Source organism: Cyprinodon tularosa, unplaced genomic scaffold (assembly GCF_016077235.1).
Source record: "Cyprinodon tularosa strain WSP-4 unplaced genomic scaffold, ASM1607723v1 ctg1022, whole genome shotgun sequence".
In the NCBI taxonomy this organism is placed as follows: Eukaryota; Metazoa; Chordata; class Actinopteri; order Cyprinodontiformes; family Cyprinodontidae; genus Cyprinodon; species Cyprinodon tularosa.
In genome coordinates, this window is record NW_024037808.1 from 1 (window position 1) to 53725 (window position 53725).

Consider the following 53725-nt stretch of genomic DNA (forward strand, 5'->3'; position numbering starts at 1 on the left):
CTCGTCTCTCCCCTGCTCGTCCTCCCCCTGCTCGTCCTCCCCTGCTCGTCCTCCCCTGCTCGTCCTCCCCCTGCTCGTCCTCTCCCTGCTCGTCCTCCCGTGCTCGTCCTCCCCCTGCTCGTCCTCTCCCTGCTCGTCCTCCCCTGCTCGTCCTCCCCCTGCTCGTCCTCCCCTGCTCGTCCTCCCCTGCTCGTCCTCTCCCTGCTCGTCCTCCCCCTGCTCGTCCTCTCCCTGCTCGTCCTCCCCTGCTCGTCCTCCCCCTGCTCGTCCTCTCCCTGCTCGTCCTCCCGTGCTCGTCCTCTCCCTGCTCGTCCTCCCCCTGCTCGTCCTCCCCCTGCTCGTCCTCTCCCTGCTCGTCCTCCCGTGCTCGTCCTCCCCCTGCTCGTCCTCTCCCTGCTCGTCCTCTCCCTGCTCGTCCTCCCGTGCTCGTCCTCTCCCTGCTCGTCCTCCCCTGCTCGTCCTCCCCCTGCTCGTCCTCCCACTGCTCGTTGAAAAACTTCTCTGCTGCTTTGGCCGAGCTGAAGCTCATATTTTGACCCTTCCAACTCACCCGTAGCGTGGCTGGAAACGCCAAGGTGTATTTAGCTTTGCGCTCCTGCAGCTTTCTTTTCAGGGCAGTGAAAGCCTTCCTCTTCTCCGCCAGCTCTTTAGTCATATCTGGAAACACTGACAGCCTGCACCCTCCTTTCTCCTTGGCTGCCATAATCACTTTATCCCTCGCCGATTGCCTGAGGAATCAAATGAGAACCGGTCTCAGGGCTCGGTTGGGGTCAGGTAGCGGTGCGAAGGCCCGATGAGCTCGCTCAATGTCAAACTCGGCATCATCACTAACTCCAGGCCCCTCGGTTAGCATCTTTTGAACACAGCTCAGAAGTGTCCCATCATTACCGATAGTCTCTTTCAGCCTGATAACTCTCACATTATTCCTCTTACTGTGATTTTGGAGAACTTGCATGCGGTTCATCATGGCTTCCATTAGTTTGCTTCCCTCACTACCTGCGCTGTGCGGGAGATGCGTGTTTCAGCCTCCGTTAGCCTTTCTTGCATTGCTGCTACAGCTGTATTCAATTCAGACGTCGTGTTTTATTGTTGAGACATCAGCAGCTACATTTTGTAGCATGGTACCCATTTTAACCACTTCTGAGAACAAACTCGCTAAGTTAGGAGGAGATGTCTCCCCCTGTACTTCCTCGTGTGGAGGGCTGTTGCGGGTCACCGCGCGGCCTGTACTCTGCGTGTTTCGTTGCAGCCATTGCAGGATTTGAGTGCTTTTTCCGCAGAAAAGGAGTCCTCAGCCCACACCGGCACCTCACTTACAGAGAACGATACCAGATATGAGCCCCTTACTATAATATAGTTATCTAATTACATGTCAGGGACGGAGAGCCTTTAGCCAGCTGCCATCTTGTCCGCCTGCCCACGTGACTCCGTAAGTCAAATTATTAACCTGAGCTTCATTAAAAGTAAAAAGGATCAATCTCTATGCAAAATGTTAAAATCATAAAGTTGTTTCACACAGATTCAGTTCAGCTCTTCAGAATCAGGCTCAGTCAAAGCACAGATTGAAAAGTTGGAGGATTTAATCTCAGCTCCTCTTCCCCAATGGTGGCTGAGAGGACCCGATCATCAGAGTTCATTCTCTGATCCAGAAATCTCTGCCAATACTTTCCATCAGCCATCAGGTGGTCATCTAACACTTGGACTTTATTTTTATTATCAAGAAAAGTAATATCAAATACTTAGATACTAAAAATGTTAATCTTTGATTAAAATCCAACACATTTCCCTTCTCATTCATGTTGTATGATTAAAAATCAAAAAGCCAAAGCTGATGTCAGACATCTTCAGGTGGGCGTCTTCATCTTTCTGTTGATGTCGGTCCCTTATACGGGCGACATTTTGAACGTTGTCTGCAGAACAGCTGGTCTTCAACACATCAGTGCACACACTCACAGACCGAGGAAGAGAAGGAGAGCGGTGGCGTTTTACCTACGATCACACTTCAATTTAGATTTACTGACCAAGATCAGCTAAAGTGCGGGCAGAGAGAACACCTACCACCACTCAACATGCACCAGCCAGCGATTTGCTGCTTTCTGCTGCCAGAGTCCACCAGATGCAGCCCCACAGTGGAAGAACAAAGACGACACGTGCCTGAATGAACGCCGCAGCTCCCTTATATACACCACACCCACCTTAAGAACCCGAACTTCTCACCTGGAAACTATCTGTGTGGAATTATGTATATTTCTATACCACTACAATTATTTATACCTAAAACTAATATGTTTGCAGTGATTTAATGGATTTAGTGTTAATCAGTAATAAAAACTATAATCTTAGTCGTGATCACTGAGTCTGGGAGCGGCCATTTTTGCCCAAATATAGTAGCCCCTCCCTCCTGCCATCTTCCAGCAGTGACGTCACGGTGCGGTAAGCCTAGCGCCATTCTCCCCGCTTTCCAAGCTAAATCAATGGGAACTACTAGACACATCTGCAATCAACAACAATTATTGAAGATTTCCAGAGGACTTCACCATTGAAATTCACCAGAGCTATAGTGAAACTGACAATGCCCACGTGCATGGCAGCTGGATGCTGGAATACATCGGGTAAAAGTGAAAGAAAGAGTTATTCCACCTTTCTGATTCCTGATCCTCCACGGACGGGTTGGTCGTTGGATCGCCAACTTGAAGAGGGAGGATTTGCCATCGAACTTCTGGCCAGAGAAAAAACCCGTAATATGTAGCCAACATTTGGAAGAAGAATGTTTTCAAGATGACTTGGATAATAGCGCGTTGTGACAAACACCAGATACAGCACTGGGACTTGATCAACAGCCGATACCGCACCGATGATTTTCTCCATAACTTTAATAATAAACCAGATTCAAAGGTGTTTGTTACAGATTTAATGAACATTTCTAACATTTTACCGCCTTTAAAGAAAAATCCACTGTTTGTTTCCAGAAACCAGCAGCAGCTGCATTTAACAGAGTCAGAGAGACGCTCCGTCCTCCTAGGATTAAACATTTCAGATAAAAGAACATTTATCATCGCAGCCTTTCAATTTATAAGCTTTCATGATTTTACTGGATTCAATTAACAATAAAATATTTTCAATATTTAAAATGGTCAATTCCGCTAAAAGTAAAAGAAATAAAATGATGAATATTAATTATCTAACAGCAGAAACTGAAGACCTGGATTTTACGTTGATATCTGCGTTTTTTTCCATTTGCATCATTTTTAGCAGAAGCTGCATATTTAACAACAAAATAGAAATATAACAGCTATTAGTATAGATCAAATATTAACATATGAGGATGACATCATGAAGGATTCATCTGATACGGTCATTAGTTTGGGAAGAGATCATAACATGTAAATGAAAAAAATAAAAACCTTCATGAAATAGTTTGAAAATCAAACTAACAGTCTTTATCTCTGATGGGCAGATATGAAACCTTTATAGTGACTCGACTCGCCTCAACATGATGAACCTGAAACACGTCCGTCTCTGGAAACTGATCTTAAAACCTGCTCATGTTTTTAATGTGTTTAGACTTTAGATCAGTTTTATATTCTTTAAATGTTTATTGTCCTTTGCTTTGAACAAGTGGAGTTAATCTCCTGTAATCTTCTCATTTTTGGTAACAATGCCAAGTGGAGAGTTGAAAATGTTAAATAATGATCAATGAAGTTGGAAAATAAAACTAAAGGTTTTACTGCTGGGCTGTGATGCAGGCATTGTGCTGGTGGCGCCCCCTGGGGTTCGCTCACTGTAAGCGCATGGAGACAACCTCAGGGATCAGATGGAGGATCATGGATAACAATTATAATAGAAATTTATTGATGTCACACTGGAGAAATGTAGCTCTGCATTCCACCCCTCCCCTTGGGGAGCAGTGGGCTGCCATGGTGCGGCACTCGGGGAGCAGGGTGGGGTTAAAGGAATAGTACACCCAAAACATGATTAGCCTTCATTTTCTACTCACCCCCATGCTGAACAACACTCTGGAGTACTTTTTTGATATCTCAAATGCATCTGGAGATCTGGGAAGCTTCTTGCTGTCTGCTGACATTCAAATAATGGAGGTCTATGGCGCCCGAGGCAGAAAGGTCCATAAAAGTCCACAAAAAACGTGTCAATATTCCTCCATACTGCTCGTCCAATGTATTCCAAGTGTCCTGAGTGGGTAGCATCCAGAATTTACTCGAAACGAAGTCATTTAGAATGTTTTTAGAGCATAAACAGTAGTGTATAGGATTTCCTAAAAGCGCGCGCCAGCGCGCTCACGATTCTACGGAAGCCGGCAGACCAAACCAGCGCATTCAGCTCGGCAAAGAACTCATGCTCTTCCTCAACACTGAAGTCCTCAGACATTTTTCTTTCGTTGTTTCTTTCTTTGCACAGGTAAACAGCACATTTCTTCTTCTACGCTTGCATTATTGGCAGAGCAGACGCTGAATGCGCACTTTCTTCCGGTTTGGTCTGCCGGCTTCCGTAGCGTCGTGAGCGCGCAAGTGCGCGCTTTCAGGAAATCCTATACACTACTGTTTATGCTCTAAAAACATTCTAAATGACTTCGTTTCGAGTAAATTCTCGACTCTACCCACTCAGGACACTTGGAATACATTGGACGAGCAGTATGGAGGAATATTGACACGTTTTTTGTGGACTTTTATGGACCTTTCTGTCTCGGTCACCATAGACCTCCATTATTTGAATGTCAGCAGACAGCAAGAAGCCTCCCAGATCTCCAGATGCATTTGAGATATCAAAAAAGTACTCCAGAGTGTTGTTCAGCATGGGGGTGAGTAGAAAATGAAGGCTAACCATGTTTTAGGTGTACTATTCCTTTAAGGGTGTTGCTCAGGGACCCAGAGAGGCAGTCTGTGGGAATTGAACCTTCTCAGAGCACTCCTCTAACCCATTTGCACCTCCAGAAATGTTTTTACAGGGGGGTGGGGCACAGATGGGGCCACTGAAAATTAAAGCCATAATTTCAGGGTTTGAATCTACTATTGTGGTAAAGCTGACTGAAGTGAACTCCTAATAATATCTTAGTTTACAGTAGCAGCCATTCAAAATGGCACCAGCTGCATGGCAGCAAACTCTCCTCCAGCTTCCAGCCGATGCAGTGCCCTCCTGTTGCATAATTTTTTACTCTGACTCCACCCTTCCACTGAATTACAGGGTCTGACCAGGAGATGACGCTGCTCTTAGATCTTAATGTCCACAAATCATGACAGAAAGAATATTTTAGAAGAAATATTGATGTTTATAAAGGAATTATAGGGGACCAGCCCAGGACCAAACAAGGACCAGCCCAGGACCAAACAAGGACCAGCCCAGGACCAAACAAGGACCAGCCCAGGACCAAACAAGGACCAGCCCAGGACCAAACAAGGACCAGCCCAGGACCAAACAAGGACCAGCCCAGGACCAAACAAGGACCAGCCCAGGACCAAACAAGGACCAGCCCAGGACCAAACAAGGACCAGCCCAGGACCAAACAAGGACCAGCCCAGGACCAAACAAGGACCAGCCCAGGACCAAACAAGGACCAGCCCAGGACCAAACAAGGACCAGCCCAGGACCAAACAAGGACCAGCTCAGGACCAAACAAGGACCAGCCCAGGACCAAACAAGGACCAGCCCAGGACCAAACAAGGACCAGCCCAGGACCAAACAAGGACCAGCCCAGGACCAAACAAGGTCCAGCCCAGGACCAAACAAGGACCAGCCCAGGACCAAACAAGGACCAGCCCAGGACCAAACAAGGTCCGGCCCTGGACCAAACAAGGACCGGCCCAGGACCAAACAAGGACCAGCCCAGGACCAAACAAGGACCAGCTCAGGACCAGCCAAGGAAAGTGGGGACATTTTGAATGGCTGCTACTGTAACGTGTGATTTTTAATGTTTCATCATTGGCTGTGCATAATGGGATGAAATGCTAAACTGATGTTAGTATGATTGACATTGGTGAGTGGGGTGGTCAGCGGGGTGGTCAGGGCATTGCACAGGATGGCCGTGGCCACCACCTGGTGGCGCCATTGCTCCACAGGTAACCCTGAGCATGAGGAAGATTGAGGTGAACAAACTGAAATGGGTCAGATAGATTTAAACCAGTCTAGTGCTGTTCCTTTAATTCTTGGGGAAAGAACCTGAGCCTAATCTTTGGTCGAGGAGGAAACACCAAGCAGACTCAGCAGTCCAAAGTTTTTCTTTGCTTTATTGAACTTTTGTTACAATGAGTAAAAATAGTGGAGTTCACAAAGGAAACTCTCATAGCAGCATGTATGTGATGAAGTCTGGTCATCTTGCCAACCAATAAATAATCTTTCTTTGGATAATGACAAAGTTTCAAATGATGAAGAACTAAACGGTTAATAAAAGCTGCAGCCCTGGTTTCACCGCCTATAGCCATGTTTCTTTCCCCTGACAGTAGTTCAGGGGAAGATGGTGAGAAGTTGCTCCGGGTTCGTTGGCGACTCTGAGCTGGACCAGCACCGGCTCTTTCCTTTCCATCTTAGTGTTGGAGAACATCAGGCTGGCTGGGGGCATGGGGGATATAGGCACGTCTGGATAAAAAACTAGACTCACAGTAGGACTCTAAGATGCGTAGCTCTGTGGTAGAGGCGGGTCCACATGGCGGCAGCTTTGAGCTGTATACAAAAAGTACAGAAAATACATCCAGGAGGAAGAGGTCCGGAGCACCTCAGGGAGCTTCAGACACCTTTTAGCAGCTTCTTCCTTTACCTTTTGCAGTATTGCAGTGTTTCTTACAGACATTCAACATAGTTCACTGGTACCGCTGGAGCTTATGAAAACGTCCGGCCGTCCACGCCACCGCGGACAAAGACGGTTCTTCAGAGAGCTTCAGATGTTCCATGCGTCTCATCAGTCCTTGGATTTGTTACATAAACAAGTTCTACTGTAAAAACGGGAGCCTGAACTCCCAAATACAAGCCAGAATCTTGGAGACAACAAAAGCCAGAGAAAGTAAGCAGCTCCTTCTTGACTTCAGAAGGTATGGATGTCAGAGCATACTTCCATCCTCTGGTCCAAACCAAGAAATGGAAAACAACACATGATGGGATTCATTCAGCAGAAACAGAACCAGGTGCACAAGGCAGGGGGAAGAACTTGGAATACCGCACCCATTCCGAGGGAGTCCAGGAACGCCTCCATAACGGCCGCATCTTTGGGACGCAAAACCACCTGCCGTGGAGTTGACGGTCAACAGGGACAACAGACTCCTTCTGTGGAGTGGATGTCCTGGAAGTTCACCAGGAGGACGGTGCTCAGGTAGCATGCTGCAGCTTTTAGCTTTGTGGACTTTGAATGAAGACAAACGCCTTGGAGACGGTGTGAACCGCTGGAAGAACCTGCTGAGCATGGAGGTGTTGAGTGAAATCTACCATGAGCTGCTCAGAGTCACGGGACGCCGAAGCTCGGGCCGCTATAGGCTCATCATGTCAGACGCTGTGCCCCATCCAGACCACAGCATGGTGGCTCATCAGAGCCAGTCCGGCGCCAGTGGACCACTCTAATGGGCGCATAGACAACAACCGTCTGTAAGGTGATGAAGGATTCATGTAAAACGTCTCCGTGCTGCTGCTGTGCTGTGGCTCGGTTTCTGCTGAATGAACGAGGACGCTCAGATCAGGAATGTTTCGTCCATCTCAGGCCTCCATCACAACCAGACACATCCAAGTCTTCTCTGGTTTACTGCCAAATACTTCACTTTAACTAACATGTATGCATGAAGAACTGCATACAGACTGTGTGCAAGTCAAGCAAAATTACACCTTTATAGGAAAAACACTGTCAAAACTGTAAAAATAAAACATTTATATCATATTTACATATAACTAATCTCTAGCAGAGGTAAATATATCATTTATACATTTGTATTAAGCATTTTAACCCAAAGTATTGGAATATTAAGGCAAAAAGTGCTGCAATGATCATCAAAACCTTCATGAGAAACAGGTAGCACACTGATAAATGCTTTGACACAAAAACATTCAACATTAGCTTTTAGAGAAGGAGTAGGAGAAACCTTCCTGTTTGAATACTGACACACAGAGAGGAGGATGCTGTGAGGTCATCAGAGGCCAATCTGACGCTACGCTACATCCATATCCCAACAGAGAGACACAGGAAGGACAGCCACTTGCTCAGAGAACTCGCACCTCCGGGCTGCTTTACTCCCCCTGCTGGAGGGTTAGCAAATCATTTTGATAGTGCCCCCCCCATCCTCCCCACCTTCTCCAGAAGCACCATAGAGAGCGTTCTGAGCAGCTGTCTCACTGTGTGGTGTGGAGGCTGCAGCGCCTCAGACTGGAAGAAGGTGAGAACAGCAGAGAGGATCATGGGGGCTCCTCTTCCCTCCATGAAAGACATTTCATCCCAGCGCTGCATGTCCCGAGCCCGTGAAATCATCAATGACCCCTCACCCCCCCACCATGGACTGTTCTCCCTGCTGCCCTCTGGGAAGAGGCTTCACAGCATTCAATGCAGGACCAGCAGGTTCTGCAGCAGCTTCTTCCCCACCGCCATCACACTGATGAATGTTGACAAAACTCTAAATCACAGACTCTGCATCACACTGATAACATCAACCCAACAATACTGCAGATTAGCACCATATGGTCGCATCATGGGAGAGTCTAGGATGATGTCTATCTGAGCCCTACAGCTGGTGGTTTCTTTTACCAGAAAGCCATGCATACCTCCCCCTGGTGTCTGGAGGAATATTCACACATCAACAAGGAAAACTGTCATCACTTCCACACATCAGTTTGTCTCTTTCAAGGCAGAAGTTTCAAATAAAAAAACCTCAGGGGGGAGCCACCCTAAAAAGGACACTTGGTTCAGGAGACGAACATGCCTAAGAGTTTTTTACCACCCAAAGCTGCTTGCACAAACATGAGCACCTGCATGCAGTAATGCATGGATCCTGGGGCATATTGGAAGGCCATATGAGGCCATAGGAAGCCAACCGGCAACCTTCCAATCAAAAGGCAACTAACCCCTCCATTGAGCACCAGTGGCCTCATATGTAGACTACAGTCTATGCGTGACTCAGCAGAGACTCCTAGACACTTTCCCATGCTCCTCTGGGGGAAGCCTGAGGTGTTCCAACTGAGAGACATAGTCACTGCAGTGTGTCCTGGGTTGTCCCCGTGGTCTCTGCCCAGTGGGACGTGCGTGGAACACCTTCCATGGGTGGTGTCCAGGCAGCATTTGAAGGGGATGTCTGATCCTCAGCTGACTCCTCCTGAACTGGAGGAGAAGCAGCTCTACTCTGAGTCTATCCCTGATGACCGAGCTCCTCACCCTCTCTCTGAGGGAGAGCCCAGCCTCCCTGCAGAGGAGGCTAATTCCAGCCGCTTGTATATAACATCACCTACTTTGGCCATAACGATAATTTCATGGTCATAGAAGAGAGCAGGAGGGTAGACAAACCACTAAATTGGTAAACTTTGCTTTCAGCTTTCTCTTTACTATTCCGGTCTATTGCAGCATCAGCATTATAGAGGCATCTGCACAGATCCGTCTGTCCATCTCCCCTCACTAATGAACAGGACCCAAGATACTAAAAGTCCTTCACTTAGAGGCAGGAAACCAAAACTGCTCTGAACTAGGCAACCCACCTTTTTCCAGTCAAAATCCATGGTCTCCGAATAGCAGATGCTGACCTTCCCCCCTCTGGTGCCATCCACCCCAGTGCATGCAGTCGGTTTGATAGGAGTGAGTCAGCAGTGCTTTCTGCAGAGATTTCTGTCTCTGGAAGAAGCAGAGACGAAATTTGCTGGTCCCCAAACTAGAACATTGACCTTGCCTATCTCGTCCATGGAGGTTCTGAGCAGGGAAAGGGAAGCCCTGCCAGAGTCCAACACGGACTCGGAAATGGTCCAGCAATGGGGACCAAACTCCTACTCCACTTGTGCAGCGACAAGACGGCCCCTAGTAAAGGCCACCACTCTGTACTACTGGAGCGCCCCCGCAGGGCACCAGAAAGAAGACAAACAAATGCCTTTTCCAGGTCTTATAGCCTAAGAAGGACAAGGTTTGTTCCAGGAAGACTCAATCTGATCTTGACTTTGGAGTTACTGGACCTTCAAAATGAAATAGCCAACATCTGGATATCCAATAAAGCTCACTCTTTCACTAGTTCTAACCACAGGTTTTTTTTTCCTGGTGGGGATCTTAATAAACTTGATTGAGTAAACCTTGTGCTCCAACTACCTGCTTTCATGGTTTCTTATTATTGTTTTGCAGGTTAAATGACCACTTGCACTTTGAACCCTGCTGTGTCTGGTATGATCTGGACTCAAACAGGACTGCGTTTAATGGCAGCATAGCAGGAAGAGTCGAATGCAGCAAGTGATCCCAGCAAGCGGCTCTCCTTCCAAAGACAAAGCTGTCTGGATGATGGATGGATCAGTTTAGAGTCAAAGATGGCAGTAGAGTTCTAAGTAAACACCATCCGAACTACTACAGCAAATCCTTAGTGAGCGTTCAGTTGTTGATCTGAAATCAGAGTCCCTGATGAGCAACGAACTCAAGCCTCCCCCTCCTGTACATGGATCTAACCAGAAGCTGCAGCATCCGGCTGGCTGCCGCCGCTGCTCTCTAGCACATCAAAGTCCTTTCTGGGACCAGAGCAGCTGATAACTTATGTTATTAAATGAAACAAAAACTAACTTTGAAGACATTTGATGTTTCTGGAAAAGTTGTGAAGATCTGCCAGAGTTTAGAGACTTAAGTTAAACTGTGTGTGTGATCCTGTTTTGGCATCAGAGTGGGGACCGTTAATATCAAAGTGAGAACATTCTGCTGGTCCCCAATTCTCTCTTTGCTAAAGGTTAAGGTTTCGGATGAAGAAGTGAATTCAGTTTAGGTTCAGGTTATGGTTTGGTCGCCTCTGGTAATGGTTAGGGGTCTGATAATGGTTAGGGGTCTGATAATGGCTATGTAGGATCTGGTAATGGTTAGGGGCCTGATAATGGCTAGGTAGGGTCTGTAATGGTAGGGTCTGGTAAGGATTAGGGGTCTGGTAATGGCTAGGTAGGGTCTGTAATGGTAGGGTCTGGTAAGGATTAGGGGCCTGATAATGGCTAGGTAGGGTCTGTAATGGTAGGGTCTGGTAAGGATTAGGGGCCTGATAATGGCTAGGTAGGGTCTGTAATGGTAGGGTCTGGTAATGATTAGGGGTCTGGTAATGGCTAGGTAGGGTCTGTAATGGTAGGGTCTGGTAAGGATTAGGGGCCTGATAATGGCTAGGTAGGGTCTGTAATGGTAGGGTCTGGTAAGGATTAGGGGCCTGATAATGGCTAGGTAGGGTCTGTAATGGTAGGGTCTGGTAATGATTAGGGGTCTGGTAATGGCTAGGTAGGGTCTGGTAATGGTAGGGTCTGCCAATGGAAGGATCTGACAATGGAAGGGTCTGACAATGGAAGGATCTGGTAATGGTAGGGTCTGATAATGGTAGAGTCTGGTAATAGTAGAGTCTGGTAATGGTAGGGTCTGATAATGGTAGGGTCTAACAATGGAAGGGTCTGGTAATGGTAGGGTCTGGTAATTGCTAGGTAGGGTCTGGTAATTGCTAGGTAGGGTCTGGTAATGGTAGGGTCTGGTAATTGCTAGGTAGGGTCTGGTAATTGCTAGGTAGGGTCTGGTTATTTGCTAGGTAGGGTCTGGTAATGGTAGGGTCTGGTAATGGTAGGGTCTGTTAATGGTAGGGTCTGTTAATGGTAGGGTCTGTTAATGGTAGGGTCTGGTAATGGTAGGGTCTGGTAATGGTAGGGTCTGGTAATGGTAGGGTCTGGTAATTGCTAGGTAGGGTCTGGTAATGATAGGGTCTGGTAATGGTAAGGTATGGTCTGGTAATGATTAGCGTCCTCCCACAGTAAAAAAAACATGACTGTTAGGTTAATTGGCTTCTCTAAATTCTCCTTAGATGTGAGTGTGTTTGAATGGTGTTGTCCTGGGTGTACAACGCCTCTCGCACCAAAGACAGCTAGAGATAGGCACCAGAATCCCTTGCCACCCCAGCAGGGACAAAGCATGATGGAAAATGGATGGATGGATGGATATTATGGCCCCATTTTTTAGAACAATTGCGCGTTTGGGGATCAAGGGTTCCTTGTGGGGCCAAATGCCGGGTTCCCACAAGAAAAACTGCTGCTCTATATAAATAAATTGAGCCGAGTTATTTTGGGGTCAGGGTTTAGGGCTGAGTTAGGTTAGGGTTGCGGTCACTCTTAGACAGTAGAAATGGGTTAGAAATGAAAGGAAGTCAAAGGAAAAGCCCAGCTAAGATAGAGATGTGTGTGTGGGCCCTGATCTTCATGCACCTTCAGCTGGGTTATAGGTCAGGCAGACTGGTCTCCTGTTTATCGGCAGCTCTGACTGCATCACTGGAAAGCTTGATGAAAGCGGGGTAGGGTGGGGGTGGTGTTCAGGCTGCATATGAAGGAGGACGGGGGTCCTTGGAGAGGGATCTCTGCTGTCTCTGGACCTGCAGGTGTCTGCGGGGCCAGTGGGACTAGAGTAAGGGGCTCCTCGGCTGGTGGGAAGGTAGCGGCAGGCCCCATGCTGGCCCCACCGCTCCCTACCTGACTGTATGCGGGCCCGTTTTGTGGCAGGAAGTTGAAGAGCTGTGAGAAATCCAAAAGAGAGGAAGCCGAGGCCACAGAGTCTGGTGCGGGGTCTGCTGCTGGCGTGGACATTTTAGAGAGGGACCCTGACTCGCTCGCTTCCTCCAACAGACCCACATGAGGTAAAAGCTCCAGTTTGGAGGAGGGGATCTGAGGATGCAGGGGGGTAGAGGATGAGGATGGCATGTTCTGCAGCTCCATCAAGTAGGTCTCCAGTTCTCCCTTTAGATTCTGCTCCCTCTCATGTGAGGTGATGTTGTACGAGGTAAAGTTAGAGCACAGTGGGTACTTCAAAGAAAAGGGGTTATTAGGCGAGGAGAAGGGCTGCGTGTCCAGGCCACAGCCCGAGAACACACCCACTTGGTGGGACCTCGCCGTCAGCGGTGCTGGAATCTCATCCTTGATGCTTCCTGCAGGCAGATCAAAGACGTGGGTCTCCAGCGAGTCGGTGGGTTCCGCTTTGACCCTCAGCAGCTCTCTGGTGTGGCTCTTCTTCATGTGACGTGTCAGGTGATCCTTCCTGCCAAAGCGCTGAGCGCAGTACTGGCACAGGAAGTCCTTGCGGCCGGTGTGCACCACCATGTGGCGTCGCACGTCTTTGCGGGTGTAAAACTGGCGCTCGCAGTGCTCGCAGCAATGCTTCTTCTCTTTGGTCCCTCCGGACGTCTTGCCAGCATGAGTTTTGAGGTGATCCAGGAGAACCGCGGTGCTAGGGAACAGCTGCAGGCACACCTGGCAGGTCAGGTCTCCGCTGTTGGCGGCATGGAGGGCCAGGTGGCGCTTAAAGCCCAGCTTGGTGTTGTAGCTCTTCCCGCACTCCTGACAGGAGAAGGCCTCCTTGTGTGGGTCGTGGGTGTGGAGGTGATTTTTTAAGTGATCCTTGCGGTGAAACATTTTTTCACAGTACGAACACTTGTGGCTTTTTTCTGGTGAGTGAGTTGCTGTATGCCTTTGAACACAGACACCATCTCATAAGCATTAGACATCATATTAATATTAGCACTTCATAATGGTGCAACAGAATCAGCATGCTGTACCGTAGCAGCTTGTACTTGGACACGAAGGCCTTGGTGCAGTCTGGATGGGAGCAGCGGTAGGGCCTTTCCCCCGTGTGGGAGTACGAGTGAACCTTCAACTTCTCCAGGCTGTTGAACGCCTTTTGACACTCCTGACAAGGAAAGTTCTTCTTGGGTTTCCCTTCTGCTCTCCTGCGTTTCCCCAAAGTTGGTGAAAGCTTGGCCTTCTCTGGGACAGGGTCATGGCGGCGCTCCGTTCCTGTGGCCATGGCACCCTAGAGCAGAGCGTCTACATGGACAGGTGAAGGGCGCCTGACTGGTGCTGGTGTGACTGGAACTAACAGCTTTAGGTTGTCATCCCAGCCTGGACTCAGGGGCCTGAGAGAAGAAGAAAAGGAAAGGACAGGGTTATCTGAAGGTGCACAGAAAGGAATGCTAAGTTATAGATCCTGGTGTAAGCAAGAGGGTTCTGGGTTCGAGTCCCGGAGGACTCGAACCCAGAACCTTTCTGTGTGGATGGATTGATTGACTATTGATTTCACAGTGCAGAAATTTACTTGTTACATCAGCTCAAATAGTCAAAGAAGAAGAAGGTGCCAAAGGAAGAAAAGTAGTTTGCATGTTCTCCCTGTCTTTGTGTGTTTTCTCCAGGTTCTCTGGATAGAGTTGTTCCAAAAACCTGCATGTTAGGTTGATTGGACACTCCAAAAAGGCCCTTAGGAGTGAGTGTCGGTGTGAGTGGTTGCTGGTCTTTTCATGTCTCTGATTGGACCTGCGTTGGCAGACCATCCAGGGTGTACCTCGTCCATTGACTACTGGGATATCCCACCCACAATCCCATTAAGCTGGGCGTACACTGTATGATTTTTTTGCCCTTTTCAGGCCGATTCCCCAGTCGTGCAAGAATTTTTTCAGTCGGGCCGACTTTCAGCCTGATGGTGCGTGGTGTATAATACAGGGTGTAATGAGGGGCGATCAGCGTCAAACGACCGCCTCCCCTTCAGGAATCGTAAAGTCGGGAGAACGTCAAACATGTCTGAGGTGTTGGTGGGTAAATCCTGCTGTTGAAGCAGAGCTACGAGCCAATTTACCAGAACCTTGAGCACTGAGCATGAGCAAACAAGGAAGTTCTTCTTCTTTCAGATTGACAAGTCCGACCAGCGTCATCTCTCAACGCTGGGTCAGATACCCTGGCTTTTAATGAGTGTAATGGACATGGGACACATGTACCTCCTTATTTGCACATTTACATGGAGGAAGCCCTGCAGAAACCTCAACTCAGTGCCATTGAATATGTCCTCAGTTCCGCAATGAAGGTGAACAAGCGTCGGCTCTGACAGCAGAGAGAAAGCACAAACAACAACACCTAAGTGGGGTACATCCTTGACACGTCATTCATTTAAGACCCCACGCCCCCTTCTGTGTGGCGCCCAGCCTGATTTCCCATGTACCTAGGAACATTTGTAACTACGGAGACAGTTCTGCAAAACATGGTGGACATGTAACACCTCCTATTGGAGAGGGTGTGCAAATAGAAACATCTAGGAACATCTTATGCTTTAGCCCACAAATGTCCCCACCATCAAAAGATGTTGCATCACGCACAACTACACGCTAAGGTCAGCCACCTTGAGGAACTCCTGAACAGACCAGTACCACTGAATTTCCCAGTGACTTAATCAGCCAATGTGGATCCACCAATCAACTGTAAGGAACCAGCCATCACCCTGATGAAGAACAGGAAACAGCTGAACCTGACGGCATCCCAGCTGAAGCACTACAAGCCTTCAGGACCTCACAGAGCTGGATAAATATGACTGAACTCTGAGGAACGTTTGGAGCTCAGGTGATTTCAGCACCACTCTCACCATGTCACAGGTTACAGGACCTGTTTCTACGTCACTGATGGACACAACGCCTGCACCTGATAGAGCCGATAACCTGGAAGCCTTCAGCTACATGGATTAGAAAAGTCAGGACATGGAAGACAATGTGGCTCAGATAACAACTTCTTCTATGACATTGTTGATAATGGCTGCTACTACAACTGATCAGTTCAACAGCTTAAGCAGGTAATAAGTTTCCCATCATAGAGTTAAAAAGCAGAAGCTGATATACAAACTTCCACAACCTCAAAGACTGAAGCAGTTTAAAGAGCCAATCAGCATCATAGCGTCTCTGAAACATTGGACCAATCAGGAGAAAGGAGCTGATTCTGAGCTGCAGGGTTATGAGTTCTATTACATCATTAGAGAAGGACAACTAGGGGAGGATTAGCTGTTTATGATGGCAATAACCTAAAAGTATAAAATAGTAGAAAACACGACCGGTCTGACTAAAGATGCATTTGAGTGTTTAACAGTTGAAATATTTATGGAAAAGTCAGAAAATGTGGTTGTTAGTTGTATAACCAGAGCTGTTGGTTCCAATATGGAGATATTTAGAAAAACACAGTTACATCTCAGAAGGTCTCCTTCATCTGTAGAACTTTAATATAGATCTACTTCACTCAGATAACCATAAACCTACTGAAGGGTTCATTAATATCACGTACAGTTTGAGCCTTTTTCCCTAAATCACTGGCCCCGCAGGATCACCTTAACAGAGCCATATTAATAGATAATATTAGAATTATACTTATCTAAGCTTTAACTAATAATTTTGTAAGTGTGGGATCCAAACTGGCAGGAATAAATCCCAGATCTACAACTGCTGGAGCTCTGAATGAAACATTAATCATCCTTCTTCAATGTGAGAGAAAGAGAAACTATAGATAATGTCAATAAAGTAATAAAAAGAGGTCAGCTGACTGTGATGGCATTGATATGGCCGTAATTAAGAAGGTAATAGAGGAAATTATTCAGCCTCCAATTTACATGTCAAAATGGTCAATTTCCAGAAAAGATCAAATTACCAAAATGATTCTACTTTATAGTAAATCTGGGGACAGACACCTTTTCACAAATTATAGGCCGTTTTCTCTACTTCCACAGTTTTCAACATTATGGAGAAATTATTTGTGTATAGACCTGATACTTTCGTTGTTAGGATAATAATCACTGAAGATCTGTGACTTTATCACACCCTGGCACTGGCTGCCTGGCACTGGCTGCCTGGCACTGGCTGCCTGACATTGGCTGCCTGGCACTGGCTGGCTGGCATTGGCTGCCTGGCACTGGCTGCCTGACATTGGCTGCCTGGCACTGGCTGCCTGGCATTGGCTGCCTGGCACTGGCTGCCTGACACTGGCTGCCTGGCACTGGCTGCCTGGCATTGGCTGCCTGGCACTGGCTGCCTGACACTGGCTGCCTGGCATTGGCTGCCTGGCACTGGCTGCCTGGCATTGGCTGCCTGGCACTGGCTGCCTGGCATTGGCTGCCTGGCACTGGCTGCCTGGCACTGGCTGCCTGGCATTGGCTGCCTGACACTGGCTGCCTGGCATTGGCTGCCTGACATTGGCTGCCTGGCACTGGCTGCCTGACATTGGCTGCCTGACATTGGCTGCCTGGCACTGGCTGCCTGGCATTGGCTGCCTGGCACTGGCTGCCTGGCACTGGCTGCCTGGCATTGGCTGCCTGACACTGGCTGCCTGGCATTGGCTGCCTGACATTGGCTGCCTGGCACTGGCTGCCTGACATTGGCTGCCTGACATTGGCTGCCTGGCAATGGCTGCCTGACATTGGCTGCCTGGCACTGGCTGCCTGGCACTGGCTGCCTGACATTGGCTGCCTGACATTGGCTGCCTGGCACTGGCTGCCTGGCAATGGCTGCCTGGCACTGGCTGCCTGGCATTGGCTGCCTGGCACTGGCTGCCTGGCATTGGCTGCCTGGCACTGGCTGCCTGGCATTGGCTGCCTGGCACTGGCTGCCTGGCACTGGCTGCCTGGCATTGGCTGCCTGACACTGGCTGCCTGGCATTGGCTGCCTGACATTGGCTGCCTGGCACTGGCTGCCTGACATTGGCTGCCTGACATTGGCTGCCTGGCACTGGCTGCCTGGCACTGGCTGCCTGGCACTGGCTGCCTGGCACTGGCTGCCTGGCAATGGCTGCCTGACATTGGCTGCCTGGCACTGGCTGCCTGGCACTGGCTGCCTGACATTGGCTGCCTGACATTGGCTGCCTGGCACTGGCTGCCTGGCAATGGCTGCCTGGCACTGGCTGCCTGGCATTGGCTGCCTGGCACTGGCTGCCTGACATTGGCTGCCTGACATTGGCTGCCTGGCACTGGCTGCCTGGCAATGGCTGCCTGGCACTGGCTGCCTGGCATTGGCTGCCTGGCACTGGCTGCCTGGCACTGGCTGCCTGGCATTGGCTGCCTGGCACTGGCTGCCTGGCATTGGCTGCCTGGCATTGGCTGCCTGGCAATGGCTGCCTGGCCCTGGCTGCCTGGCACTGGCTGCCTGGCATTGGCTGCCTGGCACTAGCTGCCTGGCACTGGCTGCCTGGCACTGGCTGCCTGGCACTGGCTGCCTGGCACTGGCTGCCTGGCAAAGGCTGCCTGGCACTGGCTGCCTGGCACTGGCTGCCTGGCAATGGCTGCCTGACATTGGCTGCCTGACATTGGCTGCCTGGCACTGGCTGCCTGGCACTGGCTGCCTGACATTGGCTGCCTGACATTGGCTGCCTGGCATTGGCTGCCTGGCACTGGCTGCCTGACATTGGCTGCCTGACATTGGCTGCCTGGCACTGGCTGCCTGGCACTGGCTGCCTGGCAATGGCTGCCTGGCACTGGCTGCCTGGCACTGGCTGCCTGGCAATGGCTGCCTGACATTGGCTGCCTGACATTGGCTGCCTGGCACTGGCTGCCTGACATTGGCTGCCTGACATTGGCTGCCTGGCACTGGCTGCCTGACATTGGCTGCCTGACATTGGCTGCCTGGTACTGGCTGCCTGACATTGGCTGCCTGGCACTGGCTGCCTGGCACTGGCTGCCTGGCACTGGCTGCCTGACATTGGCTGCCTGGCACTGGCTGCCTGGCACTGGCTGCCTGGCATTGGCTGCCTGGCACTGGCTGCCTGGCATTGGCTGCCTGGCACTGGCTGCCTGGCACTGGCTGCCTGGCATTGGCTGCCTGACACTGGCTGCCTGGCATTGGCTGCCTGACATTGGCTGCCTGGCACTGGCTGGCTGACATTGGCTGCCTGACATTGGCTGCCTGGCACTGGCTGCCTGGCACTGGCTGCCTGGCACTGGCTGCCTGGCACTGGCTGCCTGGCAATGGCTGCCTGACATTGGCTGCCTGGCACTGGCTGCCTGGCACTGGCTGCCTGACATTGGCTGCCTGACATTGGCTGCCTGGCACTGGCTGCCTGGCAATGGCTGCCTGGCACTGGCTGCCTGGCATTGGCTGCCTGGCACTGGCTGCCTGACATTGGCTGCCTGACATTGGCTGCCTGGCACTGGCTGCCTGGCAATGGCTGCCTGGCACTGGCTGCCTGGCATTGGCTGCCTGGCACTGGCTGCCTGGCACTGGCTGCCTGGCATTGGCTGCCTGGCACTGGCTGCCTGGCATTGGCTGCCTGGCATTGGCTGCCTGGCAATGGCTGCCTGGCCCTGGCTGCCTGGCACTGGCTGCCTGGCACTGGCTGCCTGGCACTGGCTGCCTGGCAATGGCTGCCTGGCAATGGCTGCCTGGCACTGGCTGCCTGGCAATGGCTGCCTGACATTGGCTGCCTGACATTGGCTGCCTGGCACTGGCTGCCTGGCACTGGCTGCCTGACATTGGCTGCCTGACATTGGCTGCCTGGCACTGGCTGCCTGACATTGGCTGCCTGACATTGGCTGCCTGGCACTGGCTGCCTGGCACTGGCTGCCTGGCAATGGCTGCCTGGCACTGGCTGCCTGGCACTGGCTGCCTGGCAATGGCTGCCTGACATTGGCTGCCTGACATTGGCTGCCTGGCACTGGCTGCCTGGCACTGGCTGCCTGACATTGGCTGCCTGACATTGGCTGCCTGGCACTGGCTGCCTGACATTGGCTGCCTGACATTGGCTGCCTGGTACTGGCTGCCTGACATTGGCTGCCTGGCACTGGCTGCCTGGCACTGGCTGCCTGGCACTGGCTGCCTGACATTGGCTGCCTGGCACTGGCTGCCTGGCACTGGCTGCCTGGCACTGGCTGCCTGGCAATGGCTGCCTGACATTGGCTGCCTGGCACTGGCTGCCTGGCACTGGCTGCCTGACATTGGCTGCCTGACATTGGCTGCCTGGCACTGGCTGCCTGGCAATGGCTGTCTGGCACTGGCTGCCTGGCATTGGCTGCCTGGCACTGGCTGCCTGACATTGGCTGCCTGACATTGGCTGCCTGGCACTGGCTGCCTGGCAATGGCTGCCTGGCAATGGCTGCCTGACATTGGCTGCCTGGCATTGGCTGCCTGGCACTGGCTGCCTGGCATTGGCTGCCTGACATTGGCTGCCTGGCATTGGCTGCCTGGCACTGGCTGCCTGACATTGGCTGCCTGGCATTGGCTGCCTGGCACTGGCTGCCTGGCACTGGCTGCCTGACATTGGCTGCCTGGCACTGGCTGCCTGGCACTGGCTGCCTGACATTGGCTGCCTGACATTGGCTGCCTGACATTGGCTGCCTGGCACTGGCTGCCTGACATTGGCTGCCTGACATTGGCTGCCTGGCACTGGCTACCTGGCATTGGATGCCTGGCATTGGCTGCCTGGCATTGGCTGCCTGGCACTGGCTGCCTGGCATTGGCTGCCTGACATTGGCTGCCTGGCACTGGCTGCCTGACATTGGCTGCCTGGCACTGGCTGCCTGACATTGGCTGCCTGGCACTGGCTGCCTGGCACTGGCTGCCTGGCACTGGCTGCCTGAAATTGGCTGCCTGGCACTGGCTGCCTGGCACTTGCTGCCTTCCTAGACACCAGGAAGACCCACAGAGAGAGACCAGCTAACTCCACGTAGACACCAGGAAGACCCACAGAGAGAGACCAGTTAACTCCACGTAGACACCAGGAAGACCCACAGAGAGAGACCAGCTAACTCCACGTAGACACCAGGAAGACCCACAGAGAGAGACCAGCTAACTCCACGTAGACACCGGGAAGACCCACAGAGAGAGACCAGCTAACTCCACGTAGACACCGGGAAGACCCACAGAGAGAGACCAGCTAACTCCACGTAGACACCAGGAAGACCCACAGAGAGAGACCAGCTAACTCCACGTAGACACCAGGGAAGACCCACAGAGAGAGACCAGCTAACTCCACGTAGACACCGGGAAGACCCACAGAGGGAGACCAGCTAACTCCACGTAGACACCAGGGAAGGCCCACAGAGAGAGACCAGCTAACTCCACGTAGACACCGGGAAGACCCACAGAGAGAGACCAGCTAACTCCACGTAGACACCGGGAAGACCCACAGAGAGAGACCAGCTAACTCCACGTAGACACCGGGAAGGCCCACAGAGAGAGACCAGCTAACTCCACGTAGACACCAGGAAGGCCCACAGAGAGAGACCAGCTAACTCCACGTAGACACCAGGAAGGCCCACAGAGAGAGACCAGCTAACTCCACGTAGACACCAGGAAGGCCCACAGAGAGAGACCAGTTAACTCCACGTAGACACCAGGGAAGGCCCACAGAGAGAGACCAGTTAACTCCACGTAGACACCAGGAAGGCCCACAGAGAGAGACCAGTTAACTCCACGTAGACACCAGGAAGGCCCACAGAGAGAGACCAGCTAACTCCACGTAGACACCAGGAAGGCCCACAGAGAGAGACCAGCTAACTCCACGTAGACACCAGGAAGGCCCACAGAGAGAGACCAGCTAACTCCACGTAGACACCAGGAAGGCCCACAGAGAGAGACCAGCTAACTCCACGTAGACACCAGGAAGGCCCACAGAGAGAGACCAGTTAACTCCACGTAGACACCAGGAAGGCCCACAGAGAGAGACCAGCTAACTCCACGTAGACACCAGGAAGGCCCACAGAGAGAGACCAGCTAACTCCACGTAGACACCAGGAAGGCCCACAGAGAGAGATCAGCTAACTCCACGTAGACACCAGGAAGGCCCACAGAGAGAGACCAGTTAACTCCACGTAGACACCAGGAAGGCCCACAGAGAGAGACCAGCTAACTCCACGTAGACACCAGGGAAGGCCCACAGAGAGACACCAGTTAACTCCACGTAGACACCAGGACGACCCACAGAGAGAGACCAGCTAACTCCACGTAGACACCAGGAAGGCCCACAGAGAGAGACCAGTTAACTCCACGTAGACACCAGGAAGGCCCACAGAGAGAGACCAGCTAACTCCACGTAGACACCAGGGAAGGCCCACAGAGAGAGACCAGCTAACTCCACATAGACACCAGGGAAGGCCCACAGAGAGAGACCAGTTAACTCCACGTAGACACCAGGAAGACCCACAGAGAGAGACCAGTTAACTCCACGTAGACACCAGGAAGGCCCACAGAGAGAGATCAGCTAACTCCACGTAGACACCAGGAAGGCCCACAGAGAGAGACCAGGTAACTCCACGTAGACACCAGGAAGACCCACAGAGAGAGACCAGGTAACTCCACATAGACACCAGGAAGGCCCACAGAGAGAGACCAGTTAACTCCACGTAGACACCAGGAAGGCCCACAGAGAGAGACCAGCTAACTCCACGTAGACACCAGGAAGACCCACAGAGAGAGACCAGCTAACTCCACATAGACACCAGGAAGACCCACAGAGAGAGACCAGCTAACTCCACATAGACACCAGGAAGACCCACAGAGAGAGACCAGCTAACTCCACATAGACACCAGGAAGACCCACAGAGAGAGACCAGCTAACTCTACGTAGACACCAGGAAGACCCACAGAGAGAGACCAGCTAACTCCACGTAGACACCAGGAAGACCCACAGAGAGAGACCAGCTAACTCCACGTAGACACCAGGAAGACCCACAGAGAGAGACCAGCTAACTCCACGTAGACACCAGGAAGACCCACAGAGAGAGACCAGCTAACTCCACGTAGACACCAGGGAAGACCCACAGAGAGAGACCAGCTAACTCCACGTAGACACCAGGGAAGGCCCACAGAGAGAGACCAGCTAACTCCACGTAGACACCAGGGAAGGCCCACAGAGAGAGACCAGCTAACTCCACGTAGACACCGGGAAGACCCACAGAGAGAGACCAGCTAACTCCACGTAGACACCGGGAAGACCCACAGAGAGAGACCAGCTAACTCCACGTAGACACCGGGAAGACCCACAGAGAGAGACCAGCTAACTCCACGTAGACACCGGGAAGGCCCACAGAGAGAGACCAGCTAACTCCACGTAGACACCAGGAAGGCCCACAGAGAGAGACCAGTTAACTCCACGTAGACACCAGGAAGGCCCACAGAGAGAGACCAGCTAACTCCACGTAGACACCAGGAAGGCCCACAGAGAGAGACCAGCTAACTCCACGTAGACACCAGGAAGGCCCACAGAGAGAGACCAGCTAACTCCACGTAGACACCAGGAAGGCCCACAGAGAGAGACCAGCTAACTCCACGTAGACACCAGGAAGGCCCACAGAGAGAGACCAGCTAACTCCACGTAGACACCAGGAAGGCCCACAGAGAGAGACCAGTTAACTCCACATAGACACCAGGAAGGCCCACAGAGAGAGACCAGTTAACTCCACGTAGACACCAGGAAGGCCCACAGAGAGAGACCAGCTAACTCCACGTAGACACCAGGAAGGCCCACAGAGAGAGACCAGCTAACTCCACGTAGACACCAGGAAGGCCCACAGAGAGAGACCAGCTAACTCCACGTAGACACCAGGAAGGCCCACAGAGAGAGACCAGCTAACTCCACATAGACACCAGGAAGGCCCACAGAGAGAGACCAGTTAACTCCACGTAGACACCAGGAAGGCCCACAGAGAGAGACCAGTTAACTCCACGTAGACACCAGGAAGGCCCACAGAGAGAGACCAGTTAACTCCACGTAGACACCAGGAAGGCCCACAGAGAGAGACCAGTTAACTCCACGTAGACACCAGGAAGGCCCACAGAGAGAGACCACCTAACTCCACATAGACACCAGGAAGGCCCACAGAGAGAGACCAGTTAACTCCACGTAGACACCAGGAAGGCCCACAGAGAGAGACCAGCTAACTCCACGTAGACACCAGGAAGACCCACAGAGAGAGACCAGCTAACTCCACATAGACACCAGGAAGACCCACAGAGAGAGACCAGCTAACTCCACATAGACAGCAGGAAGACCCACAGAGAGAGACCAGCTAACTCCACATAGACACCAGGAAGACCCACAGAGAGAGACCAGCTAACTCTACGTAGACACCAGGAAGACCCACAGAGAGAGACCAGCTAACTCCACGTAGACACCAGGAAGACCCACAGAGAGAGACCAGCTAACTCCACGTAGACACCAGGAAGACCCACAGAGAGAGACCAGCTAACTCCACGTAGACACCAGGAAGACCCACAGAGAGAGACCAGCTAACTCCACGTAGACACCAGGAAGACCCACAGAGAGAGACCAGCTAACTCCACGTAGACACCAGGAAGACCCACAGAGAGAGACCAGCTAACTCCACGTAGACACCAGGGAAGGCCCACAGAGAGAGACCAGTTAACTCCACGTAGACACCAGGAAGGCCCACAGAGAGAGACCAGTTAACTCCACGTAGACACCAGGAAGGCCCACAGAGAGAGACCAGCTAACTCCACGTAGACACCAGGAAGGCCCACAGAGAGACCAGTTAACTCCACATAGACACCAGGAAGGCCCACAGAGAGAGACCAGCTAACTCCACGTAGACACCAGGAAGGCCCACAGAGAGAGATCAGCTAACTCCACGTAGACACCAGGAAGGCCCACAGAGAGAGACCAGTTAACTCCACGTAGACACCAGGAAGGCCCACAGAGAGAGACCAGCTAACTCCACGTAGACACCAGGAAGGCCCACAGAGAGAGACCAGTTAACTCCACGTAGACACCAGGAAGACCCACAGAGAGAGACCAGTTAACTCCACGTAGACACCAGGAAGGCCCACAGAGAGAGACCAGCTAACTCCACGTAGACACCAGGGAAGGCCCACAGAGAGAGACCAGCTAACTCCACATAGACACCAGGGAAGGCCCACAGAGAGAGACCAGTTAACTCCACGTAGACACCAGGAAGACCCACAGAGAGAGACCAGTTAACTCCACGTAGACACCAGGAAGGCCCACAGAGAGAGATCAGCTAACTCCACGTAGACACCAGGAAGGCCCACAGAGAGAGAACAGTTAACTCCACGTAGACACCAGGAAGACCCACAGAGAGAGACCAGGTAACTCCACATAGACACCAGGAAGGCCCACAGAGAGAGACCAGTTAACTCCACGTAGACACCAGGAAGGCCCACAGAGAGAGACCAGCTAACTCCACGTAGACACCAGGAAGACCCACAGAGAGAGACCAGCTAACTCCACATAGACACCAGGAAGACCCACAGAGAGAGACCAGCTAACTCCACATAGACACCAGGAAGACCCACAGAGAGAGACCAGCTAACTCCACATAGACACCAGGAAGACCCACAGAGAGAGACCAGCTAACTCCACGTAGACACCAGGAAGACCCACAGAGAGAGACCAGCTAACTCCACGTAGACACCAGGAAGAACCACAGAGAGAGACCAGCTAACTCCACGTAGACACCAGGAAGACCCACAGAGAGAGACCAGCTAACTCCACGTAGACACCAGGAAGACCCACAGAGAGAGACCAGCTAACTCCACGTAGACACCAGGGAAGACCCACAGAGAGAGACCAGCTAACTCCACGTAGACACCAGGGAAGGCCCACAGAGAGAGACCAGCTAACTCCACGTAGACACCAGGGAAGGCCCACAGAGAGAGACCAGCTAACTCCACGTAGACACCGGGAAGACCCACAGAGAGAGACCAGCTAACTCCACGTAGACACCGGGAAGACCCACAGAGAGAGACCAGCTAACTCCACGTAGACACCGGGAAGACCCACAGAGAGAGACCAGCTAACTCCACGTAGACACCGGGAAGGCCCACAGAGAGAGACCAGCTAACTCCACGTAGACACCAGGAAGGCCCACAGAGAGAGACCAGCTAACTCCACGTAGACACCAGGAAGGCCCACAGAGAGAGACCAGCTAACTCCACGTAGACACCAGGAAGGCCCACAGAGAGAGACCAGCTAACTCCACGTAGACACCAGGAAGGCCCACAGAGAGAGACCAGCTAACTCCACGTAGACACCAGGAAGGCCCACAGAGAGAGACCAGTTAACTCCACGTAGACACCAGGAAGGCCCACAGAGAGAGACCAGCTAACTCCACGTAGACACCAGGAAGGCCCACAGAGAGAGACCAGTTAACTCCACATAGACACCAGGAAGGCCCACAGAGAGAGACCAGTTAACTCCACGTAGACACCAGGAAGGCCCACAGAGAGAGACCAGCTAACTCCACGTAGACACCAGGAAGGCCCACAGAGAGAGACCAGTTAACTCCACGTAGACACCAGGAAGGCCCACAGAGAGAGACCAGCTAACTCCACGTAGACACCAGGAAGGCCCACAGAGAGAGACCAGTTAACTCCACATAGACACCAGGAAGGCCCACAGAGAGAGACCAGCTAACTCCACGTAGACACCAGGAAGGCCCACAGAGAGAGACCAGTTAACTCCACGTAGACACCAGGAAGGCCCACAGAGAGAGACCAGTTAACTCCACGTAGACACCAGGAAGGCCCACAGAGAGAGACCAGTTAACTCCACGTAGACAACAGGAAGGCCCACAGAGAGAGACCAGCTAACTCCACATAGACACCAGGAAGGCCCACAGAGAGAGACCAGTTAACTCCACGTAGACACCAGGAAGGCCCACAGAGAGAGACCAGCTAACTCCACGTGGACACCAGGAAGACCCACAGAGAGAGACCAGCTAACTCCACATAGACACCAGGAAGACCCACAGAGAGAGACCAGCTAACTCCACATAGACACCAGGAAGACCCACAGAGAGAGACCAGCTAACTCCACATAGACACCAGGAAGACCCACAGAGAGAGACCAGCTAACTCTACGTAGACACCAGGAAGACCCACAGAGAGAGACCAGCTAACTCCATGTAGACACCAGGAAGACCCACAGAGAGAGACCAGCTAACTCCACGTAGACACCAGGAAGACCCACAGAGAGAGACCAGCTAACTCCACGTAGACACCAGGAAGACCCACAGAGAGAGACCAGCTAACTCCACGTAGACACCAGGAAGACCCACAGAGAGAGACCAGCTACTAACTCCACGTAGACACCAGGAAGACCCACAGAGAGAGACCAGCTAACTCCACGTAGACACCAGGAAGACCCACAGAGAGAGACCAGCTAACTCCACGTAGACACCAGGAAGGCCCACAGAGAGAGACCAGTTAACTCCACGTAGACACCAGGAAGGCCCACAGAGAGAGACCAGCTAACTCCACGTAGACACCAGGGAAGGCCCACAGAGAGAGACCAGCTAACTCCACATAGACACCAGGGAAGGCCCACAGAGAGAGACCAGTTAACTCCACGTAGACACCAGGAAGACCCACAGAGAGAGACCAGTTAACTCCACGTAGACACCAGGAAGGCCCACAGAGAGAGATCAGCTAACTCCACGTAGACACCAGGAAGGCCCACAGAGAGAGAACAGTTAACTCCACGTAGACACCAGGAAGACCCACAGAGAGAGACCAGGTAACTCCACATAGACACCAGGAAGGCCCACAGAGAGAGACCAGTTAACTCCACGTAGACACCAGGAAGGCCCACAGAGAGAGACCAGCTAACTCCACGTAGACACCAGGAAGACCCACAGAGAGAGACCAGCTAACTCCACATAGACACCAGGAAGACCCACAGAGAGAGACCAGCTAACTCCACATAGACACCAGGAAGACCCACAGAGAGAGACCAGCTAACTCCACATAGACACCAGGAAGACCCACAGAGAGAGACCAGCTAACTCCACGTAGACACCAGGAAGACCCACAGAGAGAGACCAGCTAACTCCACGTAGACACCAGGAAGACCCACAGAGAGAGACCAGCTAACTCCACGTAGACACCAGGAAGACCCACAGAGAGAGACCAGCTAACTCCACGTAGACACCAGGAAGACCCACAGAGAGAGACCAGCTAACTCCACGTAGACACCAGGGAAGACCCACAGAGAGAGACCAGCTAACTCCACGTAGACACCAGGGAAGGCCCACAGAGAGAGACCAGCTAACTCCACGTAGACACCAGGGAAGGCCCACAGAGAGAGACCAGCTAACTCCACGTAGACACCGGGAAGACCCACAGAGAGAGACCAGCTAACTCCACGTAGACACCGGGAAGACCCACAGAGAGAGACCAGCTAACTCCACGTAGACACCGGGAAGACCCACAGAGAGAGACCAGCTAACTCCACGTAGACACCGGGAAGGCCCACAGAGAGAGACCAGCTAACTCCACGTAGACACCAAGAAGGCCCACAGAGAGAGACCAGCTAACTCCACGTAGACACCAGGAAGGCCCACAGAGAGAGACCAGCTAACTCCACGTAGACACCAGGAAGGCCCACAGAGAGAGACCAGCTAACTCCACGTAGACACCAGGAAGGCCCACAGAGAGAGACCAGCTAACTCCACGTAGACACCAGGAAGGCCCACAGAGAGAGACCAGTTAACTCCACGTAGACACCAGGAAGGCCCACAGAGAGAGACCAGCTAACTCCACGTAGACACCAGGAAGGCCCACAGAGAGAGACCAGTTAACTCCACATAGACACCAGGAAGGCCCACAGAGAGAGACCAGTTAACTCCACGTAGACACCAGGAAGGCCCACAGAGAGAGACCAGCTAACTCCACGTAGACACCAGGAAGGCCCACAGAGAGAGACCAGTTAACTCCACGTAGACACCAGGAAGGCCCACAGAGAGAGACCAGCTAACTCCACGTAGACACCAGGAAGGCCCACAGAGAGAGACCAGTTAACTCCACATAGACACCAGGAAGGCCCACAGAGAGAGACCAGCTAACTCCACGTAGACACCAGGAAGGCCCACAGAGAGAGACCAGTTAACTCCACGTAGACACCAGGAAGGCCCACAGAGAGAGACCAGTTAACTCCACGTAGACACCAGGAAGGCCCACAGAGAGAGACCAGTTAACTCCACGTAGACAACAGGAAGGCCCACAGAGAGAGACCAGCTAACTCCACATAGACACCAGGAAGGCCCACAGAGAGAGACCAGTTAACTCCACGTAGACACCAGGAAGGCCCACAGAGAGAGACCAGCTAACTCCACGTAGACACCAGGGAAGACCCACAGAGAGAGACCAGCTAACTCCACGTAGACACCAGGGAAGGCCCACAGAGAGAGACCAGCTAACTCCACGTAGACACCAGGGAAGGCCCACAGAGAGAGACCAGCTAACTCCACGTAGACACCGGGAAGACCCACAGAGAGAGACCAGCTAACTCCACGTAGACACCGGGAAGACCCACAGAGAGAGACCAGCTAACTCCACGTAGACACCGGGAAGACCCACAGAGAGAGACCAGCTAACTCCACGTAGACACCGGGAAGGCCCACAGAGAGAGACCAGCTAACTCCACGTAGACACCAGGAAGGCCCACAGAGAGAGACCAGCTAACTCCACGTAGACACCAGGAAGGCCCACAGAGAGAGACCAGCTAACTCCACGTAGACACCAGGAAGGCCCACAGAGAGAGACCAGCTAACTCCACGTAGACACCAGGAAGGCCCACAGAGAGAGACCAGCTAACTCCACGTAGACACCAGGAAGGCCCACAGAGAGAGACCAGTTAACTCCACGTAGACACCAGGAAGGCCCACAGAGAGAGACCAGCTAACTCCACGTAGACACCAGGAAGGCCCACAGAGAGAGACCAGTTAACTCCACATAGACACCAGGAAGGCCCACAGAGAGAGACCAGTTAACTCCACGTAGACACCAGGAAGGCCCACAGAGAGAGACCAGCTAACTCCACGTAGACACCAGGAAGGCCCACAGAGAGAGACCAGTTAACTCCACGTAGACACCAGGAAGGCCCACAGAGAGAGACCAGCTAACTCCACGTAGACACCAGGAAGGCCCACAGAGAGAGACCAGTTAACTCCACATAGACACCAGGAAGGCCCACAGAGAGAGACCAGCTAACTCCACGTAGACACCAGGAAGGCCCACAGAGAGAGACCAGTTAACTCCACGTAGACACCAGGAAGGCCCACAGAGAGAGACCAGTTAACTCCACGTAGACACCAGGAAGGCCCACAGAGAGAGACCAGTTAACTCCACGTAGACAACAGGAAGGCCCACAGAGAGAGACCAGCTAACTCCACATAGACACCAGGAAGGCCCACAGAGAGAGACCAGTTAACTCCACGTAGACACCAGGAAGGCCCACAGAGAGAGACCAGCTAACTCCACGTGGACACCAGGAAGACCCACAGAGAGAGACCAGCTAACTCCACATAGACACCAGGAAGACCCACAGAGAGAGACCAGCTAACTCCACATAGACACCAGGAAGACCCACAGAGAGAGACCAGCTAACTCCACATAGACACCAGGAAGACCCACAGAGAGAGACCAGCTAACTCTACGTAGACACCAGGAAGACCCACAGAGAGAGACCAGCTAACTCCACGTAGACACCAGGAAGACCCACAGAGAGAGACCAGCTAACTCCACGTAGACACCAGGAAGACCCACAGAGAGAGACCAGCTAACTCCACGTAGACACCAGGAAGACCCACAGAGAGAGACCAGCTAACTCCACGTAGACACCAGGAAGACCCACAGAGAGAGACCAGCTAACTCCACGTAGACACCAGGAAGACCCACAGAGAGAGACCAGCTAACTCCACGTAGACACCAGGAAGACCCACAGAGAGAGACCAGCTAACTCCACGTAGACACCAGGAAGACCCACAGAGAGAGACCAGCTAACTCCACGTAGACACCAGGTAGACCCACAGAGAGAGACCAGCTAACTCCACGTAGACACCAGGAAGACCCACAGAGAGAGACCAGCTAACTCCACATAGACACCAGGAAGACCCACAGAGAGAGACCAGCTAACTCCACATAGACACCAGGAAGACCCACAGAGAGAGACCAGCTAACTCTACGTAGACACCAGGAAGACCCACAGAGAGAGACCAGCTAACTCCACGTAGACACCAGGAAGACCCACAGAGAGAGACCAGCTAACTCCACGTAGACACCAGGAAGACCCACAGAGAGAGACCAGCTAACTCCACGTAGACACCAGGAAGGCCCACAGAGAGAGACCAGCTAACTCCACGTAGACACCAGGAAGACCCACAGAGAGAGACCAGCTAACTCCACGTAGACACCAGGAAGACCCACAGAGAGAGACCAGCTAACTCCACGTAGACACCAGGAAGACCCACAGAGAGAGACCAGCTAACTCCACATAGACACCAGGAAGACCCACAGAGAGAGACCAGCTAACTCCACGTAGACACCCCCTGGGCCCTAAAGCACTCCTTCAGAGACTGTTTCACCGTGGGGCAGTCGTCCTTTTGACGGACCAGTTTCATCTTTTTTTTGCCCAGATCTAATTCCTCCAGTTTACGGTGCATAGTTGTGATGAATGCATAAACGTTAGGGAAATTCAAAAGACTTGTCATTAATCTTTGTTTTCAAAGGTTTATGTTAAAGTTAACCTTTAAATAAGAATGTCTAACCTTTTTAGACACGTTATCCCTAATATTACTGGGAAGTTCTTTTTGCATAAATAGAAACCCAAACAGCTCCTCTACTTCCTGGACTCCAGCAGCTCCTGTGTTTCCTGACCAGCTGGTTCATCCAGGATGGTTACTGACCTCCTTTCTTTCTATCTTCTGCCTGCTCTCTGCTTTACTCCTCTAAATAGATCTTCTTTCCACCAGTCCTCCCATCTTCTCCGTCTCTCCTCTTCTATCAATCGTACTCTCTTCTAAAACAGACATCATAGAATCATCATTCCTTCCAAAAACACAGCGCTACAACTTAATAAACTCACACTGCTGCTAACCAGCCTGCTAACAGTTGCTAACCAGCTAGCTAAAAGCTGGTAACCACCTGGCTAACAGCTGCTAACCAGCCTGCTAACAGTTGCTAACCAGCTAGCTAAAAGCTGGTAACCACCTGGCTAACAGCTGCTAACCAGCCTGCTAACAGTTGCTAACCAGCTAGCTAAAAGCTGGTAACCACCTGGCTAACAGCTGCTAACCAGCCTGCTAACAGTTGCTAACCAGCTAGCTAAAAGCTGGTAACCAGCTGGCTAACTGCTGCTAACTAGCCTGCTTACAGCAGCTAACCAGCTAGGTAATAGCTGGTAACTAGCCTGCTAACAGCCACTGACCAGCCAGCTAACAAACGCTAACAAGGTAGCTAACAGCTGCTAACTAGCCTGCTAACAGCTGCTAACTAGCCTGCTAACAGCTGCTAATCAGCCTACTAACAGCTGCTAACCAGCTAGCTAATACCCACTAACCAGCCTGCTAACAGCTGCTAACCAACTAGCTAACAGCCACTTACCAGCTAGCTAAAAGGCGCTAACTAGCCTGCTAACAGCTGCAAACAGCTGCTAACCAGCCAGCTATCAGCCGCTTACCAGCTAGCTAACAGCCACTAACAAGCTAGCTAACAGCTGCTAACCACCTAGCTAACAGCTTCTAACTAGCCTGCTAACAGCTGCTAACCAGCCTGCTAACAGCTGCTAACCAACCAGCTAACAGCCACTTACCAGCTAGCTAACAGGCGTTTACTAGCCTGCTAACAGCTGCTAACCAACCAGCTAACAGCCACTTACCAGCTAGCTAACAGGCGTTTACTAGCCTGCTAACAGCTGCTAACCACCTAGCTAACAGCTGCTAACCAGCCTGCTAACAGCTGCTAACCAGCTAGCTACCAGCTGCTAACCAGCCTGCTAACAGCTGCTAACCTGCCAGCTAACAAACGCTAACCAGCTAGCTAACAGCTGCTAACTAGCCTGCTAACAGCTGCTAACCACCTAGCTAACAGCTGCTAACCAGCCTGCTAACCAGCTAGCTAACAGCTGCGAACTAGCCTGCTAACAGCTGCTAACCAGCCAACTAACAGCCACTAACTAGCCTGCTAACAGCTGCTAACCACCTAGCTAACAGCTGCTAACTAGCCTGCTAACAGCTGCTAACTAGCCTGCTAACAGATGCTAACCACTTAGCTAACAGCTGCTAACCAGCCTGCTAACAGCTGCTAACCAGCTAGCTAACAGCCGCTAACTAGCCTGCTAACAGCTGCTAACAACCTAGCTAATAGCTGCTAATCAGCTTGCTAACAGCTGCTAACCAGCTAGCTAACAGCTGCTAACTAGCCTGCTAACAGCCGCTTACTAGCCTGCTAACAGCTGCTAACCAGCTAGCTAACAGCTGCTAACCAGTCTGCTAACAGCAGCTAACCAGCTAGCTAACATCTGCTAACCAGCAAGCTAACAGCTGCCAACCAGTCAGCTAACAGCTGCAAACTAACGAGCTAACAGCTGCTAACCAGCCAGCTTAGAGCTGCTGACCAGCCAGCTAAAAGCTGCTAACCAGCTAGCTAACAGCTGTCAACCAGCTAGCTAACAGCCACTAACCAGCTAGCTAATAGCTGCTAACTAGCCTGCTAACAGCTGCTAACCACCTAGCTAACAGCTGCTAACTAGCCTGCTAACAGCTGCTAACTAGCCTGCTAACAGCTGCTAACCACTTAGCTAACAGCTGCTAACCAGCCTGCTAACAGCTGCTAACCAGCTAGCTAACAGCCGCTAACTAGCCTGCTAACAGCTGCTAACAACCTAGCTAATAGCTGCTAATCAGCCTGCTAACAGCTGCTAACCAGCTAGCTAACAGCTGCTAACTAGCCTGCTAACAGCCGCTTACTAGCCTGCTAACAGCTGCTAACCAGCTAGCTAACAGCTGCTAACCAGTCTGCTAACAGCAGCTAACCAGCTAGCTAACATCTGCTAACCAGCAAGCTAACAGCTGCCAACCAGTCAGCTAACAGCTGCAAACTAACGAGCTAACAGCTGCTAACCAGCCAGCTTAGAGCTGCTGACCAGCCAGCTAAAAGCTGCTAACCAGCTAGCTAACAGCTGTCAACCAGCTAGCTAACAGCCACTAACCAACTAGCTAATAGCTGCTAACTAGCCTGCTAACAGCTGCTAACCACCTAGCTAACAGCTGCTAACTAGCCTGCTAACCAGCCTGCTAACAGCTGCTTACCAACCAGCTAACAGCCACTTACCAGCTAGATAAAAGGTGCTAACTAGCCTGCTAACAGCTGCTAACCAGCTAGCTAATACCCACTAACCAGCCTGCTAACAGCTGCTAACAGCTGCTAACCAACTAACCACCTAGCTAACAGCTGCTAACCAGCCTGCTAACAGTTGCTAACCAGCTAGCTAAAAGCTGGTAACCACCTGGCTAACAGCTGCTAACCAGCCTGCTAACAGTTGCTAACCAGCTAGCTAACAGCCGCTAACTAGCCTGCTAACAGCTGCTAACCAGCTAGCTAACAGCTGCTAACTAGCCTGCTAACAGCTGCTAACCACCTAGCTAATAGCTGCTAATCAGCCTGCTAACAGCTGCTAACCAGCTAGCTAACAGCTGCTAACTAGCCTGCTAACAGCCGCTTACTAGCCTGCTAACAGCTGCTAACCAGCTAGCTAACAGCTGCTAACCAGTCTGCTAACAGCAGCTAACCAGTTGCCAACCAGTCAGCTAACAGCTGCTAACTAGCCTGCTAACAGCCACTAACTAGCCTGCTAACAGCTGCTAACCAGCTAGCTAACAGCCACTAACTAGCCTGCTAACAGCTGCTAACCACCTAGCTAATAGCTGCTAATCAGCCAGCTAACAGCTGCTAACCAGCTAGCTAACAGCTGCTAACTAGCCTGCTAACAGCCACTAACTAGCCTGCTAACAGCTGCTAACCAGCTAGCTAACAGCCACTAACTAGCCTGCTAACAGCTGCTAACCACCTAGCTAATAGCTGCTAATCAGCCAGCTAACAGCTGCTAACCAGCCAGCTTAGAGCTGCTGACCAGCCAGCTAAAAGCTGCTAACCAGCTAGCTAACAGCTGTCAACCAGCTAGCTAACAGCCACTAACCAGCTAGCTAATAGCTGCTAACTAGCCTGCTAACAGCTGCTGACCACCTAGCTAACAGCTGCTAACTAGCCTGCTAACCAGCCTGCTAACAGTTGCTAACCAGCTAGCTAAAAGCTGGTAACCACCTGGCTAACAGCTGCTAACCAGCCTGCTAACAGTTGCTTACCAGCTAGCTAACAGCCGCTAACTAGCCTGCTAACAGCTGCTAACCAGCTAGCTAACAGCTGCTAACTAGCCTGCTAACAGCCGCTTACTAGCCTGCTAACAGCTGCTAACCAGCTAGCTAACAGCTGCTAACCAGTCTGCTAACAGCAGCTAACCAGCTAGCTAACAGCTGCTAACCAGCAAGCTAACAGCTGCCAACCAGTCAGCTAACAGCTGCAAACTAACGAGCTAACAGCTGCTAACCAGCCATCTAACAGCCACTAACCAGCTAGCTAACAGCTGCTAACTAGCCTGCTAACAGCTGCTAACCAGCTTGCTAACAGCCGCTAACCAGCTAGATAACAGCCGCTAAATAGCCTGCTAACAGCTGCTAACCACCTAACTAACAGCTGCTAACCAGCCTGCTAACAGCTACTAACCTGCCAGCTAACAGTTGCTAAGCTGCCAGCTAACAGATGCTAACCAGCTAGCTAACAGCTGCTAACTAGCCTGCTCACAGCTGCTAACCAGCCTGCTAACAGTTGCTAACCAGCCAGCTAACAGCCGCTAACTAGCCTGCTAACAGCTGCAAACAGCTGCTAACCAGCCAGCTATCAGCCGCTTACCAGCTAGCTAACAGCCACTAACAAGCTCGCTAACAGCTGCTAACCACCTAGCTAACAGCTTCTAACTAGCCTGCTAACAGCTGCTAACCAGCCTGCTAACAGCTGCTAACCAACCAGCTAACAGCCACTTACCAGCTAGCTAACAGGCGTTTACTAGCCTGCTAACAGCTGCTAACCAACCAGCTAACAGCCACTTACCAGCTAGCTAACAGGCGTTTACTAGCCTGCTAACAGCTGCTAACCACCTAGCTAACAGCCACTGACCAGCCAGCTAACAAACGCTAACAAGGTAGCTAACAGCTGCTAACTAGCCTGCTAACAGCTGCTAACTAGCCTGCTAACAGCTGCTAATCAGCCTACTTACAGCTGCTAACCAGCTAGCTAATACCCACTAACCAGCCTGCTAACAGCTGCTAACCAACTAGCTAACAGCCACTTACCAGCTAGCTAAAAGGCGCTAACTAGCCTGCTAACAGCTGCAAACAGCTGCTAACCAGCCAGCTATCAGCCGCTTACCAGCTAGCTAACAGCCACTAACAAGCTAGCTAACAACTGCTAACCACCTAGCTAACAGCTTCTAACTAGCCTGCTAACAGCTGCTAACCAGCCTGCTAACAGCTGCTAACCAACCAGCTAACAGCCACTTACCAGCTAGCTAACAGGCGTTTACTAGCCTGCTAACAGCTGCTAACCAACCAGCTAACAGCCACTTACCAGCTAGCTAACAGGCGTTTACTAGCCTGCTAACAGATGCTAACCACCTAGCTAACAGCTGCTAACCAGCCTGCTAACAGCTGCTAACCAGCTAGCTACCAGCTGCTAACCAGCCTGCTAACAGCTGCTAACCTGCCAGCTAACAAACGCTAACCAGCTAGCTAACAGCTGCTAACTAGCCTGCTAACAGTTGCTAACCACCTAGCTAACAGCTGCTAACCAGCCTGCTAACCAGCTAGCTAACAGCTGCGAACTAGCCTGCTAACAGCTGCTAACCAGCCAGCTAACAGCCACTAACTAGCCTGCTAACAGCTGCTAACCACCTAGCTAACAGCTGCTAACTAGCCTGCTAACAGCTGCTAACTAGCCTGCTAACAGCTGCTAACCACTTAGCTAACAGCTGCTAACCAGCCTGCTAACAGCTGCTAACCAGCTAGCTAACAGCCGCTAACTAGCCTGCTAACAGCTGCTAACAACCTAGCTAATAGCTGCTAATCAGCTTGCTAACAGCTGCTAACCAGCTAGCTAACAGCTGCTAACTAGCCTGCTAACAGCCGCTTACTAGCCTGCTAACAGCTGCTAACCAGCTAGCTAACAGCTGCTAACCAGTCTGCTAACAGCAGCTAACCAGCTAGCTAACATCTGCTAACCAGCAAGCTAACAGCTGCCAACCAGTCAGCTAACAGCTGCAAACTAACGAGCTAACAGCTGCTAACCAGCCAGCTTAGAGCTGCTGACCAGCCAGCTAAAAGCTGCTAACCAGCTAGCTAACAGCTGTCAACCAGCTAGCTAACAGCCACTAACCAGCTAGCTAATAGCTGCTAACTAGCCTGCTAACAGCTGCTAACCACCTAGCTAACAGCTGCTAACTAGCCTGCTAACCAGCCTGCTAACAGCTGCTTACCAACCAGCTAACAGCCACTTACCAGCTAGATAAAAGGTGCTAACTAGCCTGCTAACAGCTGCTAACCAGCTAGCTAATACCCACTAACCAGCCTGCTAACAGCTGCTAACCAACTAACCACCTAGCTAACAGCTGCTAACCAGCCTGCTAACAGTTGCTAACCAGCTAGCTAAAAGCTGGTAACCACCTGGCTAACAGCTGCTAACCAGCCTGCTAACAGTTGCTAACCAGCTAGCTAACAGCCGCTAACTAGCCCGCTAACAGCTGCTAACCAGCTAGCTAACAGCTGCTAACTAGCCTGCTAACAGCTGCTAACCACCTAGCTAATAGCTGCTAATCAGCCTGCTAACAGCTGCTAACCAGCTAGCTAACAGCTGCTAACTAGCCTGCTAACAGCCGCTTACTAGCCTGCTAACAGCTGCTAACCAGCTAGCTAACAGCTGCTAACCAGTCTGCTAACAGCAGCTAACCAGTTGCCAACCAGTCAGCTAACAGCTGCTAACTAGCCTGCTAACAGCCACTAACTAGCCTGCTAACAGCTGCTAACCAGCTAGCTAACAGCCACTAACTAGCCTGCTAACAGCTGCTAACCACCTAGCTAATAGCTACTAATCAGCCAGCTAACAGCTGCTAACCAGCTAGCTAACAGCTGCTAACTAGCCTGCTAACAGCCGCTTACTAGCCTGCTAACAGCTGCTAACCAGCTAGCTAACAGCTGCTAACCAGTCTGCTAACAGCAGCTAACCAGCTGCCAACCAGTCAGCTAACAGCTGCAAACTAACGAGCTAACAGCTGCTAACCAGCCAGCTTAGAGCTGCTGACCAGCCAGCTAAAAGCTGCTAACCAGCTAGCTAACAGCTGTCAACCAGCTAGCTAACAGCCACTAACCAGCTAGCTAATAGCTGCTAACTAGCCTGCTAACAGCTGCTGACCACCTAGCTAACAGCTGCTAACTAGCCTGCTAACCAGCCTGCTAACAGTTGCTAACCAGCTAGCTAAAAGCTGGTAACCACCTGGCTAACAGCTGCTAACCAGCCTGATAACAGTTGCTTACCAGCTAGCTAACAGCCGCTAACTAGCCTGCTAACAGCTGCTAACCAGCTAGCTAACAGCTGCTAACTAGCCTGCTAACAGCCGCTTACTAGCCTGCTAACAGCTGCTAACCAGCTAGCTAACAGCTGCTAACTAGCCTGCTAACCAGCCTGCTAACAGTTGCTAACCAGCTAGCTAAAAGCTGGTAACCACCTGGCTAACAGCTGCTAACCAGCCTGCTAACAGTTGCTAACCAGCTAGCTAACAGCCGCTAACTAGCCCGCTAACAGCTGCTAACCAGCTAGCTAACAGCTGCTAACTAGCCTGCTAACAGCTGCTAACCACCTAGCTAATAGCTGCTAATCAGCCTGCTAACAGCTGCTAACCAGCTAGCTAACAGCTGCTAACTAGCCTGCTAACAGCCGCTTACTAGCCTGCTAACAGCTGCTAACCAGCTAGCTAACAGCTGCTAACCAGTCTGCTAACAGCAGCTAACCAGTTGCCAACCAGTCAGCTAACAGCTGCTAACTAGCCTGCTAACAGCCACTAACTAGCCTGCTAACAGCTGCTAACCAGCTAGCTAACAGCCACTAACTAGCCTGCTAACAGCTGCTAACCACCTAGCTAATAGCTACTAATCAGCCAGCTAACAGCTGCTAACCAGCTAGCTAACAGCTGCTAACTAGCCTGCTAACAGCCGCTTACTAGCCTGCTAACAGCTGCTAACCAGCTAGCTAACAGCTGCTAACCAGTCTGCCAACAGCAGCTAACCAGCTGCCAACCAGTCAGCTAACAGCTGCAAACTAACGAGCTAACAGCTGCTAACCAGCCAGCTTAGAGCTGCTGACCAGCCAGCTAAAAGCTGCTAACCAGCTAGCTAACAGCTGTCAACCAGCTAGCTAACAGCCACTAACCAGCTAGCTAATAGCTGCTAACTAGCCTGCTAACAGCTGCTGACCACCTAGCTAACAGCTGCTAACTAGCCTGCTAACCAGCCTGCTAACAGTTGCTAACCAGCTAGCTAAAAGCTGGTAACCACCTGGCTAACAGCTGCTAACCAGCCTGATAACAGTTGCTTACCAGCTAGCTAACAGCCGCTAACTAGCCTGCTAACAGCTGCTAACCAGCTAGCTAACAGCTGCTAACTAGCCTGCTAACAGCCGCTTACTAGCCTGCTAACAGCTGCTAACCAGCTAGCTAACAGCTGCTAACTAGCCTGCTAACAGCCGCTTACTAGCCTGCTAACAGCTGCTAACCAGCTAGCTAACAGCTGCTAACCAGTCTGCTAACAGCAGCTAACCAGCTAGCTAACAGCTGCTAACCAGCAAGCTAACAGCTGCCAACCAGTCAGCTAACAGCTGCAAACTAACGAGCTAACAGCTGCTAACCAGCCATCTAACAGCCACTAACCAGCTAGCTAACAGCTGCTAACTAGCCTGCTAACAGCTGCTAACCAGCTTGCTAACAGCCGCTAACCAGCTAGATAACAGCCGCTAAATAGCCTGCTAACAGCTGCTAACCACCTAACTAACAGCTGCTAACCAGCCTGCTAACAGCTACTAACCTGCCAGCTAACAGTTGCTAAGCTGCCAGCTAACAGATGCTAACCAGCTAGCTAACAGCTGCTAACTAGCCTGCTCACAGCTGCTAACCAGCCTGCTAACAGTTGCTAACCAGCCAGCTAACAGCCGCTAACTAGCCTGCTAACAGCTGCTAACCAGCTAGCTAACAGCCACTAACTAGCCTGCTAACAGCTGCTAACCACCTAGCTAATAGCTGCTAATCAGCCAGCTAACAGCTGCTAACCAGCTAGCTAACAGCTGCTAACTAGCCTGCTAACAGCCGCTTACTAGCCTGCTAACAGCTGCTAACCAGATAGCTAACAGCTGCTAACCAGTCTGCTAACAGCAGCTAACCAGCTGCCAACCAGTCAGCTAACAGCTGCAAACTAACGAGCTAACAGCTGCTAACCAGCCAGCTTAGAGCTGCTGACCAGCCAGCTAAAAGCTGCTAACCAGCTAGCTAACAGCTGTCAACCAGCTAGCTAACAGCCACTAACCAGCTAGCTAATAGCTGCTAACTAGCCTGCTAACAGCTGCTGACCACCTAGCTAACAGCTGCTAACTAGCCTGCTAACCAGCCTGCTAACAGCTGCTTACCAACCAGCTAACAGCCACTTACCAGCTAGATAAAAGGTGCTAACTAGCCTGCTAACAGCTGCTAACCAGCTAGCTAACAGCCGCTAACTAGCCTGCTAACAGCTGCTAACCACCTAGCTAATAGCTGCTAATCAGCCTGCTAACAGCTGCTAACCAGCTAGCTAACAGCTGCTAACTAGCCTGCTAACAGCCGCTTACTAGACTGCTAACAGTTGCTAACCAGCTAGCTAACAGCTGCTAACCAGTCTGCTAACAGCAGCTAACCAGCTAGCTAACAGCTGCTAACCAGCAAGCTAACAGCTGCCAACCAGTCAGCTAACAGCTGCAAACTAACGAGCTAACAGCTGCTAACCAGCCAGCTTAGAGCTGCTGACCAGCTAGCTAAAAGCTGCTAACCAGCTAGCTAACAGCTGTCAACCAGCTAGCTAACAGCCACTAACCAGCTAGCTAATAGCTGCTAACTAGCCTGCTAACAGCTGCTAACCTGCCAGCTAACAGACGCTAACCAGCTAGCTAACAGCTGCTAACTAGCCTGCTAACAGCTGCTAACCAGCCATCTAACAGCCACTAACCAGCTAGCTAACAGCCACTAACCAGCTAGCTAACAGCTGCTAACTAGCCTGCTAACAGCTGCTAACCAGCTTGCTAACAGCCACTAACCAGCTAGCTAACAGCCGCTAAATAGCCTGCTAACAGCTGCTAACCATCTAACTAACAGCTGCTAACCAGCCTGCTAACAGCTGCTAACCTGCCAGCTAACAGTTGCTAAGCTGCCAGCTAACAGATGCTAACCAGCTAGCTAACAGCTGCTAACTAGCCTGCTCACAGCTGCTAACCAGCCTGCTAACAGCTGCTAACCAGCCAGCTAACAGCCGCTAACCAGCTAGCTAACAGCTGCTAACTAGCCTGCTAACCACCTAGCTAACAGCTGCTAACCAGCCTGCTAAAAGCTGCTAACCACCTAGCTAACAGCTGCTAACCAGCTAGCTAACAGCCGCTAACTAGCCTGCTAACAGCCGCTTACTAGCCTGCTAACAGCTGCTAACCAGCCAGCTAAGAGCCGCTAACTAGCCTGCTAACAGCTGCTAACCACCTAGCTAATAGCTGCTAATCAGCCTGCTAACAGCTGCTAACCAGCTAGCTAACAGCTGCTAACTAGCCTGCTAACAGCCGCTTACTAGCCTGCTAACAGCTGCTAACCAGCTAGCTAACAGCTGCTAACCAGTCTGCTAACAGCAGCTAACCAGTTGCCAACCAGTCAGCTAACAGCTGCTAACTAGCCTGCTAACAGCCACTAACTAGCCTGCTAACAGCTGCTAACCAGCTAGCTAACAGCCACTAACTAGCCTGCTAACAGCTGCTAACCACCTAGCTAATAGCTACTAATCAGCCAGCTAACAGCTGCTAACCAGCTAGCTAACAGCTGCTAACTAGCCTGCTAACAGCCGCTTACTAGCCTGCTAACAGCTGCTAACCAGCTAGCTAACAGCTGCTAACCAGTCTGCTAACAGCAGCTAACCAGCTGCCAACCAGTCAGCTAACAGCTGCAAACTAACGAGCTAACAGCTGCTAACCAGCCAGCTTAGAGCTGCTGACCAGCCAGCTAAAAGCTGCTAACCAGCTAGCTAACAGCTGTCAACCAGCTAGCTAACAGCCACTAACCAGCTAGCTAATAGCTGCTAACTAGCCTGCTAACAGCTGCTGACCACCTAGCTAACAGCTGCTAACTAGCCTGCTAACCAGCCTGCTAACAGTTGCTAACCAGCTAGCTAAAAGCTGGTAACCACCTGGCTAACAGCTGCTAACCAGCCTGATAACAGTTGCTTACCAGCTAGCTAACAGCCGCTAACTAGCCTGCTAACAGCTGCTAACCAGCTAGCTAACAGCTGCTAACTAGCCTGCTAACAGCCGCTTACTAGCCTGCTAACAGCTGCTAACCAGCTAGCTAACAGCTGCTAACCAGTCTGCTAACAGCAGCTAACCAGCTAGCTAACAGCTGCTAACCAGCAAGCTAACAGCTGCCAACCAGTCAGCTAACAGCTGCAAACTAACGAGCTAACAGCTGCTAACCAGCCATCTAACAGCCACTAACCAGCTAGCTAACAGCTGCTAACTAGCCTGCTAACAGCTGCTAACCAGCTTGCTAACAGCCGCTAACCAGCTAGATAACAGCCGCTAAATAGCCTGCTAACAGCTGCTAACCACCTAACTAACAGCTGCTAACCAGCCTGCTAACAGCTACTAACCTGCCAGCTAACAGTTGCTAAGCTGCCAGCTAACAGATGCTAACCAGCTAGCTAACAGCTGCTAACTAGCCTGCTCACAGCTGCTAACCAGCCTGCTAACAGTTGCTAACCAGCCAGCTAACAGCCGCTAACTAGCCTGCTAACAGCTGCTAACCAGCTAGCTAACAGCCACTAACTAGCCTGCTAACAGCTGCTAACCACCTAGCTAATAGCTGCTAATCAGCCAGCTAACAGCTGCTAACCAGCTAGCTAACAGCTGCTAACTAGCCTGCTAACAGCCGCTTACTAGCCTGCTAACAGCTGCTAACCAGATAGCTAACAGCTGCTAACCAGTCTGCTAACAGCAGCTAACCAGCTGCCAACCAGTCAGCTAACAGCTGCAAACTAACGAGCTAACAGCTGCTAACCAGCCAGCTTAGAGCTGCTGACCAGCCAGCTAAAAGCTGCTAACCAGCTAGCTAACAGCTGTCAACCAGCTAGCTAACAGCCACTAACCAGCTAGCTAATAGCTGCTAACTAGCCTGCTAACAGCTGCTGACCACCTAGCTAACAGCTGCTAACTAGCCTGCTAACCAGCCTGCTAACAGCTGCTTACCAACCAGCTAACAGCCACTTACCAGCTAGATAAAAGGTGCTAACTAGCCTGCTAACAGCTGCTAACCAGCTAGCTAACAGCCGCTAACTAGCCTGCTAACAGCTGCTAACCACCTAGCTAATAGCTGCTAATCAGCCTGCTAACAGCTGCTAACCAGCTAGCTAACAGCTGCTAACTAGCCTGCTAACAGCCGCTTACTAGACTGCTAACAGTTGCTAACCAGCTAGCTAACAGCTGCTAACCAGTCTGCTAACAGCTGCTAACCATCTAACTAACAGCTGCTAACCAGCCTGCTAACAGCTGCTAACCTGCCAGCTAACAGTTGCTAAGCTGCCAGCTAACAGATGCTAACCAGCTAGCTAACAGCTGCTAACTAGCCTGCTCACAGCTGCTAACCAGCCTGCTAACAGCTGCTAACCAGCCAGCTAACAAAGCGAAACTAGCTAACGCTGCTAACTACCTGCTAACCACCTAGTTAAAAGCTGCTAACCAGCCTGCTAAAAGCTGCTAACCCCCTAGCAAAAAGCTGCTAACCCTGCTAACAGCCCTAAATAGCCTGCTAACAGGGCCGGGTTACTAGCCTTTCTAACAGCCTAAACCGCCACTAAAAGCCCTAACCCGCTAGCTAACAGCCCCTAACTAGCCGCTAAAAGTGCAAGGGAGCTAGCTAACACTGCTACCAGCAAAACTAAAGCTGTCAACCAGCTAGCTAAAAGTGTTTCTGAAACGCAGCATGCTAAAAGGGCCCCTTTTTTTTTCCCTTTAAAAACTGTAAAACCCCAAAAATTTGGCGGGAAAAGGCAAAAAAAACAACCCCCCCCCCCCCCCCCCCCCCCCACAAAAAACAAAAAAAAAAAAAAAACCCCCCCCCCCCCCCCCCCCCCCCCCCCCCCCCCCCCCCCCCCCCCAAAAAAAACAAAAAACAAAAAAAAAAAACCCGGCTGCCCCAAATATTTTTCTGGGAACAACCAAAGCCCCAGGGAGTCCCCCTTTTTCTGCCAAATTTTCATTTTTTAAAAGGTTTTTTTAAAACGTTCCTTCAAAAATTTTTCAGGGAAAATACTTAAATTAAATTTTATTTTCAATTAAACAGGCGAAAGGCGTAACCTTTGAAGCTTTCCGTGGGCGTTAAAAAAGGAACATGAAAGTAAAAAACCCCCTGTTTAAAAAAAAATGTTTTGGGATTTGTTCTCTTTTGGAATTTTAAATTTTTAATTTAACGGCCCCCGGGGTCCCGGCGGGGGCCCTTTGGGGGCAGAAAGCTTTTTTTGGAAAAAAAAATATGTTTTAATTTTTTTGCTTTTTAACGCCCCAAATTGCCGGTGGGAAACCCCCTTTTAAAACCAAAATTTCCAAAAAAAACTGGGTTTTACTGGGCCCAAGGGGAAACCCAATGATTTGATCGGGATTTTCACGGGCCCCTTTTGATTTTCAATTTTACAAATTACAAAAAACTTCCCGAGCTAATTTTTTAGGATGCCCCGATTTTTTAAATTTTGCCTATGGTTGCAGAATTGGAAAAAAAGACTATGAAACCAGATCCACTGGGGGTTATCCTTTTATTAGGAGGGATTTTGACAAATTTTCCGATGTTTTTTACAGTTTTCTGCTGGTTTAAAAAAAATGATGAGAAGCAGGGGAGAGCTTAAAACGCCCTGATTTCTGAAAGCTGTGAATGAGGATATACATCACACATATATATATGACATCATTAACTGATTAAAGAACAAATGTTCTCATATTCACTACGATTTGACAAAAGATTCTTGACAATGACATTTTTAACAAAAAATAAATGAAAATGAACATAAAATTAATTTTAAAAAACAAAATAACATTACTCTCTCTTGTGAATCACATTACAACAAATGTTCCTCTATAGATCATAATATTCATTATCAAAGAGCAATCCTTTAAAATACTGAATAATAATAATAATAACATACAATATAAATATATATTTGTAAAACAGAATTTAACATATTAAAATAAAACTTTGTGCTTATATTAATATTTAATTGCACAATATCTAACTTTGCATAAATCTCATCCAGTTTAAATCATTTTTAATCTGAATAAATCTGTAATCTAATGTAAAGGTAATCTCAGGATGAGTTTTGGTCCTTTAAATTGTTGTGACATGTAAGAGATTATATAATCTGTGACTCTTTCATGGGATTAAACTGAGGTCAAAGAAGCCTCCTGTTCATTCTGACAGCAGCTAAATGAACTGTGGTCTGACCCAAGATGGCCGCCCTCTAGGCTCATGATAAGACAAAAGGCCCAGAGGTGAATGCAAGCATAATGAGGTTGGGAAACACTGATAACGATGGAGGTAGAAACTCAATATGACCTCCAAGATAACAGGATCGGTTCTACAAAATAATCCCTGATCAGGTGAATCAGGTGTAGATCTGCAGCTACTAGACGTCACCCCTGGGTTGGTTCTGATCAACAGCTAAAATAGACATGAGGTCCTGTGGTGCGTTTCAGTGCAGAGGAAAGAATCTGATGGAGAGAATAGACCTCCACCAAAGACATACCATGGATGGATGGATGGATGATGGATGGATGGATGGATGGATGAGGATGGATGGATGGATGGATGGATGGATGGATGGAATGATGAGGATGGATGGATGGATGGATGAGGATGGATGGATGGATGGATGGATGAGGATGGATGGATGGATGCATGGATGAGGATGGATGGATGAGGATGGATGGATGAGGATGGATGGATGGATGGATGGATGGATGGATGGATGGATGGATGGATGGATGAGGATGGATAGATGGATGGATGGATGGATGGATGGATGGATGAGGATGGATGGATGGATGGATGGATGGATGGATGAGGATGGATGGATGGATGGATGGATGGATGGATGGATGGATGGATGGATGGATGGATGGATGAGGATGGATGGATGGATGGATGGATGGATGGATGAGGATGGATGGATGGATGGATGAGGATGGATGGATGGATGGATGGATGATGGATGGATGGATGGATGGATGGATGAGGATGGATGGATGGATGGATGGATGGATGAGGATGGATGGATGGATGAGGATGGATGGATGGATGAGGATGGATGGATGGATGGATGAGGATGGATGGATGGATGAGGATGGATGGATGGATGGATGAGGATGGATGGATGGATGAGGATGGATGGATGGATGAGGATGGATGGATGGATGGAACCAGAGGAAACAGAACCCACCCAGCAAGTTCTGCTTTACATAGATCTACTGTGTCTTTTCTTCTGAGTGAAGAAGAACGGATCTTTATGATCCAGTTTAGAAGAACGGATCTTTATGATCCAGTTTAGAAGAACGGATCTTTATGATCCAGTTTAGAAGAATGGATCTTTATGATCCAGTTTAGAAGAATGGATCTTTATGATCCAGTTTAGAAGAACGGATCTTTATGATCCAGTTTAGAAGAATGGATCTTTATGATCCAGTTTAGAAGAACGGATCTTTATGATCCAGTTTAGAAGAATGGATCTTTATGATCCAGTTTAGAAGAACGGATCTTTATGATGATGAGACACCAACAGATCTGAGTTAAATAGATTCATTTCTGCAGGAACTGATTCGTTTGCATCCAGATGTGTGAAGGATGAAGAGGAGGCAGATGTTCTGCTCCACGGTCACAAACTTTCCTCTAACTTCTCCTCAAAGTTCACATTTCTGGAAAACACAACTAAGACAAAGTTTTAGAGGTTCTGCAGAACCGAATAATCCCGCAGGAGCCGGCGGACCGAGCGGGTCCCGCATCCTGCCCCGCAGCAAACAGGTCCAAAGAGGCGGCCAGCAGCGGACAGGTGATCCCCGCAAACATCTGCAGCCTCCCGCAGCCTGAGCTGCTGATCTGCTCTGCTGCTTAAAGTTGGCAGAGCGGCTGCGGGGCCAGAGTGCCTGTTCCGTGCGGGTTGTTGCGGTAGTGTTGCGGTGAGCGGCCTTGAGCGCGGAGCCTCCGCTCACTGTGATGAACAAACTTTTACCCCCCTCCCCCCCTCATTTAAATAACCCGATATTTGCCGCCATCAGAGGGCTGTCCGCCCGCATCTGTTGGACCAAACTCACCCTGGGAGCTTCCTCATCCTCTCTCTGGACTTTTTCCTCACTTTCAACTATTTCCTGAATTTTTAATAATTTTTTTCTCATATTTTCTGCCAGACGCGGCGGGCCTGGAAATTGTTTGCTCTGTCTTTTTTCGGGCAGCCATTGTGTATGCGCTGCGATGCAACCGCACTATGCCCTGACCACGCCCACTCCGGTCCCCCTGCTTCTTCTGATTGGTTCTCAGCATTGCCACTCTCCCGCCCCTCTCACAGTCAGGCCTGCTGCACTGGCCGGACCCCCTGTCAATCATTTGGTCTTCGCGCTTGTGATTGGGCGGGGCTCGGACCTCAGCAGGAACGCTATTGGGCCGCTGGGCTTTCAGGGCCGTCCTGCTCTCTGATTGGCTGACGCGGTATGTGGAGGGTTCTCCTGGCGCTGTGCTGTAGAGAGCAGCAGTTAGCTAGCTATAACTCTCTGTAGCTGGGGTCTGAGGAGCAGCAGGAGGAGCGGCAGGAGGAGCGGCAGGAGGAGCGGCAGGAGGAGCGGCAGGAGGAGCTGCAGAGGACAGCCGGCGGCAGCGGGAGGACAGCTGGGCTCACTCCGGGTTGTTTGATAACTGAACCATGACCTTCAGCCTGGATGAACCTCAGCGGCTTCCGTAGTGTGAGGATCGGAGGCGATCTTCTGCAGGTAGGTGGACCTCCTCTGGCTCAGCACCGGAATATTGGACCCACTCTGGTCCGAACCGGCAGACATGTTGCTCTGTCGCTTTAAACCGGTTTGGAAACCGGTTCAGGCTGAGCTGTTCACATTGATCCACAGGTTAAAGCAGAGGAAGCTCAGTGTTTATCATTAAGGTGCGTTCAGGTGCAGTGGTTAAACCCTGCACCGCGTCATCAATTAGGAGGAGCTTCAGCATGGAGGTCAGGGCTGAGCATTTCAGATGCAATTAATATGAATATTTTATTAAATAATAATAAAAACTAATACAGTTTATTACTTTCTATTTTCTAACGTTAGACCCAATGTCAGTGGCTAACTCAGTCAATGTCTTCCAGTCAGTCTGAGATAGCCAGACTAATGTTAGTCTACAGACTATACTATAGGATCCATAGATGGATTTATTGCTTAGTTCATGCACTGGCTGGGCAATGACCAGAGGAACGTCTTCCTGCAGACAGAAAACTGCTGGTTTTAGCAGCCAAATGCTTGAAAGGAAGCATTTTACTGTGCATCTCTGTGGGGGTGGGGAGTACTAAGATGGCGGCTGGTGGCTTCACTGAATAAATAGAGATCACTGCCCCAGACCCTCTGCTTTGGACCTGCCGTTACCCCTGGCAACCCATGTCATTTCCTGTCAGTATTTCAAGCCCAGGTGACCCTTAACATCAGGGCCTAATGCTAAAAGGTTCTCTGTGAACAACCTTTGAATCTCCTTGAAGAGAAAGATCCACTGTGGTTGGGATTCAGCAGGACTTCCCTGTAGGTCTCCCCCCTCAGAAAGCCCTGATGCTGGGCAGAGGGCAGGGATAGAGTGGCCTCTGGGCTGGAGGTTCTCCATGCATCCATACCAGAGCACTAATACATGACATTAGCTCCTTTCCTTTACTTTCAGTAAACAGAAGCACACTGAGTGGAACAGATCTGTCCTCTTATAGTGTCCACAGCCTTGTCCCAGATTTGACCTGCATTTAAATAGAACAAATAACAATAAAAACATGAAACTGTTTAAACAGCTTTGTCACATCCTGCTTCCTTAAAGCCTTTTTAGGTGGAAACCTGTTTTCAGAGCAAGTTTAATCTCTGCTTCAGCAGAACTTCATGTTTCAGTTCTCATGTAGTGGATGCAGTGCAAATGCAGTGCGGTAGAGGGCGCTGTTTCCGTCTGCAGCAGACATCCACTTCATTGCTGAGTTTCTCTGCCTCAGAGGCAGGGAAACCATCTGATGCCGACAGCAGCCTGCTAGACATGAACTACTGCTATGGTCTCTGGCCAGCCTCCTTTATACGTTCATCCGCCTATGATGGTCTCTGGCCAGCCTCCTTTATACGTTCATCCGCCTATGATGGTCTCTGGCCAGCCTCCTTTATACGTTCATCCGCCTATGATGGTCTCTGGCCAGCCTCCTTTATACGTTCATCCGCCTATGATGGTCTCTGGCCAGCCTCCTTTATACGTTCATCCGCCTATGATGGTCTCTGGCCAGCCTCCTTTATACGTTCATCCGCCTATGATGGTCTCTGGCCAGCCTCCTTTATACGTTCATCCGCCTATGATGGTCTCTGGCCAGCCTCCTTTATACGTTCATCCGCCTATGATGGTCTCTGGCCAGCCTCCTTTATACGTTCATCCGCCTATGATGGTCTCTGGCCAGCCTCCTTTATATGTTCATCCGCCTATGATGGTCTCTGGCCAGCCTCCTTTATACATTCATCCGCCTATGATGGTCTCTGGCCAGCCTCCTTTATACGTTCATCCGCCTATGATGGTCTCTGGCCAGCCTCCTTTATATGTTCATCCGCCTATGATGGTCTCTGGCCAGCCTCCTTTATACATTCATCCGCCTATGATGGTCTCTGGCCAGCCTCCTTTATACATTCATCCGCCTATGATGGTCTCTGGCCAGCCTCCTTTATACATTCATCCGCCTATGATGGTCTCTGGCCAGCCTCCTTTATACATTCATCCGCCTATGATGGTCTCTGGCCAGCCTCCTTTATACATTCATCCATCTATGATGGTTTCTGGCCAGCCTCCTTTATACATTCATCCGCCTATGATGGTCTCTGGCCAGCCTCCTTTATACGTTCATCCGCCTATGATGGTCTCTGGCCAGCCTCCTTTATACATTCATCCGCCTAGCCTATGATGGTCTCTGGCCAGCCTCCTTTATACATTCATCCAGCTATGATGGTTTCTGGCCAGCCTCCTTTATACATTCATCCATCTATGATGGTCTCTGGCCAGCCTCCTTTATACATTCATCCGCCTATGATGGTCTCTGGCCAGCCTCCTTTATACATTCATCCGCCTATGATGGTCTCTGGCCAGCCTCCTTTATACATTCATCCGCCTATGATGGTCTCTGGCCAGCCTCCTTTATACATTCATCCGCCTATGATGGTCTCTGGCCAGCCTCCTTTATATGTTCATCCGCCTATGATGGTCTCTGGCCAGCCTCCTTTATACGTTCATCCGCCTATGATGGTCTCTGGCCAGCCTCCTTTATACGTTCATCCGCCTATGATGGTCTCTGGCCAGCCTCCTTTATATGTTCATCCGCCTATGATGGTCTCTGGCCAGCCTCCTTTATACGTTCATCCGCCTATGATGGTCTCTGGCCAGCCTCCTTTATACGTTCATCCGCCTATGATGGTCTCTGGCCAGCCTCCTTTATACGTTCATCCGCCTATGATGGTCTCTGGCCAGCCTCCTTTATACATTCATCCGCCTATGATGGTCTCTGGCCAGCCTCCTTTATACATTCATCCATCTATGATGGTTTCTGGCCAGCCTCCTTTATACATTCATCCGTCTATGATGGTCTCTGGCCAGCCTCCTTTATACATTCATCCGCCTATGATGGTCTCTGGCCAGCCTCCTTTATACATTCATCCGCCTATGATGGTCTCTGGCCAGCCTCCTTTATACATTCATCCGCCTATGATGGTCTCTGGCCAGCCTCCTTTATACATTCATCCGTCTATGATGGTTTCTGGCCAGCCTCCTTTATACATTCATCAGTCTATGATGGTCTCTGGCCAGCCTCCTTTATACATTCATCAGTCTATGATGGTCTCTGGCCAGCCTCCTTTATACATTCATCAGTCTATGATGGTCTCTGGCCAGCCTCCTTTATACGTTCATCCGCCTATGATGGTCTCTGGCCAGCCTCCTTTATACATTCATCAGTCTATGATGGTCTCTGGCCAGCCTCCTTTATACATTCATCAGTCTATGATGGTCTCTGGCCAGCCTCCTTTATACGTTCATCCGCCTATGATGGTCTCTGGCCAGCCTCCTTTATACATTCATCCGCCTATGATGGTCTCTGGCCAGCCTCCTTTATACGTTCATCCGCCTATGATGGTCTCTGGCCAGCCTCCTTTATACATTCATCCGTCTATGATGGTCTCTGGCCAGCCTCCTTTATACGTTCATCCGCCTATGATGGTCTCTGGCCAACCTCCTTTATACATTCATCCGCCTATGATGGTCTCTGGCCTGCCTCCTTTATACATTCATCCGCCTATGATGGTCTCTGGCCAGCCTCCTTTATACCTTCATCCGTCTATGATGGTCTCTGGCCAGCCTCCTTTATACGTTCATCCGACTATGATGGTTTCTGGCCAGCCTCCTTTATACATTCATCCGCCTATGATGGTCTCTGGCCAGCCTCCTTTATACATTCATCAATCTATGATGGTCTCTGGCCAGCCTCCTTTATACATTCATCCGCCTATGATGGTCTCTGGCCAGCCTCCTTTATACATTCATCCGCCTATGATGGTCTCTGGCCAGCCTCCTTTATACGTTCATCCGCCTATGATGGTCTCTGGCCAGCCTCCTTTATACGTTCATCCGTCTATGATGGTCTCTGGCCAGCCTCCTTTATACGTTCATCCGCCTATGATGGTCTCTGGCCTGCCTCCTTTATACATTCATCCGCCTATGATGGTCTCTGGCCAGCCTCCTTTATACATTCATCCGCCTATGATGGTCTCTGGCCAGCCTCCTTTATACATTCATCCGCCTATGATGGTCTCTGGTCAGCCTCCTTTATACATTCATCCGCCTATGATGGTCTCTGGTCAGCCTCCTTTATACATTCATCCGCCTATGATGGTCTCTGGCCAGCCTCCTTTATACATTCATCCGCCTATGATGGTCTCTGGTCAGCCTCCTTTATACATTCATCCGCCTATGATGGTCTCTGGTCAGCCTCCTTTATACATTCATCCGCCTATGATGGTCTCTGGCCAGCACTCATTTCTGGCATGTCTGCCTATTTAGTCACGTGTTCACAGGTCTCTACGTGTTCATCAACATTTCTGTCTAACAGCTGAACCTGCGTCCTGAATTCTTTCCAGGCTCTGTGCCGTGGTTTGACCAAGTTGGCAGTAAAACATTCAGCATGTGGTTAACTCGGCCTTGGAGATGAAGGGCTGCAGGTTTCTCTGGTTGGAAGGAGGAAAATAAAATCTGAATGTGTGTATTTCTGCTCTTGTATGTTTCTGGGGTCAGAGAGAAGAACTGAACCTTTAGGTGTTTGGATCCACTCCCAGATCCACCATGGACCAGAAGTCCAGGAAGGTCTCCAACCAGGACATCAACCCCTGCCTGGAGGTAAGCTGCAGCCACTTCTGATTCTGAACAGGGCGGGTTCTGCTCTAAGCTGATCCCTCCGACCCGTTTCAGGAGAGCGATGCGTCCCACAGGTGTTTGGACGCCTACAACTACGACCGCAGCATGTGCTCAGCCTACTTCCAGAGGTACAAGAACTGCCGCAAGTTCTGGGTAAGTTCCCGGACCAGAGCGCGGTGTGAGAACCAGTCGGTACCAGAGCTCCACTAACCCTCCTGTGTTTCTCTGCAGCATGGCATTATGGTCCAGAGAAGAAGAGACGGCATCAAACCAGACATGCCCACCGCCGCTGAGAGGACAGAGATGCTGGGCACCATGGGAGGGAAGCCTTACTGACCGGTCCAGACCGGCCCACTGGGCCAGAGGGAAGCCCAGCCCACCCTGGACTCAGTAGAGACCTTAAAGTTGGCCCAGGAACCAGGTTCTGGCTTGTTACAGATGGGCTGGGTTCTACAGGAGGTTCCGACATGGTCGCTGTTTGCCCCAGATCGTCTGAGCGAGTCCACTAAGCGTGACGGACACAGGACATGATGATGATGATGATGATGATGATGATGATGTGCATCCAGCCTTACATGTTGCCAATAAATGACCCTTCATCCCTCCTATGTGTCTCTGTTCTGGTTCTGATCCACTTTGCACAGAAATCTGCTCCCCTTTAATAGCAAATAACAGTTTAAACTTCTGTTCTTTTATCTGATTGATTTTCTAAATATTTTTTATCATGTTTCAGGTTTATTTTCAGTTTTTTCTGTGGGTGGAGGCTGGTTTCTGTTCTGAGCCCGTCAGTCCTCTGGCTGTCGGACTTTGGACCAATAGGAAGGCTGTTGCTAGGCTCCACGGGCAGGAAAGCTGCTGGTCAGGATTTTTTCCTGTGCAGGAGGGGGTCTGGGTGGCAGTCAGGTCTACAGTTCTGTGGTGAAGTCGGGTCCAGAGTCTGTGTGAACATCAGATGAAGTTCCTG

At 50.7% G+C, this 53725-nt stretch overlaps 3 protein-coding genes across 3 annotated transcripts; 2 read left to right on the top strand and 1 right to left on the bottom strand.

The window, feature by feature from the left end:
• Positions 1 to 8517: 8517 nt before the first annotated feature.
• Positions 8518 to 47588, bottom strand: plag1 (pleiomorphic adenoma gene 1). The gene is made up of 3 exons (XM_038279962.1): positions 47418 to 47588; positions 13716 to 14072; positions 8518 to 13627 (listed from the first exon to the last, which is right to left on the bottom strand). Exons 2-3 carry the CDS (start codon positions 13961 to 13963, stop codon positions 12436 to 12438), a joined length of 1440 nt encoding a protein of 479 aa, XP_038135890.1. The 5' UTR covers positions 13964 to 14072; positions 47418 to 47588; the 3' UTR covers positions 8518 to 12435.
• A 217-nt stretch (positions 47589 to 47805) lies between these two features.
• On the top strand, positions 47806 to 53369 carry chchd7 (coiled-coil-helix-coiled-coil-helix domain containing 7). The gene is made up of 4 exons (XM_038279974.1): positions 47806 to 48086; positions 52642 to 52743; positions 52816 to 52914; positions 52993 to 53369. Exons 2-4 carry the CDS (start codon positions 52690 to 52692, stop codon positions 53095 to 53097), a joined length of 258 nt encoding a protein of 85 aa, XP_038135902.1. The 5' UTR covers positions 47806 to 48086; positions 52642 to 52689; the 3' UTR covers positions 53098 to 53369.
• Positions 50325 to 52635, top strand: LOC119780057 (extensin-like). Its single transcript, XM_038279949.1, has 2 exons — positions 50325 to 52032; positions 52369 to 52635. The coding sequence occupies exons 1-2, from the start codon at positions 50347 to 50349 to the stop codon at positions 52408 to 52410; spliced, it is 1728 nt and encodes a 575-aa protein (XP_038135877.1). The 5' UTR covers positions 50325 to 50346; the 3' UTR covers positions 52411 to 52635.
• Positions 53370 to 53725: the final 356 nt, after the last annotated feature.

Bases quoted from the DNA above. Each gene is read 5' to 3' on its own strand.
- LOC119780057 (XM_038279949.1), top strand. From the start codon at position 50,347: ATGATGGTCTCTGGCCAGCCTCCTTTATACATTCATCCGCCTATGATG. The intron at 52,033-52,368 runs GTCTCTGGCCTG...CCGCCTATGATG, and splicing joins ACGTTCATCCGCCTATGATG to GTCTCTGGCCAGCACTCATT.
- chchd7 (XM_038279974.1), top strand. From the start codon at position 52,690: ATGGACCAGAAGTCCAGGAAGGTCTCCAACCAGGACATCAACCCCTGC. The intron at 52,744-52,815 runs GTAAGCTGCAGC...GACCCGTTTCAG, and splicing joins ACATCAACCCCTGCCTGGAG to GAGAGCGATGCGTCCCACAG. The intron at 52,915-52,992 runs GTAAGTTCCCGG...GTTTCTCTGCAG, and splicing joins AGAACTGCCGCAAGTTCTGG to CATGGCATTATGGTCCAGAG.
- plag1 (XM_038279962.1), bottom strand. From the start codon at position 13,963: ATGGCCACAGGAACGGAGCGCCGCCATGACCCTGTCCCAGAGAAGGCC. The intron at 13,628-13,715 runs GTACAGCATGCT...CTGTGTTCAAAG, and splicing joins TCCAAGTACAAGCTGCTACG to GCATACAGCAACTCACTCAC.